Here is a 72,089-nt window from a genome sequence, read left to right on the forward strand (position 1 = left end):
GTCTGCCTTTTTCTATTTTTACCCATCTACGCTGGGGTTAAAGCAAAATAAATCCCATGACTGAAACTTAAGTTGATCTCAGACCGATTGTCTAGGGCTAAGTTAACCTCCCCTTTCATGTAAGTAAGTCATGCCCATCATGCCTTTAGGTGAAAGAGGATACTTTTTTACAAGTATTAAACAGCAAGTTTGCCAATTCCAGTACCCTTGCTTAGGGGGTCCGGGGTCCTCCCCAGGAGAATTGGACACAACATCTTGATTGTTATTGTTAATTATTATTATTATATGAATAGATAAACAATTATTAATTCGAAGGAAAAAAGTAATTACAAGGTGTGTCATTGCCCTTTTAAGACAATATTGCACTTTTTAAGAGCTCTGTTTAGTACCTGCGCCTAAACCATGCTTGAAGCTCTGGTTGCAAAAATGCATTTGTGAAAACAATGCCACACGTGCAATTGAAGCAGTAGAAAATTAAACGTGGTAACAATGCAAAACTGGGACCGCCCTCTTCTTTTAAACAAAGGCAAAAACTGCTTTCAAAATATATTTGCCAAAACTGCTTTTCCCACGATTGCATTAATAATTGTGCATTGTCTGATTTTGTTTTAATAACATTACATGGCAAAAATAGTAGCACTGGAAAGTTACATCCAGTGACAAAGTATAGGCTTTGAATTACTTTGCCAGCAGCTAAAGTAGGCTACACACCGCTATCCGAGTTGAGCGCTGCTGTGGTGCGCATTATAGACTTTAATTCCCTTCATCTGAACATTGGAGTGTCATCAACAATCATGCATGCCAGTTCAGCGCACACATCGTAACAGAGAAAATAAAATATTGGAGAATACATTTCTTTGGGACTACAGTATATTTCGTAGAACAAATATGCTTCTGTCTGTATTAGGGTGTCATCTCCAAACCATCACCCCCCCCGCCCAGATATTTTTATTGCGGATCTACACTGATCCAAAGATTATGGATATACTGACAAGATACTGTACATCTCTCTCTGCCCTAACAATGGGAGTCGTTGTCCACATAACGGCACGCGGGTTGTCTAGCTCCCGCCTTTCTTTGGATTGGTGGATTTATCTCATTGTAATCCTGTTTTGAATATTTGATGAGGGTTGTTGACATCAACCGGCTGTATACTATGGAGAAGATGCTGTGCTACTAGCCTCATATGTCATGAAATACATTTAAAAAAAAAAATACCATGAATATGCATAGCCATCTCGAGGCAACTCCGATATACAGTGTTTTTGCTGTCACGTGTCCTACTTATATCAGTACACATCAAACTCCTCAAGCATTACGACCCTTCTATTCGATCAAATAAACCTCACGTAGCAAATAAGCCAAATTCGACACTTTCATTGACCTCCATACAAAAAGTCCTTGCTTGGTGGGAAAAACTAAAAAACGCCACCTGATGGAGACAGATTTTCCGCCGAGTTGGGCCTCTCAATTCAATTTCACATCATTTTAAGGGCTTTATTGGCATGGGAAACATATGTTAACGTTGCCTAAACAAATGAAGTAGATAAAGGTGAAATAAACACAAATAAACAGTAAACATTACTCACAGAAGTTCCAAAAGAATAAAGACATTTCAAATGTCATGTCTATCTATATACAGTGTTGTAATGACATGCAAATAGTTAAAAGCATAAAAGGGAAAATAAATATGTATTTACAATGGTGTTTGTCTTCACATGCAACTGAGCATATTTATGCTTGCAATAACAAAGTGGTCAAATACTTGACTCAAGATATTTCACCTTTTCAGTTTTAATTCATTTGTAAACATTTCTAAAAACATAATTCCACTGACATGGGATATTGGGTGTAGGCCAGTGGATAAAAAAAATCTAAATTTAATCAATTTTAAATTCAGACTAACACAACAAAATGTGGAAAGTCAAGCAGTGTGAATACTTTCCCGAAGGCACTATCTGCCTCAAGCTTGTCTCCAGGTGTTTCTCAGAGGCTTCCTCTTAAATCTTCTTTCCGAAAATCCTCATCCACCGGAACCTGTCTGGTGTGCGCCCACCGTACTCATTATGCTCTGTTAATAAAACCTGGCAGCCATATCCATTAGTAAATTTATTGAAAAAGAAAGATACAACCAATGAGATGGATGTTTCACGGTCCAGAAATATGTAACATATATGTAACATAAAGTAAATAATTTTGTATAACCTTTTTATATTCATACCTTTGAAAATGTGCACAAGAGTCACTACTGTACTAACCACATTAAATACATAGGAATAATGTGTAGGTTTCCATCAACATGAAATGGTGTAACAAAATTGAAACAGGCTAAACTACAGATAAACACTGAAGTTAAATGTAAAAAGAAAAAAATAATTTGCTTAATTTTACAATGCAAAATCAACAAAAGGAAAATAAAATATTGCCAGCAGAATTTGCTTGCATCTCACTCCATTAACATTCAACCCCAATGCAGTCAATCCAAAATTGTGTAAAATGTATTTAAAACTTAATATTCAAGGTGTCAGCCTTAAACATGCTTAAAAATCCTGCAGATAAAAATAAATAAAAATTCACCTGCTTTCATTTTGTAGGTACAGTATAGTACATAACTGTACAGCTTAGTCAACTCCCACCTCAACCCTTTTGCAATCTTGACACCCTTACAGTTGGGCAATTTGATGTCACACCATCTTTCATATACGCACATACTGTTTCCAGAAGAAAAGTATTTAATAGAAAAGGACCATTGTGTTAAAGAGGAATTCATGCCAGAACTGACGGAAAATCTGCTACTCCTTTGTGGTCAAAACAGATTGCAACTGCCTTCACTGGACAGTGTCAACTTTACTTCACCCCTCTAAACAGAACAGTGAGATGATTGGTTAGTATTCTCATTGCCTTCAAATTTTGTACTCATGATCATTATCAAAAGGTCTTTCCATAACCTGATTCTGCATACAATAAACTTGACTAAATGTAACAGAATATAACAGATTTAAAATTAGATTTGAATATAAAGTGAATTCAAAAGTATTTGTTTTCATAATTGATATCTAGCACTGACAATTATTTTCCTGTAGAAATGCTCAAGGGAAGTCCAGTAAAACATACATGATTGTGACCTAAGTCCTCTGTCCCCTTTGCAATCAAACTATAGCATGAGGTAAATACATCAAATGTCTCAAATTGTGCATGAACATTTCTAATTTCTATGGTATCATGTGAGAGGGTAAGGGCACTCCTATGCTACAAATGCCTTTCGCACAGTGGAAATATTTTTCATGGATAGATATACATTGCTGCTTAGTACAAACTTAATTCAGACCAAGGGCCAGGAAACACCATTACCCAGAACTGAGCACAAAGCCGGTATGAGAATGACAATAGGAAACAACAAAACAAGAGCCAGGCTCATAGTAGTGTTTTTTTCTTCTCATAAAAGTTGTTCATAGTGCGTCGGACACACGTCAATCAAACAGACTGGCTTCCTGTCCAATATGTCCTGCACTGAGGGTGAGTTTTAGCAGAAGTTCAGAGTTTGTGCTGGTAAGGAGGTGATGTTAGAGCTGGTTGAGACATGAAGCAGGTGGGTTTCTGTGGGGTTGATTTTAGGTCTCAGTGATGGGCTCCACAGGCCTGAAGGTGATGATTCAACTGGGGATGGAGACGTATCTCCACTGGTCTGGAAGTCCTTTTTGTGGGGGTGGGAGAGGGGGCTCAGAAAGGGGTGGTGGAGGAGCTGGTGTCAGGGAGGGCGCTGGACTGCTGGTCCAGGGGCGAGCTGTCTGCCTGGCGCAGGGCGATGGTCGCTGCAGAGTGCTTGCACTTGGGAGAGCCGCACTCACAGCTAAAGTGCTTTCCCTTGATGTCCCAGAAATTGTCACCGTAGTCAAACCTGAGAGATGAGGGGTTGGAGAGAAATCTTAAATCAAGCAACCTAATCTCGATTTTTGGGGGAACACAATTATTAAAGGCCAAAAAAAACACAGAATTACAAACTTAAATATGCTTACAGGGTAATAACTTGACCGTGTGCCAAGTAAAACATATTAAAGTGCCTTCAGAAAGTATTCACAAGGTGGGATGAAAATGGATTTAAAAGTCATTTTCTGTCAACAATATACACAAAATACTCGAATGACAAAATGGAAAACTTCAAAAAACAAATCCTATCACACCCATTAAACCCTAACTGTTTTAAAGTCACTATTGGCCTCATGGTGAAATTTCTGAGGTTACCTTCCTCTCCGGGCAACTGAGTTAGGAAAGACACCTGTATCTTTGGAGTGATTGGGTGTATTGCTACACAATCCAAAGTGTAATGAATAACTTTACCATGCTCACAGGGATATTCACAGTACCCTTCTTTGCGAGGCATTGGATAACCTCCCTGGTCTTTGTGGTTTAATCTGTGTTTGAAATTCACTGATCAACTGAGGGACTTTACAGATAATTGTATATGTGGGGTACAGAGATGAGATTGTTGAATTACTATCATTTTAAAAACCTCTTTGGGATAGACGTGCTGCTAGCGCCCCACCTCGACAACATCTGGTGAAATTGCAGAGCGCGAAATTCAAAATTCAAAATTCGTAATATTAAACATTCATGAAAATACAAGTGTCTTACATTGTTTAAAAGCTTAATTTCTTGTTAATCCAGCCGCTTTGTCAGATTTCAAAAAGGCTTTACGGCGAAAGCACATCATGCGATTATCTGAGGAAAGTGCCACGCACACAAAAGCATTACATACATTTTCCAACCAAGCATCACGAAAGTCAGAAATAGCGATAAAATAAATCACTTACCTTTGAAGATCTTCCTCTGGTTGCAATCACAAGGGTCCCAGCTACATAACAAATGATCCTTTTGTTCGATAAAGTCCTTTATATCCCAAAAAAGTACGTTTAGTTGGCGCGCTTGACTCAGTAATCCACCGGTTTCCCTCGTTTAAAATGCATACAAATGAATCCCGAAAGTTACCAATAAACTTTGTCCAAACAAGTCAAACAACGTTTCTAACCAATCCTCAGGTACCCTAATATGTAAATAAACAATAAAAGACGGAGAATAGTACGTTCATTACCGGAGATAAATAACGAAGTGCACAGTGACACGCACCACAACACTACAGCCAAAATGGGAGCCACTTAGAAAAACTACAAATTCTAGCTCATTTTTAAAAAAAAGCCTGAAACTCTTTCTAAAGACTGTTGACATCTACTGGAAGCCTCAGGAACTGCAACCTGGGAGGTATTCCATTCATATTCCCATAGACAGCCATTATAATGAGTGGTGACCTCAAAAAAAATTCCCGAATGGATTCTCCTTCCTTTCGCCTGCTATATCAGTTATGTTATACTCAGACATTATTTTAACAGTTTTGGAAACTTTAGAGTGTTTTCTATCCAATACTACCAATTATATGTATATCCTAGCTTCTGTGCCTGAGTAACAAGCAGTTTACATTGGGCACCTCTGTTCAGTAGTAAAAATGTGCTTACTTAGGCTTGTTATAACAAAGGGGTTGAATACTTATTGACTCAAGAGATTTCAGCCTTTCATTTATGAATTTGTACAAATTTCAAAAAACAAATACACTGACATTATGGGGTATTGTGTGTAAGCCAGTGACACAAAATCTATTTAATACATTTTAAATTCAGGCTGTAACAACAAAACGTGGAAAAAGTGAAAGGATGGGAATACTCCTTCCTTTTTCCACTTTGTTACGTTACTCAAATTGATTAAATACAACATTTCTCAATCTACACACAATATCCCATAATGAAAGCCAAAACATTTTTTTATTTTTTTTATTTTTTTACATGTGCACATTTATAAAAAATTTAAAAAACGGAAATACCATATTTACATAAGTATTCAGACCCTTTGCTATGAGACTCGAAATTGAGCTCAGGTGTATCCTGTTTCTATTGATCATCCTTGAGATATTTCTACAACTTGATTGGAGTCCACCTGTGGAAAATCCAATTGATTGGACATTGATTGGACATGAAAGGGCCCACACTTGTCTATATAAGGTCCCACAGTTGACAGTGCATGTCAGAACAAAAACCAAGCCACAAGGTTGAAGGAATTGTCCATAGAGCTTCGAGATAAGATTGTGTCGAGGCACAGATCTGGGGAAGGGTACCAAAACATTTCTGCAGCATTGAAAGTCCCCAAGAACACAGTGGCCTCCTCCATTCTTAAATGGAAGAAGTTTTGAACCCAGCCAAACTGAGCAATTAGGGGAGAAGGGCCGTGGTCAGGGAGGTGACCAAGAGCCCGATGGTCACTGCCAAAGCTCCTCTGTGGAGATGGGAGAACCTTCCAGAAGGACAACCATCTCTGCAGCAATCCACCAATCAAACCTTTATGGTAGAGTGGCCAGACGGAAGCCACTCCTCAGTAAAAGGCTCCCGAGTGGCATCTCAGTGCTAGAGGCGTCACTACAGACCCTGGTTCGATTCCATGCTGTATCACAACGGCCGTGATCGGGAGTCCCATAGGGCGGCACACAATTGGCCCAGCGTCATCAGGGTTAGGGTTTGGCCGGGGTAGGCTGTCATTGTAAATAATAATTTGTTCTTAATTGACTTGCCTAGTTAAATAAAAGGTTACAAAAAAAACAATAGGCACATGTCAGCCCGGTTGGAGTTTGCCAAAAGGCACCTAAAGGACTCAGACCATGAGAAACAAATTCTCTGGTCTGATGAAACCAAGATTGAACTCTTTGGCCTGAATACCAAGCGTCAGGTCTGGAGGAAACCTGTGACCATCCCTATAGTGAAGCATGGGTGCGGCAGCATCATACTGTGGGGATGTTTTTCAGTGACAGGGAGACTAGTCAGGATCGAGGGAAAAATTAACAGAGCAAAGTACAGAGAAATCCTTGATGAAAACCTGCTCCAGAGCGCTCCGAACCTCAGACTTGGGCGAAGGTTCACCTTCCAACAGGACAACGAACCTAAGCACAGTCAAGACAATGTAGGAGGGGCTTCGGGACAAGTCTCTGAATATCCCTGAATAGCCCAGCCAGAGGCCGGACTTGAACCCGGCCGAACATCTCTGGAGAGACGTGAAAATAGCTGTGCAGCGACACTCCCCATCCAACCTGACAGAGCTTGAGGGGATCTGCAGAGAAGAATGGGAGAAACTCCCCAAATACAGGTGTGCCAAGCTTGTAGCGTCACACCCAAGAAGACTCAAGGCTGTAATCGCTCCCAAAGTACTGAGTAAAGTGTCTGAATACTTATGTAAATGTAATGTTTTTTTATTTGGAATATATTTGCAAAATTTTCTAAAAACCTGTTTTTGCTTTGTCATTATTGGGTATGGTGTGTAGATTGATGAGGGGGAAAAAAACGATTTAATCAATTTTAGAATAAGGCTGTAACGTAACAAAATATGGAAAAAGTCAAGGGGTCTGAATACTTTCCGAATGCATTGTATATGACCCTTACCCTAGCTCTTCCCCAGCCTTGATGGTCTCGCAGGCGAAGAAGGCGATATGGGGGAAGCGCAGGTCCTGGTGTGCCGTGAACACCCGGCAGGAGAATAGGTTCGGCTCGCACATGTGGTTGATGAACCGGCTGATGTTGCCATAGAAACGGGCATCTATGCAGTATATGTCACCCACCTGCGACCAAAGAACACACATAAATGGATGATAATGAATAAAGCAGGATCTGCAGTGGTAGAGATATCAAACAGAATAACAAAGTAAGACAATTATCAGAAGAATTGAGTGTTTTAGAAACCCCACAAGGATAGGCCTCAAGAGACAGGAATAAAAATGCATTTTTGATCACTGGGTAACAGATTGAAACCTTCAATTACAGTAGCCCAAGTTGAGATAACTAGTTACATTTAGGATTTGTCCTAAGGCGCCTGCAAAGCTTTGGGATTTAGGTTTCATAAGGTGATGAGAATAGTAGCACTGATCCCTACCTTGCTATCCAGGTTGAACAGGTAGGAGTCGTTTTCCCTGACATCTGCCTCTGCATCAGAGATGATCTCCCCCACGTACCTGTGGACAAGAAGTGGGGTCCGGACCCAGCAACACCACAAATATCAATGCAGCACAACACACAGATGACATCGCATGGGAAATCATTAAGAACTTGCAGCAAAATAAAGCTGAACTATGCATTGTGAAAGGGGTACGTCTGGGACTCACTCGCACACAAAGGTCCCCTGAGGAATTTCCTGCAGTGTCCGGACCCCCCAGCCCATCTGACTGGTCCGGAACAGCTGGAGCCGGACCCTGAGAAAAACTAACTTTTTCAGCATTGATGTTCTTACAATACACTCATCTCCCAAACATTATCCTCACATGGATTTGGGAAGTAAAATCCATGAAAACTTTCCCATGAAGGACTGCTGATTGACTGTCATTGAAATACATTTTTCTGATTTAGATGTTCTTATCAATAGGGTTGACAAGTGTTGGCTTGGTTTCATAAATATGGTAGCATGTATAGACAGGAAATTTGGCCGTCAGTGTGGCCATGTGAGGCGGTCTTGGTACGGTACCTCAGTCCGTTCTGCACCACACGGTTCTTACAGGTTCTCCAGCAGGAGCAGGCGTGGTTACACTCGAAGATAAGGGGCGGTTCCTCACGATAGAACTCGGGGAGCAGACGACCATTCTGAGAACGGTCACGGAACAGACATGACGATCATGCAAGATCATCACTTTGTCAACAATAGTGAAGTACTCGGCCTTACCTTGTCATACCAACAGCGTAGGCTGAGCTGGCCACACATGCAGCTGCTTGAGGAGCAGTTGTCTTTACACACACAGTACTGTGGACAGCAGGGATGAAAAGAGATGGTCATTTAATCTTTCATGACATGCTGTCCCAGGGGTGGGCAATAAAAATTGTCTTGAGGGCCACATTGGGATTTCAAAATTCAGCAGTCGGCCGCAAATATTTCTTCAGACAGATTTGTTTGTCAAAAGCAATTTGCGGGCCAGAAAAAAAAAGACTGTCATTTAAAAGTATAGGTTCCTTACAATTTTGACTCTCTTAATCTAGTTTTAGACAGTCATTTTTTTTTTTGCCATTTACTTTGTTTACCCAAACCTCCCACGGGACATATTGAATGGGTATGTTGCCCACCCCTGTGCTAGCCTGTAAGCATGATCAACTATGATGGTCTATCCAGCAACATTACCCACCTGTAAGTGTGTGATGTTCTTGTCTATGTTCATTGGGGAGGTGACACAGTTGTCTGGCACGTATTTATAGTTGTCCGGACAGGGCTCACTATCCACCGAGTTGACACAGGGGACTGGAACTCTCTCATACCCCCGGGCTATGTCTCTGTAGTGTGGAGGGAGATGGAGGCTCAGGTCCCAGTTGACTCAGTGTTAGACTATCAATGCATTATTATCAAATCATCAAAACAAAGAGGTAGCCACAAGTGAAAGAGAGATAAAAAGGAGAAGGGTACCATGCATTACCGACGATAGAAAAATAATGTCTAAGAGCGTAATGCAGGAGATTATTGAGAGAGAACAAGGGATTCTACCTGTTGAGGACCTTCTCCCCCTGGGTGCTGCTCCTGGCCTCCCTAATCTTCCTGTTTGTTTGAAGGGTGAGCCACACCCTGGAGCTGCGGCTGCAGCAGTCCGGCGGGGTCTCCCCCTCACGGTTCTTCAAGTTGACATCCACCCCACGAGACAGCAAGAGTCTGAGGGACCACAGACTTCAACACATCACTTAAGTGTACTAGATGGAATAGTCCTGATGTGGCTACAGCCTTTGTTATAATAATGGAGGCTACAGCCACAGCAGTGCTGTAGATGGAGATTCTATTACTTATTGCTGACTCACCAGAGCCATTTCCCCTCAACCTTTACTCACGTGACACATTCAAGCCTGTTCTCCCGCGCGGCGATGTGCAGAGGGGAGTCTCCATGGATGTTGACAGCGTGGAGATCACACTTGGCCTCTAGGAGGAGCTCAGCAATCTCCACACTGCCAGAGAATGCAGCCCAGTGGAGACAGATGTTCTCCTCCTTCAAAACGACAACAAACAGCAGCAAATTCACAACAGTCAGACAAAACAAAGCCATAGACATAACAGTCAGACATAAGTTAGACAACAGTCAGACACAAAGCCATTGAAACAATTTGGCTAGGGGGAGATCATGAGGACCTTCAGTTGCACATGGTTACTGACCTTGTCCCTGATGTTGATGTCAGCCCCTTTATTGAGAAGCAGCTTCACCTGGTTTAGGTGCTTATACTCCGTTGCCCAGATCATGGCCGTCCAACCGCCATCGTCCTAGAGTTGCAACATCATAGCTTTAAGAATGGGCCCCTACAGTACAGGACTGTTTTAAATGTCCTGGATATAACGGTGAGCAAGTTCACTAACCTTCTCCAAGAGATTGTATTATAAGGGTGAGGTTGTATTTCTATTCAAGAGCTCAGAGACCAAACTTAAGTGGCAAGGTTACCACCACAAGGACAAAGAATGCCATGACCTCTCAATACCTGCAGCAAGGTCCATCACTTCAAATACCACACCGGGGTTCTAAACTGTGCAGTCCCACAGGCATATGGCGTCAGATGGCCTTTGATGGTGGCATACAAAGGACAAAAGATATCTCCTTTTGAAATGCTAAAGCATCCCTGCCACACATCATTGATATGAGATACATTTTTAGAGGCAAAGAGAAACAACCGTTTTAGAGAGATGGCCAGAATAGAGGTCAAAGGCAACTTACTCGGCAGTGTATAGCTTTACACAAACAAATAGGTTATCACACAGCAGGGGAGATGCAATCCTAGCTAATGCATGCTGGGAAAGAACTGATAATTCCGTAGCGGCTGCAATGTAAGAGAAAACCATTAGGGACCCATGTCGAGTGGATGGGGGCAGAACACCCACCGGGAGGAGAATCAGACCTCTACAGAAAGGCCACTAGTGAGAGGATGACACACAGGCCAGAGGAAAATAGAACTGGATCAACATGAAAGCATTCTTGGTTCTGGTTGACTTCAGTAGTACAACCAACATGTGCCATCCTAAGCCATAACCTTCTTGAGGGACTAAACTTGATTGTGCAGAATTACAGTTACGCTCAAATAACTTGGATTTCACTGGTTTATGACTGAAAAGGACAGAACTCACCTGACAGTTGATGTCTATGAGTCCAGTGGAGAGGAGATGCTCCACGATGTTGTAATGGCCAATCTTAGCAGCTAGGTGGAGACACGTGAACCCCTCCACATCCTGGAGAACAAAGGGCAGTCAACACACATTGGTCCTGTCATAAGATTTGCACTGTAATACAATGCAACAACTAACCAACAGCGCTTGCATGCTATCAAAATACCCTTACCTAGGCCTAAAGCAAGAGTGGCACTTCAATACAGCAGCATTAAATCCACTACGCCCATGGAGCTATACATCAATAAAACATCTTTGGAGGATGATGTGGAAGTGATATAGTGGTGGAAAGGGGGGGGTTGGTTGACCCACCTTGTGGCTGGCGATGGCTCCTGCACTCAGTAGGTAGCGGACTGTCTCCAGGTGGTTGTTCTCACAGGCCTCCATCAGGGGTGTGCGCTGGTCCTCATCACAGATGTCCAGGTTAGCACCAGACTGGTAGGTAGGGAGGGACATCAAAACTGGATCAATCTACTCATCAATACTATGGACATGTCTTTATACAATGTCAAAATATGAAAATATTGCCTGATCAAAATTAACATGAGTCCATTAAAAGATGTCAATCCATGTTCAACATGATAAGCTGGTGAGTCACAAGACAGATACCAGTGAACACATTCTGAAAAGCTCTATTCTGCATGTCCAAGTAATGCATTGTCTACCCCATCACTCATCCACTGCCAGGGGAAACCATAGCCAACCATCACCTGAACCAGCAGGTGACAGATCTCCTGGTGGCCTGCCTCAGCTGCTACATGGAGGGGGGTGCGTCTGCTCTGGCTCTCCATCTTAAAGTTAGGGTCCATCCCATCCACTAGTGGACAGAGATGCAGAAAGATACTTTTTTTAATCACAAAATCCCAACCACAGAACCAGTTATAAAGAGTGAATGGCCGGATAATGACTTTTGTTAATTGATTAATAAAAACATGCTGGCCCATTGAGGTTTTACTGAAGGCATCTCCCTCACCCAGCATGAGAAGGACCTTCTGTAGCTCGCCCTGTTTGGCAGAGATGAACAGCTGCTTGGGGTGAAACCGCAGCTTCTTGGGTCTGATGCACAACACAAACAGGACACATGGAGGAAGTCAGTCAAAAGGAACACACACACCCTCACAATAACAGGAAAATCTTGATAGAAAACTATAATTGAACGTGCATAAACATGAGCAAAGCACACAAGAACGTCAAAGGAATGTACTGTACAATGCACTTTTCACAATACTAACAACAATCTGAAACAATTTAGCCTAACGAGTGCATAGTAGAGCAGCATTCTTCTCTCAAGCCTGAGTCTTGGTAGTGTCTTACTTCTCTGTGTCCAATGCCAGCAGGATGCTCTCCAAGGTCTCTTTAGGGGTGGTGCCCACTCCTATGCCCATCCCAATCCCCACCGCAGGAGGCAATACTCCGGTTCTGGAGCCCCCAGGGAAGGAGGTGTCCAGTGTGTGCCCAGGGGGGATGGAGAGAGAGCTGTCTGCTCGGCCACTTATATCACCTCCCACAGAGAAACAGGATAGACTGAAACGCACACAGAATGCCTGACTACTACAACAGAAGAGTGATACGGTTCAAAGTACCAGTGACCTCTTCCCAGACTGAAAGGGAGATATAATAGGAAACCAACCCCCCCTTTCCACCACTATATCACTTCCACATCATCCTCCAAAGATGTTTTATTGATGTATAGCTCCATGGGCGTAGTGGATTTAATGCTGCTGTATTGAAGTGCCACTCTTGTTTTAGGCCTAGGTAAGGGTATTTTGATAGCATGCAAGCTTTCTTGGGCCACAACAACCCAGAACAGCTTCAATGGACCTTGGCATATATTCTACAAGTGTCTGGAACTCTATTGGAGGGATGCGACACCATTCTTCCACAAGAAATTCCATAATTTGGTGTTTTGTTAAAGGTGGTGGAAACCGCTGTCTCAGGTATTGCTCCAGAACCTCCCTTAATTGTTCATTTGGGTTGAGATCTGGTGACAGACGGCCATGGCATACGGGTTACATCGTTTTCATGCTCATCAAACCATTCACGATCACTCATGCCATGTGGATGGGGGCATTGTCATCCTATGGGGGCATAGCCATGGTAGCCAAAATAATGGCCTGCCCAGCATTTTTATACATGACTAAGCATGATGGCATGTTAATTGCTTAATTAACTCGGGAACCACACTTGTGTGAAAGCACCTGCTTTCAATACACTGTATCCCTCATTCACTCAAGTGGTTCCTTTATTTTGACAGTTACCTGTATGTATTTACAAAAATGCTATAGGCTGCAATGGATGCGCCCCCCCCCCCCCCCAACTCATTACTCCCAACAGTCCTGTGAACCTACCCCCCAGTGGTGGTGTCTGCCCTGCCCTCTGTAGCCCCGGGGGTGGCAGGGCCGTGTGCAGCATGTGTGGCGGGCATGGTGGAGGTGGTGTCGGCCTTGGCAATGGTGACCTCCTTGGCTTTGCTGGCCTCCTCTCCACAGTGTGGACAGAAGGTTTGGCCCTTCAGCACCGAGGCACAGGCCCGGTGGAAACGGTGGGAGATGTTGACATCCAGTTGGCACTCCATGAAGGTCCCCTACAACCCAAACACAGCTATGTCAGTTTGACTACAGCTGGAAAAAATTAAGCCGATCAATAGTTCAGTGGTTTCCATAGGGCCAGGGGTTTTTCCAAAGCACAGAACATGACCAGGAAAAAATATTGGTGCCCTAACAAGAACCATCACTATAACTAGGACCCAGAGCTTTTACTGGCTTACTACAAGACACTTTCTACTAACTCAGAATTAGATGGCGTTTTCCCATTCCCACCCCAGGGAGGTTCCAGTACTTACAGCCCTGCAGAAGAAGCCACAGCCGGGGCAGCACTGGTGCTTGACCATGCCGGCCCAGTGGTCCTCACACAACACCAGCAGCTGCACCGAGTTCGAAGGACGCATCATCTCATGCTTTAGAACCGCACTCTGACATCTGCTTAGCTGTGGGGAGAAGGAAAGAGATTTGAGTGAGAAACAAAGGCTGCATCCCAATTTTCCAGCATTTTCCCAGTGTAGAAAATAATGGAGAATCAGGAGGCAGCCAAAGATATAGGGAGAGAATGTGATAAGTGAACATAAGGAATGGAATAAGTATAAAAATAGGATGAGGCCAAGCGTCAGGCTCACCTGTCGGTCAACGCTCTCTGTGGCCATGCATTTCCTGTCGGCCAGTGTGAGGATCTCCCGGCTCTTGGGTGTCTCCATGCGACAGCTGCAGAGGGGTAGCTCATGCACCATGTCTTCCTCCACACCCCCAGAAACTCCTGCACAGAGGACCATCAACTCAGCTCAGCTCATCCAACAGATGCCAATGTGACCCTTCCTAAACACAGGTTTACTGCTCTTTCCAAGAGTTTAGAGATTAATTTGTAAAGACACAAATATACTGTAAAGAGCTAAAGTCAGCAAAAAAAGAAACGTCCCTTTTTCAGGACCCTGTCTTTCAAAGATCATTCGTAAAAACACAAATCATTTCACAGATCTTCATTGTAAAGGGTTTAAACACTGTTTCCCATGCTTGTTCAATGAACCATAAACAATTAATGAACATGCACCTGTGGAACGGTCGTTAAGACACTAACAGCTTACAGACGGTAGGCAATTAAGGTCACAGTTCTGAAAACTTAGGACACTAGAGGCCTTTCTACTGACTCTGAAAAACACCACAAGAAAGATGCCCAGGGACCCTGCTCATCTGCATGAACATGCCTTAGGCATGCTGCAAGGAGGCATGAGGCCTGCAGATGTGGCCAGGGCAATAAATTGCAATGTCCGTACTGTGAGACGCCTAAGACAGCGCTACAGGGAGACAGGACGAACGGCTGATCGTCCTTGCAGTGGCAGACCACGTGTAACACCACCTGCACATCCGAACAGCACAGGTACAGGATGGCAACAACAATTGCCCAAGTTCCACCAGGAAGGCACAATCCCTCCATCAGTGCTCAGACTGTCCGCAATAGGCTGAGAGAGCCTGGACTGAGGGCTTGTAGGCCTGTTGTAAGGCTGGTCCTCACCAGACATCACTGGCAACAACGTCGCCTATGGGCACAAACCCACCGTCCCCTGGACCAGACAGGACTGGCAAAAAGTGCTCTTCACTGACGAGTCAAGGTTGTGTCTCACCAGGGGTGATGGTCGGATTGGCGTTTATCGTCGAAGGAATGAGCGTTACACAGAGGCCTGTACTCTGGAGCGGGATCGATTTGGAGGTGGAGGGTCCGTCATGGTCTGGGGCGGTGTGTCACAGCATCATCGGACTGAGCTTGTTGTCTTTGCAGGCAATCTCAAGGCTGTGCGTGACAGGGAAGACATCCTCCTCCCTCATGTGGTACCCTTCCTGCAGGCTCCTCCTGACATGACCCTCCAGCATGACAATGCCACCAGCCATACTGCTCGTTCTGTGCGTGACTTCCTTCAAGACAGGAATGTCCGTGTTCTGCCATGGCCAGCGAAGAGCCCGGATCTCATTCCCATTGAGCATGTCTGGGACCTGTTGGATCGGATGGTGAGGGCTAGGGCCATTCCCCACAGAAATGTCCGGGAACTTGCAGGTGCCTTGGTGGAAGAGTGGGGTAACATCTCACAGCAAGAACTGGCAAATCTGGTGCAGTCCATGAGGAGGAGATGCACTGCAGTACTTAATGCAGCTGGTGGCCACACCAGATAGTGACTGTTACTTTTGATTTTGACCCCCCCTTTGTTCAGGGACACATTATTCAATTTCTGTTAGTCACGTGTAGAACTTGTTCAGTTTATGTCTCAGTTGTTGAATCTTTTAATGTTCATACAAATATTTACACATGTTAAGATTGCTGAAAATAAACGCAGTTGACAGTGAGAGGACGTTTATTTTTTTGCTGAGTTTACAATAGTGGTACAGTTCTAGACTACTATCTGGTCAAATATTTTGTATTTCTATGACAGACATCACCAGCAGGGGGGGCTTAGTGCTGCTCTGATGAGTCATCTGGCCCAGTGAGGGAGGACAGAGGCCTTGTCCCTTAACATAAATAGAAAGTATCTTACCAACAGGCAGTTCAGTTCCAAACTACACCACTACCTACTTCTCTTACTCCCCCATCACCAACTCCTATAAGGCCTCACTCACCTGTGTGCTGTGGGGAGAGCAGCATTTCCTTGGCTTTAAGGTTGAGTGAGTGGAGGGGAACCTCTGTGTAGTCCTTACTGAGGCCTGCCTGGCCCTGGGGCCCTGTGCCTGAAAGGGGAGGGAGAGTTAGCTAGCACAGGGAGCAGAAAGTCAGGGGTATAAGATATCTCCATGTCTTTATTATAGTCCTCATAAGGCAGAAAGATGGGTTTCTGTACAAGGGAGTCCCTCAGTCTTGGGCTTCCTTTTCCTTTTCCTGGATGGCCGGAGCCAGAAGTAGTCTCCCTTTGATTTATTTTTCAACCTCTTCTTCACGCTGGATTCCGAGCTCTGTGTGAAAGCAGATCAATTGAGATATGTAAAGTTCTATTCTCTCCCATGACCATCAATATACTCCTCACTCTGATGGTGAAACAGATGTTGGTGGAACACACAGAAAATGACTGTGCATTGATAATGTTTGGGTTCAGAAAAACACTCCTTCATGCCATTGGATGATGGTCTAATCAGCGGACTCAAAGGTGGTTAAATTGTTGTCAATGATTGTGTGATCTTACCAAGTCTGACTCATTCCCCTCTTCTTCCCCTTCCTCCTCAGCTGATTCCTCAGAGTCCAGCTCCTCTCCCAGCTCCCCCTGAACAGACAAGTATCACAACACACAATGTCAAAGAGGTTTGGCCATTTGGAAAGGGGGGTTGGGGATTTAATGGTCTACATCATTTATGATTCTATACCTGTGATACCTATGAATGTAATAGGAGCATCATTTTATCAAAGTTATCAGCTGGGGTCCAGGTAAAGCAAACTAAGGTAATGAAGTCAATAGGTTCCAACCTGAAGGGCAGGGCCTGATGTTTGACTCTTCTCCAGGGCTGTGGGGACACCCTCCTCTCCACCCTGCTCCACCTCTTCCTCCCACTCCTCTCCATCCTCCCACCCTTCCTCCTCTGACTCGTTCTCCACCCTTTCCCCGTTCACGTGTGATACCTCTTTAGACTACGAGGAGGAGCAGAGTAATATTACAACATGACACTTATAGCTAAATCTCCTAATTACAATATATTTATTCTAAAACAGTTAAGATAGTCTACGGAAGTGAGACCTGTGCACTTTGAGTTGATTGAAGTTGACTAAACATCTGCAGCACCGTCCCCTGCCTCAGCACTTTCGTTTTCTTCCTGGGGACCAGACTGTATGTTCCCATCTTCCGTTTCTTCTTCCTCGATGCTGGAAGAGAGCGTTCAATTGAGCTCAAGGAGCCATGAACCTCTTACAGAAGCTCTCATTCATACTCCTCTGGCTTTTGCAGCCTTGAAACAAGTAAATAGCCTTCAGTAAGCAAAGTCCTGCCATTATATAACTGCATTTCCATTGTTGTGTGTGGACTGTGATGATTATTTGGCTTATACCCCTGTCCCTCCCCTTTCCAGGGCCCAGTGCGGTCTGTCTGACCTGTCTGGGACTTGGCCGTTGCTGCAGCCGGCACGTCGCTTTGGCTCGGAGGTAACTGGTTCTGGGAGGGGGACGTCTGCTGGGACTTCTCCTCCTCCGGTCCATTCTGACTCTCCTCGTCTGCACCGTTTGGTTCTGTTAATTTCCTGTTTAGAAGCTATGGGGGATAAAAAAAACAGCAGTGAATCAAGTGGTGGCTATGCTTGATATTTTTGTTGCGCTTCACTCACCAGTTGCAGAACCAATAAAACATGCAATCACTGTACAATGTGGACTATGTCTCATTCAAAGACGAAAACAATTAATGGACTACCTCTTTACTAGGCAAAAGTTAGTTACCTTTAGTGTCTGGTTGGATGCTGGCATGGACATGGTTTTGCGTGCTCGGTGTATGGCGATGAACTGTGGGGAGGGGGCGGGGGAGACGCTAGCGGACGTGCCGTTTTTAGTCTCTGCGTCTGAAGTCCCCTGTCCCGACGGGGACCCGGCACGCTGGATGTCAGTCCTTATTGCGCCCAGACTGTGGCCGCACCCGGCTGCCAAAGACGGGAAAGTTTTGGCGGCGTGTCCAATCATGGTGGTGCCTGAGGGCAACCAGCTAGTCCTGTGTGGGGCAGCCGTCGAGCCCGTCGAAGACCCCCCCTCCTGCTGCTGCTTGCTGAGGATGTATCCGTTACTACCGGTGGTGGAGCCGTGAGGCAGGTCCGTCTCCCTCATCCCATTCTCTGTAGCCGCCTGTGACCCATTGGCCTGGGAGACCAGGGGGGTGGGGTTCTTGTGTCTGTTCCCCAACTCTGCACTCTCATAGGTCCCATTTAGCTCCGCCTCTGCTCTGGGACTGGACCGCAGTCTGGCAGCTACGTCCTCGTCTCTCGATGCATCTATAATAGTAGATATCAGTCACTCACAGTATGGCCTTATGTTAGTTCAAGAGAGAACATACAGGTAACTGCCAAAATAATGAAAACACTTAAGTGAATGAGGGATACAATGTGTATTGAAAGCAGGTGCTTAGGTGTGGTTCCTGACTTCATTCAGTAATTCAAATCACATCATGCTTAGGGTCATGTATAACATTGCTGGACATTCCATTATTTTGGCTACCATGGGTATGCCCCCATAGGTTGACAATGCCCCCACCCACAGGGCATGAGTGATCACTGATTGGTTAAATGAGGATGAAAACCATATGCCATGGCCGTCTCAGTCACCAGATCAACCCAACACATGGGAGATTCCAGAGCAGCGCCTGAGTGTTTTCCACCACCATCAACAAAAAAATGAAGTATGGAATTTCTCGAGGAAGAATGGTGTTGCATCCCTCCAATAGAGTTCCAGACACTTGTAGAATCTATGCCCAGGTGCATTGAAGCTGTTCTGACTTGTGGTGGCCCTATTAAGACACTTTATGTAGGTGCTTCCTTTATTTTGGCAGAGTACTCCTTGCCATGTTTAGCTGTGATGACTTTAAAGATGAACTCACCTCCGTCCTCCACTCGGTCCCCAGGTGACTCCATCCCATCCTCCATGGACTCCCCTTTAACCACTCTGCCTTTGGCCAGACCTGTGGGCTGACAGCACACATATACACTTAACTCCATACACAGCGTCAAGAACACAACTATGGTCAGAGAACGTCCTATACAGCAGCATGCTGGAAAATAAGCAGCCCTGCTATACACTAACAGAGCCCAACTCTGTTTCCATATACAAAAGTTACAGACAAAGATAATGCACTCATTAACCTGACCTAAGTAGCCAGTCGTTTACAATTTCACCAGATTTTTTAACTTAGCCTACACATTTCAAAGAACGCGGTAGGTTGAAGTATTATTGGAAGCGTATGATCCCCATGGCTGAAATAGCATACAGCAGTAGGAACTGAATCAAAAAGTGTCTCCACTTCCAGAGAGCTGCATTCTGAAAAGCTTTACCTACAATGTCTCAAACCTTCAGAAGAGGAATCTCATGCTCAAACAACTGTTATCAGAGACCTAAGACACCCAAAGACAATGTGATTGGGAAGGTTAGCACCAGGACCACATCAACTATGATGGTAAAGACCTATTCAGGGAAAATAAACAATCCATCGTCTGTTCTTGTTTGCCTTGCCTCATTCTGTCTCGTTTCACTGATGTACCTGGTCTCTCTTTCAATACAAGGTAATGCAATCTTCCAGCAGCACCAGAAAACAGCAATGGAAGGAAATTCACCATCTTCCCCTCCCCAGTGACAACCCAGGCCGGCCCCCAGACGGCATTGGCCGTGGAGCATTTATGGTGATAGGGCCTCTGCAGAAGTCAGGGCATTCTTGCGCTTCATGGAGCAGCACAGAACTGTTGTGAAGGAAGTGAGTTTGTGTTTATACAGGACCTCCCGCCCTCACCTACCGTCAACTAATCATGTCGATGCGGAGCTATAAGGAGCCCTCCGCATTGTTACAGAATTTGAGGAGGCGCACAGTGATGCGCTAGAGAGCTCATTTGTCTCTGCATGCTTCCGGAGGCTCTGCAATTGCGTCACACCATCCATATGGCGCCTCCGACCACATTTTCAGATCAACCATAAATTGGCTTTAAAACCACCACAAAATGTCTACTCTTAAAGCACCCTTCTCTCAGTCTCCAGCAGGGGAGCCACTACACAGAGTCTTCTTATATTAGCTGAAGTTTGTGCTTTGGTTTTGGAGGATATAGCCTAGCCTAGCATTAGCCTTCTTCACCAGCTGTCCACGGCCACAGAACGGCCCCCACCTTTTGGCACCCAGCGATCATCAGAAGCTGACGAGGACTGGATCTATTGGATCAGTTACAGAGGCCTCTCGCTTCAATGTGTCCTTCAGGATTAGCCTGACCAATGCCTGTCAGAATAAAAAAAAGACACAGCCTAGCTGCTAGATTTGAGGGAAGAGGATTTTGCCATGAGACCCTGCTCTCGTGACCTGGATGCATCTCTAGAATCTACAGGGAGCGTCACCTGACAGAACATGGTGGTAAGGCTGATAATTCACCTTAGAAAAAACAAGCAATATAATCTTTAAAAGTAACCCAACCAATAGGCTAATTTCTTAAGTCTGAGCAAAGGGATATGTGAATTGCGTATGACCACTGACACTGCAGTGGACAAAGACACAGGTGTCCTTTGCCAGGCTTTTGACAACGTAGTGATCTGTCTGTATAGCAACACTTGTAACTCAGTGGTTCTACAGACAAATCTATTAGTATTCTGAGCATTCTCTGACTTGTATCCTCTGGGTTATGAGAGAAATGCAATGAAGAAATGAAGAGATGCTCTTTGACTTAGATGTTTTATGAAAAATCACAACCATATAAAGGCTAAGTCTTCCAACATTAAACAGATGTACATTTAGCTTTTTCAAAAGTTACAGGGTAAATGTGGCTTACTCGTCTGAGAGACTAGCTGAGGCACCCAAAGAAGAAGGATCTCCAAGTTATTCAAGGAGTTCCAAGGTGTGTGGTTCGACACACATCTATATGGGAGGAGGAAAACCCTTCATGGTATCAAGAAACCTTCTCTAACCGTGTTTCTCCATGTCCTTAGTCCTCCCCCTAGTGGGTAAAAAGGGAACTTTCCCATTGGAGAGAGAAGAGAGGGGGAGGGGAGAGCCGTATGCAGAGCTCCGCCATTTCGTAACCAGATTGTTTACTGACACAACGTGGCCAACGCTGCATTTTTCCACTAGGTGGGGGACATGGAGCCAGGATTTGCGTGGGTGGGGGGATGGGAGCTCAAAGGCAGATCCACCTATTGGTACTAATAAATAATTAGCGCACATGAGAAAAGACAGATCAGAATCTTTACAAATGTAGGCTACATAATAAAATCGTGTACAAAAATATATAACTAAACCCAAACAAATTCTGAGATACTGAAAAAAAAAAAAAAGACAGGCTTTTAAAATGTTAATATCAGAGTCAGACACTGTCATTTAAAAATGACTGTGCATCTATCTGCCAAGTATTTCTTGCCAAAAATCTATCTAATTGCAGTGAGGTCAGTGCAGCCTATAGGCCTAGCTATCTTGGGTTGTTTCCGATGCCAGACTCCTGAATTAGGCTCGTCTAGCTAATGAAAGGTGGTTAATGATTAGAAAACATCTACTAATACAGTCCAGCATAGTAAACAACAATTACACCTTCTCCTATTGCAGGTGTTAGACTGCCCATGAGAGCAACACCTGAAAGGAAAGTTGGTAGCATGAACAAACAGTGAGGAGTTTGGATTTACACCAAACTGAAAAATCAACTATTGTTACAAAGCCATTTTGAGTGTAAAATGCAGGCACCATCACACTGGATAGTGAACATGGTACGGGACAGCACTGAGGCTAGGCTATTATAAAGACCTGGGTCCCGAGGCTGACTATTGCACAGAATTATCCTGAAGTCATTCCTCTTTCTTCTGTTTCTATCCAATGTCTTTGACCATATGGGACATTTTCCCTGCAGTACCTCATTGGCCCTTTCCTGAGGAAGAGGGTAAGGCTGCAGAGGGAAAAAGAGAGGATTGAAAAGAGGATGGGTCTCAGTCCTAGAGTGCCTGCCTGGCAGGAAGGAGAACCATTTGAGATTACCAGGAAGTCCAATCTCTGCCCTGCACGCAGTCATCTCCAGCCTACTGTAGCCTGCTCCTTTCCCTTGTGTCAATGATCAAAGCACAGCTAATGAGTCCCTTTCGCACAATACGCAATCAGTCCATGGAGATTTCTCAAACAGCAGGATCGGCGAAACACCTCGGTGAGACAAAAAATACATTTTTCTAACCTCTGACCCAGGTGAACACAGTGCATTACTAACCATTTCACCATAGGGTAGTAGAGGTTTGCTTCCATATGCAATGTTGCAATCAAAGATCACATAAGGCTGAAAAGTCCTTGATTACTGATCAAGCGCTCTGTTCAAGCCCTCTGTCATGGACTCTGAAGACTGGCTGCACCTCCCAGGGGCCAAAGAACTGCCTCCTCTAAGCAAAGACCAGACCAAGCAACCGATGACAGATTAGCAGCCTAAATGTCAATGGCTGAGACGACAAAGCCACAAAAAAATACATGGAAATACAGAGCAAGTTCAATGTGTCTCGACAGAGGACGATTCAAAAGCAACCAAGGGGAAAGTGTAGGCTAACGTCTCCTTCCCTGTGGTAAATATGCACTTGCAGCAAGCATCATACCTGCTTTCTCCTGATGGGCTCCATTGAGGAGAGTGGTTGAGAGGGACAGAGAGAGCGAGCAAGAGAGAGCGGGAGTCTCGAACGGATTATTCCTCTTTTCCTTGTCCTCCCCACTTGCACACATTAATCTTGTTGGTCATGTGACCCAGCAGCTCCCTCTGTTGGTCTCTCTCTTCAGAGGGCTTCCGCAGAGCATGCTCAGTCAGTTCAAATTTCAGTGGCTCTTTTTTTCCCGTCTCTCTCGCTCGCTACCTGTTTGCTAATGAATGCGCGCAGCCATTTCAAGAACAGCAACAAAAAAATGAGGAAAGGTAGCTAGGCAAGGGGGGCCAAAGAGGAGAGCTGCATGTGAGTCAGAACCCTAAAGACCCAACATATGCTCTCCTTCACAAGGACGAAGAGCCCCAAATGTAACCAACATGGGAGCGACTTTCAACCATCTTACTTCTGTCGAGGCATTGGTCTCCACAGAGCCTCAGGGCAGGAAAAGGAGAAGCTAACACACAATGATATCAGGCCTAACCAACTCAACAACTACTGTAATGCACCTGTGAAATAGCCTAATGATGCCCACTTCACTGTATAGGCTAGGAGAGGACAGAAAAGGCCTCTAGCTCTCACTGTTCTCTGACATGAATCAGACAAATCTCATGTTAATTCTATTGAACAAAATAATTGAGCAATGACCAGGGGCAATAACAGAAAGGATAGCTCGAAGATGAGGACAATCTCTGAAACATGACCATAACCCCCCAAAAATTACGTCAAAAGCATGGGCACTGCCGATGATCTGTTGCTACCTTCTGGCGCAATAATTTTTCCGTTTGTGTATAATTCATAACACCAAAGCTTATTCTAGGATCTACTCCAATCCCATTGATTCACACTGCAGGGTAACTGGTCCACCTCTCGAGAGGTGAAATGCATTATCCGTGCATAGTCAGGAGCTCTCCCTCTTCCTACTCTTGCTTCCTCTCCATCTCTAAAGGGTGGGAGGCATCAACACTTCCTCTCTGACTACGGAATTCATTTCTTATCCTCAGGCTGAAAACCACAGGGCAACACCACACAATACCTCCCAGAAGAACTGGGGAAACTAGCACATATATCACAATAACACAGGGTCTTCCTCTGATTTGATATGCACACTTGTTTTCCCCATCCTCTTTTTCACCTCTCCACAGTAACATTTTTTCATTTGTTGTGGTAAATGAAAACACCAGAATGAATTGTTTCCCGCCAAGCTGATGTGAAAAGTATTTCAAGGGAGGATAATATAGAAACATCCCTTTTCTCAGAGATAGTTTGATAAGGACACTCAAGATCTGGCACACGGGCCTAGTCTTTCAGAATGTCTAATCGCTATTCTGGGATTCCCTGTTATGAGTGGAGTGGCTTGAATTTTTCCAAAAACTTTCCTAATAACAAAACTTTCTCCAGAACATGAAGATAATTAGCCTACATAGGCTGGGAACTCAACGGTGCTCAACACTTCTGCCCTCTGTGTTCATGTTGCTCTATTTTCATGGAGGTTTCAGGCTGTCAACATGGCACCACAAAGCAGAGAGAGTCAGTCTACTGCGCATGCTCAGTAGAAGGCATCTCAGCCATTTTGAAGCTATGAACTAGCCAAGTGGCAAGCGGTGGAATAGGATCTGATAAACTCTGGCAGTCCCTTCTCTCAAAATAGTCCATCTTTACACATCGCTGAACAAAAAAAATCTGTTTCCGTTTTCAGTTGACAGGAATCAACTTGTTTTCTTCTGCCTCGATAGAGCCGACGCAGGAAGAGAGCAAGAAGGGGAGAGAGAGAGAGAAAGAGTGCATGAATGAGAGCAAGAGCATGATGGAGAGAAAGAGGTAGGAGCTCTAGCCAGGATAGGATCTGTCAGTCTACTAGCAGCAGTGTATGCTACCACACACCCACAGAAAGCAGGGGGCCTACTGCCAATGATACATTTAGTCCTTATCTCTTCTGGCTAAAGCCACTACAATGAGTAGAACCTATGCACATGCATGGCAATTGAGGCTACCAGACATCACAAGTACACTAAAATAAACTATGCTAAAAGCCTTGAAGAAAAGGACTCGACAATTACTCATCTACATTTGGACAGTTTCTACTGTACTCGTCTGCCATCACACAAGTTATCATATTTTAACACCACATCTGCAATAAAACATAGCACCATTAGTTGCAGAGGTGGGAGGATTCTCAGGATTACATGCAATGTTTTTAGGAGAGCATACAATTCAGCTAGATTTGGAAACATCAATGCTGTTCATTGGGAACAAAGTCCTTTCCCAGATCAGCCCCCATTAATTAAATCAATGAGTCAGAGTGGAACACAGGACTTCTGCTAACCTGTCCCTGCTGAGCTGAGCTCCTGGGGTGGATGTGGATTTCAGGCCCCTCTACATGGAGCGTTCAGATGATAGTCCCTCAGTCTTTACCACAGGAATGTGGCTTAGCAATAGCCACATACTAGGCTATAGGCAGCTGATCAAGTCTTGCTGGTGATCTGGTTCCCGTGATTGATACTAGAGCATTTTTGGTCTACAGGTAAAAGACATGGCCCAGTCTGTGGAACGTTGACACAATTACATCGATTAGCCTAATTAGCCAATTAAATATTCCATTCGTCCATCATGACTTTTCGCTTAAAAACAAAGAGACAAATGAAGGATATTCAATTCCCAAACTGGTTGCAGAGAATACTTAAAAAGGACAGAAGTCAGGCAGTGATAGACAACACGATCCATGTGAGCAAGCTCCATTTGAAGATACTTGAAAATGGAGATTGTTATAATGCTGTCCTTTTTTCTTTAAGTTGAGCCCCCAGGCAACCATTGAAGTACCTGGATAAAGCAGTGAGTGTCCATTAATGGGGTAGGGAGAGGGCGAGAGTTGAGCTCCACACTCCAACATCTAGCTTCCCACACATGCAGCGTCCCAGCTCAGGTCACATGACCAACTCTCAGTAGAAAGCTCTGCCATGGCCCTTACTGGGCATGCTCAGATGGAGCCCTGCTGTTCTTCATGGAGAAGGAAGAAGAGGGAAAAAAACATTGCAGCCATTTCGTGAAATTATATCAAGAGACAATGGGTAAACTGTCAAGGGGTCTAACATTTCAGAATGTTCATGTCTAGTCATGAAATCATACATTTTTACGCAATCAACCGGTGACACGCAATCCAAAATATTATTTTCTGTTAATAATCACATCAACAATATTATCCAGAGGATTTAGGATTAGGATGGCCGGAAAAGTTTTTGGGGTTGAATATCAGGGTAACATCTGACCAAGTCTTTCATACTAGATCTAGCATACATTTGCACGGAGCCTCTGAAATAGCCTAAATCTTGTTCACTTACCTAAAAGAAAGATCTTCTTGGAGGTGTACCATACTGTAAGAGTAGGATATTACCTTCATTGAAACAAGGACTTTAACAATGCACATGTCTAAAAATACAAATTATACTGCCCTACGTAGCCTAATGCAATAATCACTTTCCAGTCACAAACTTGGACCCCTCCAGGGGCCAAGAAGTTCACAATTCTTTATTTGGATAAACTATACTGAGGTAGGCCTAAAACGAAGAGTCCAGATGGGTCATTGTCGGCTGTTTTGTACAGATTAACACTAACAAGATATATCGCCCAACAACCTGAATGGTGTTGATAACTGCCTTATGATCAGTTGACAGCATCTAGAATTACATTGATTAAATTGCTTGCATTGCAACACAAATTATCTGTAGAACACAGCTATACTCACTTTACATTAAATCATTGTACTGCTGCTGGGTTTATTTAATTAAAAAGTAGCCTGAACCAAAAATAGGCTTCCCCATTAAATAAGTGTTTCACCGAAAAGAGGCATTGCATATTTTCCGTTCAAGAGTAGGATCTGTGTAGATGATAAGCTGCATGCTCTATCATGACCCAAAAAACAGGAATATGAGGCTTTTTCCATCACACACAGTCTTCAATCCAAGCAAGATCGATAAGATACATCCCAAAGATCACCCTCTCCTTTTGCCACTTCAGATATCAGTGGAAGGCACTTCAGCCAACTCACACCTGAATTAGCTAAACCCACACATATCCTACCTGCACATCACAGGCTACAATAGGTTTAGGCTACATACAGTTTGTGGCCTGATTGCTAAAACAATGAGTTATCAGTTACCTGACAAATCTATAAGATAGAAGGAAATAGTGTGATAACCACAACATGGGTGAATGAATATTGAGAAATAAAGACCAATGATGTCCCCATTCGACCAAAACAGAAGACTCCCAGTATAAGGTTGCAGTAATATAGAATGTTTACACCCCACCAGCCCACCCCACAGTGCACCATACCTTTGTCTGTCAACAACAGAGAGGCCGTGCCTTCAAGGAGCTGAGCTGACGCCATAAGAGTGGGTCGTTCCTGTGAAGCTCAATGAGGCCTAGTTGTCTGCTCTGTTCAGTACCCAGTCTATACAGCAGGAGCAGCAGAGCTCAACTCGGTGCTGAGCATGCTCACTGATGCCCAACATCTGTCAGTCAGAGAGAAAGGGAAGGCTGCAGGGAAGAACTAGCTTTCCTGGCTAACAATGAGCAAGAGGTGAAACCCTCCAGCGGTATCCCTGTTTACCCACACCACCACCAGTCTGACTTTCTTGTATAATCAATACACTTCTCTTTAGCAAATGTTTTACTTCTGTAAATAAATAATTTGTTGAATAATCATTTTAAGATTAATCTCTCGACTAATGTTTTCTAATGCTCTCATCCAAAATGCCGGCAAATGGCCGAAACAACTAGCATAGAGCCAAGTTAGGTCAGGCTCTCTCTCTTTGACAGTCTTTGCCCAATAGAGAGCTTTGTCAAACAACAAAGAAGCCTCCGGGGCCCTTCTTTTAGGGAGCCACCACCAGGGCCTTTAATGAGAATTTAAGCCTACACACTTACAATAGTAACCTTCAAAGCAAGGTAGGATAAGGCAACATGTCAGTAAACCATCAAATGTCTTCTTGATTCACAGAGAAACCAGTCTAAACAACATTGACAACATCCACTCCTCTGTGTTCCCTGCCAAAGCGGTCTCCATGGGCATGGCGTGTAGGATATTGTATACATATATATATACGTATATATATACTGGAACGTGTAGGATATTGTATACATGAAAAAAAACGTATTGCCTATGTGGCTCTGGACCTATAATTAATGGATTTTTGGGTGCAGAAGACAACTGAGGATTTAGAAGATTAATCCCTTTCAACAAGCCAGATGCACGTTGTCCCTCACAAAACTGACATTCAAGTTCTCAAACAGATGAAGATGGTGCAGAGGGCTGCCCCAGTCAATGGAAGGAAGCTGTCAGGTGCTGAGGGACTGTACCCGAGTGACACGTCATTCGAGCTCCCTCTGTCGGATAACAGCGGATTATGACAAAATTGCAAATGTACATGAGAGTTTGAGTAGATGTTACCCAAGTCTGTTGACATATTGATCATATTACTTTTGTACGGCCCATATGAGCTAAGCATTCGACATTGTTGGTTAATAAGTCAACACAGGGTGGTGGAAAGTGCGTGCAAGCTAGCTATCTACAATAATCACGTCTGGCTAAGTTACACTGTAGCTATCTAACAAATCCCCATGCTTCCCTGTGCATACAAGCTTTGCTATTCTGAAACGTTAGCGATTCTTTTTAAAAAGTCACCAGATTACTATCTTGTGTTATATTGATCTCAAAATGTTTCGTTACTAACCCCCACAGTTAGCTAGCGAGTAGGAGTTCCACGCTAGATGGCTAGCTATATTCTACATGCTCAATATAGAACTTTTGATGTCTCGTACAGCTAACACCAGCAACACTACTGGAAGTTTGATTTGAGAGGAAACTTGGCTTTATTCGATGCTATTAGGTACAGAATAAACTGTCCAGAATAATGTCGCTTGCTACCTACCAAACAGACGTGAAAAACAATTCCGTAGCTAAGTTATATAAATGATAGTTAACTACATCCTTGGCCGAAAGCCTTGCTTGGACCCAATATACTAATGACTTGTACACATCCTACATAACTACTACAGTACTGTACACATTTTATACTCATGCTGTCTATACACAACATAATATACATAGCTATACATTTATTTTCCGAACCCTGACATGGCTCGTTCTGATATTTCTTAGTTCCTTTATAATTGTTAGGTTGGGTATTACTGCACTGTTGGAGGTAAGAACATAAGCATTTCGCTGCACCTGCGATAACAGCTCCAAAATGGGTACGTGACCAATCAAAATTGATATATAGTTATCCCCAGCCATGGCTACTCATGTTCGCTAACATTAAATCTAACGTTAGCTAGCTTGCTAAGCGAATCAGCTGCCTAGCAGGTCCCAGCATGTGGGCCAGTGGAGACAGACTGATCTTGCAATAGCATATGCAAAAAATTAAGTTGTAATACATTGCAAGAGTTAAACTAATTACAATAACGTAATGTACGTGTTTTGCACAGGCAAGCCAGACGTGAAGAGACGGATAGTAATAAAGCCCTGACAATTGTATGACTGATACCACAACGACAGCGCTGAATACATCAACTTGCACAATTCAGATTCAAGGGCCGCGCATCCTCCCAACGACACAAGCGCATTCAATCGCCATACCAACACAAAAGCTCAGGATAGAGCCGGGCGGGCAGTTTGAAATTGACTGCAAGCATAGGTCTCACTACAGTTACCCAAGTTTCGCTTTCTTTCCCTAAAACGATTACATTTGTTGCTACGGGCAAGCCCACATATTCATACAAAACCCCCCCACATCTGATGGAAATCAATCTTGATGTAAATGTGTCTCTCGCTTACCTCGGCTTGCACGGAAGCCATGGCTCTTTTTGCCTAAACAGTCTCCGCCCACTTTACTCTTTACGTCATCACATTCGTTTCCCTGACGTGCAGAGGAGGGTAATGGTTAGAAGGGATACAGCTTTTGTCAAATTATTAACGTAAAAAATATCAATTTTGGGAATTTTTGCTTACTCTAATCGTTTTCCTAACCTTAACCTAATTCTCCTAACCTGATACGTTAATTCTCCTAACCTGCTATGAATTCAAATATGACGTAAATGAATATATATATAAAAAAAATGTTTACCCCTTTTTCTCCCCAATTTCGTGGTATCCAATTGGTAGTTACAGTCTTGTCTCATCACTGCAACTCCCATACGGACTCGGGAGAGGCAAAGGTCGAGAGCTGTGGGTCCTCCAAAACACAACCCAACCAAGCCGCACTGCTTCTTGACACAATGCTCGCTTAATCGGCAAGCCAGCCACACCAATGTGTCAAAGGAAACACTGTACACCTGGCAACCGTGTCAGTGTGCATGCACCCGGCTCATCACAGGAGTTGCTAGAGCGCGATGGGACAAGGACATCCCTGCCGGCCAAACCTTCTCCTAACCCGGACGACGCTGGGCCAATTGTGCACCGCCCCATGGGTCTCCCAGTCGTGGCTGGCTGTGACAGAGCCTGAACTCAAACCAGGATTTCTAGTGGCACAGCTAGCACTGTGATGCAGTGCCTTAGATCTCTGCGCCACCCAAGTCTGACGTTAATTTGACAAAAGCTGGATCCCTTCTAGCCAAGACCGCTCAGGAGCCGTCTGCCACAGAGAAGATGGAGAGAGATGGATTATGGCCCCTTTTGCCCTTTACCAATTGGACAAGAGGGGAAACAACTATGCGAGAATGCTGGTTATAGACTTCAGTTCAGCGTTCCACACCATAGTCCCCTCCAAGCTCATCAACAAGCTAGGGACCCTGGGACGGAACCCCTCCCTCTTCAACTGGATCCTGGACTTCCTGACATGTCGGACCCAGGTGGTGAGGGTAGGCAACAACACCTCCGCCACGCTGACCCTCAACACGGGGGCCCCTAAGAGGTGTGGTGCTTAGTCCCCTCCTGTACTCCCTGTTCACCCACAACTGCGTGGGCGCACACGACTCCAACACCATCATCAAGCTTGCTGACAACACTATGGTGGTAGGCCTGACCACCTATGGCGAAGAGTCAGCCTACAGGGAGGAGGTCAGAGACCTGGCCGGGTGGTGCCAGAATAACAACTTATCCCTCAACGTAACCAAGACTAAGGAGATGATTGTGGACTACAGGAAAAGGAGCACCGAGCACGTCCCCATTCTCATCGACGAGGCTGTAGTGGAGCAGGTTGAGAGCTTCAAATTCCTTGGTGTCCACATCACCAACAAACTAGATTGGTCCAAACACACCAAGACAGTCGTGAAGAGGGCACGACAAAGCCGATTCCCCCTCAGGAAACTGAAAAGATTTGGCATGGGTCCTCAGATCCTCAAAAGGTTCTACAGCTGCAACATCAAGAGCATCCTGACCGGTTGCATCACTGCCTGGTACGGCAATTGCTCGGCCTCTGACCGCAAGGCACTTCAGAGGGTAGTGCATACGGCCCAGTACATCACTGGGGCAAAGCTGCCTGCCATCCAGGACCTCTACACCAGGCGGGTGTCAGAGGAAGGCCCTAATAATTGTCAAAGACCCCAGCCACCCCAGTCCTAGACTGTTCTCTCTACTACCGCATGGCAAGCGGTACCGGAGTGCCAAGTCTAGGACAAAAAGGCTTCTCAACAGTTTTTACCCCCAAGCCATAAGACTCCTGAACAGGTTACCAAATGGTTACCCGGACTATTTGCATTGTGTGCCCCCCCCAACCCCTCTTTTACGCTGCTGCTACTCTCTGTTTTATCTTATATGCATAGTCACTTTAACTACACATTCATGTACATACTACCTAAATTGGCCCGACCAACCAGTGCTCCTGCACATTGGCTAACCGGGCTATCTGCATTGTGTCCCACCACCTGCCAACCCCTCTTTTTACTCGTCTGCTACTCTCTGTTCATCATATATGTATAGTCACTTTAACGATACCTACATGTACATACTACCTCAATAAGCCTGACTAACAGGTGTCTGTATATAGCCTTGCTACTCTTTTTTCAAATGTCTTTTTACTGTTGTTTTATTTCTTTACTTACACACATACCCTTTTTTCCCGCACCATTGGTTAGAGCCTGTAAGTAAGCATTTCACTGTAAGATGAAATGTTGTATTCGGCGCAAGTGACAAATAAACTTTGATTTGATTTGACATGCAATACATATTTCATGTTGTCCTCATTATATCCTGTTTTATTCCGACAAAAAAGGAAGAAGGAAAAAGGAACATAGATTCTAACGGCAGCTAGTGACTGGCAGTAAAAATTTGTCTAACATGCTGACCACACCGCTCACATCGGGTGCGCAAGCGTTGCAAAATAAATGTACACATAAATATTATTCAATCATTGGAACCACACTACTTGCACGCGTCAACGATCATCTGCATAGCCAGGTGCTAAAATAGAACTTGGTTCTATTTGTGACACTTGATACTCTGCAAGTCCCGCCTCTCCCATCTCCTCATTGGTTTTTAGGAGCATATACCCATGTGGGTGATTGAAAGATGAACTGAGATCCACACTCCAATCCAGTTGGTGGTGGTAATGCACTTTAAAGTTGTTTGCCAACTGCCATATAAAGTCCAAAGAAGAAGAAGCCTGACGGAGGAGAGAATACTAGAAAACTAACTTGGTTTACCCTTTCATCTGTGGATTCATTTTCGGAGTAGAGGACCTTGTGCATGTCAGGTAAAATAACAACTCAATGTTTATATCCCAGGACAAATTAGCTAGCAACAGCAAACTAGCTAGCTAAAGTGCCATAAATGTTTAATGCTTTTCGACCTGTCCCCAAATTAATATAGTTGGTTCAGAGTTTGTTTTGATATTTGAACCTGTGTGCGCATGCGGTCTGGTCAGCATGTTAGGCCTCACACTACCCATAAAGGAATACCTACAGATGTGTTCAAATTTGTTGGTACCCCTCCACAAAAAATGAATGCACAATTTTCTCTGAAATAACTTGAAACTGACACAAGTAATTGGCATCGACCATTGTTTATTCAATATTTAATAGAAATCAGACTTTGCTTTAGATTTTTTTATTCAACAATATTGTAAATAGTAAAACAAATGAAAATGGCATGGACAAAAAGGACGGGACCCTTAACCTAATATTTTGTTGCACAACCTGCAATCAAACGTTTTCTGACTTCTGCACCTGTTAACAGGTAGTTTGGCCCACTCTTCCTGAGCAAACTGCTCCAGCGGTCTCAGGTTTGATGGGTGCCTTCTCCAGACTGCAGGTTTCAGCTCTTTCCATAGAGGTTCGATAGTATTCAGATCAGGACTCATAGAAGGCCACTTCAGAAGAGTCCAATGTTTTGTTCCTATCCATTCTTGGGTGCTTTTAGCTCTGTTTTGGGTCATTATCCTGTTGGAGGACGCATGACCTACAACTGAGGCAGAGCTTTCTGACACTGAAAAGTATGTTTTGCTCTAGAATGCCTTGATAGCCTTGAGACGTCATTGTGATCTGCACAGATTGAAGGCCCCCTGTGCCAGGCGCAGCAAAGCAGCCCCAAAACCTAACCCAGCCTCCTCCATGTTTCACTGTAGGTATGGTGTTCTTCTCTTTGAAAGCTTCATTTCTTCATCTGTGAACATAGAGCTGATGTGATTTGCCAAATAGCTCCAGTTTTGACTCATCTGTCCGAAGGACATTCTCCCAGAAGGATTGTGGCTTGTGAATATGCATTTTAGCAAATTCCAGTCTGGCTTTATGTTTTTTTTTTATGTCCTCCTTGGTCTTCTTCCATGGAGCCCACTTTCACTCAAAAAGCGATGGATGGTGTGATCAGAAACTGACGTACCTTCACCTTGGAGTTCAGCTTGTATCTCTTTGGCAGTTATCCTTGGTTCTTTTTCTACCATTCACACTATCCTTCTTTGCGGCCGCGCCCAGGGAGGTTGGGTACAGTTCCATGGACCTTAAACTTATTAATATTTGCAACTGTTGTCACAGGAACATCAAGCTGCTTGGAGATGGTCTTGTAGCCTTTACCTTTACCATGCTCGTCTATTATTTTGTTTCTGATCTCCTCAAACAAATCTCTCCTTTGCTTTCTCTGGTCCATGTTCAGTGTGGTGCACACAATGATATCAAACAGCACAGTGACTACTTTTCTCCATTTAAATAGGCTGAATCACTGATTACAAGATTGGAGACGTGTGATACTAATCAAAGAAACTAATTAGTTTCAAATATCACTATAATCAAATTATTTATTATATTTTGTAAGGGGTACCAACAAATGTGTCCAGGCCATTTTAGAATATTTCAATTTGATGTTATTTTAATGGACAAAAAATGTGCTTTTCTTTCAAAAACAAGGACATTTCTAACTGACCCCAAACTTTTGAACGGTAGTGTATATATATTTTTTGGTGCAAAAAATGTGTCTCAAAGCAGGTGGGGCTATGCAACTGTATATTGCCAACACACCATAGCCAAGGCCTGCATCCAGTCACTCCGAGTTGTGTCATGCATAATAACAGCCCCAGCCGCAGCATATTTGTCACACCGCTTAAATATATAATATACCTCTCGCTTAGAGAAGTGCTTCTATAAGCCAGTTATTGTGTTGGTTCTACCGTTATCTTTAATCCGTTATCCCAGTGTTAACCAGCCTGCCACACACTAATAGAGACAACAACCCTGTTGACGTAGCTATCATTCACAGCCACGTTGTAATCTTCGAGTCCCTTGAACATTTGGTTGTTTACATACAATTTATCGACCACTAGACGAACATTCTGTTTCTCTGCTCGGAGCCTTTTGAAAGTGGGGTACAGGGCACGTCGTCTCTCCACTATTTCATGGGGAAATTGTTCCTTAATAGAGAACGGGGTGCTCTTTGTCTATTAGAAGTTAGTAGGGCTCTTTTTATTTTCTCAGGAGTACTATTTACTCAGGAGTACTTAGGTAGGAGGATTTAGAAATGTTATAAACCATGATTGACTACACACACGGTGGTGGCATGCACCTTTAACGTTTGTTTGTGGACCGCCATTATATCATAGAAAAAGGAAAAATAAAAGAAGGATGGATCTGAGGGCAACACTGGCGACGCGCCGGCCATAATTGCAGACATGGGAGCTACAGCTTGAAGACAGACTAGATAAACTGTTGCGGATACAAGGAAAAAGAACGAACATAGCCTAAATTTGGATTAGGAGGACGCATATGCGTTTCTTCGCTGGAGTATGGAGGTTGTTGTAGGCACATTATTGGGAACATGAGTGTTGATAAAATGTTTACTGGAGACAGGAGAACAAGTGGAGACATAGGACGAGGTGGATAATTGTATAATAAGGCAGGTTTATTCAAGTGTAAAAATATTAGGCAAAGCGTGCAGCACGGCTCCTTCTGTCTGATTCGTATGGAATCGTCAGGAAAAGAGAGCGCTCTAAACAGTACATTCAGATTATATAGACAACTAGCAAAGTAGGTTGATCTTGTCGTCTGGCCTTCCGATTGGTCGATCTGGGTCGTGGGTTGTCCTGTCCGGGCCTGATGTCGACATTCCATTGGCTCTTCCCACAGTCCTTTGTCTTGTGCTCCAACCTTGAGTTGTGTGTGTCTGTGGTTGTCATGGGGGAGGGGAGTTGTGTGTGTCGGTGGTTGTCGTCTAATGAGACCAGCATATGTCCAAGAGAAAGAGGGGGTGTGTGCATGTTGTGTCAAGTATAGCTAATGTTGAGCAGTTGTTAAAACAAGTTACCAATATCTAATACAATTTCTTACATGAGCAGAACTTCGGAAGGGGAAAATGGAGTCCATAGAGAAAGCAAGTACAAGATGGGTGTCAGGGAAGGAGCGGCAGTATTATCATAAGGAGACGTGTACTTGGAAAACGGAGGAGGATTGGAGGGAAAAAGAGAGGGAGAAGAGGTCTAAGAGAGTGAGGGAAAAAGAGGGTGAGCTTGAGTCGGATAAGAAAGGTGGAAAAAGGAGAGCTGGTTTGTCAAAGAAGAATGGTAGAAAGTGTAAGCAGAGGGAGCTGAAGACAGGAGGAGAAATGGAAGTGAATGAGGGTAAAGTATCGGAGGTGGTAGGTATGGTAAAGCTATCGGAGATGGAGGTATGCACTGAGGATCAGAATGAAGAAGAGTCTGTGACAGTAGGAGTGAAGTTTATGGAAAAAGTGGACTCTTGCCTTTTGGCTGATCCATTTGTGGTTTCACGGTGAGTGAAAAAAGAGTTGGGTCATGTGGAATCGGTGAGGGTAACTAGAAGTGGTCTAGTGATAATTGTTTGTTTCTGTTGGGCAGAGGAAGAATGCGCTCGAAGTAAAACGATTGGGGGCAAGAAAAGTGAATTGTTTTGTTCTCAAAAAAAGGGCACCAATTTATTTTACTAGGCAAGTCAGTTAAGAACAAATTCTTATTTTCAATGACGGCCTAAGAACAGTGAGTTAACTGCCTTGTTCAGGGGCAGAACGACAGATTTTTTACCTTGTCAGCTCGGGGATTCGATCTTGCAACCTTTCGGTTACTAGTCCAACGCTCTAACCACTAGGCTACCTGCCGACCCTCCCTCCATCCTCCTCAATGAAAGGAGTGATAACTGGGGTTGCAGTAGATATAAACGTAGACCAGCTGAGGGCAAAGATTCCCGGTATATGTGATGCTCGATGCAGACAGGGTGGCGAGAGTGGGGAAACAGAAGAGTCATTGTCTGTTCTTTTGAGTTTTGAAGTTGAGTCTGTGCCTGACAAAGTGAAGTTAGGATATATAAGTTGTCCTGTACGGGCGTATGTGCCGAATGCATTAAGATGTAACATATACCTCTCGCTTAGAGAAGTGCTTCTATAAGCCAGTTATTGTGTTGGTTCTACCGTTATCTTTAATCCGTTATCCCAGTGTTAACCAGCCTGCCACACACTAATAGAGACAACAACCCTGTTAACAGGTGTCAAGCTTATGGGCATGTGGCAGCAGTGTGTAGGAGGAAGGGTCCATGGTGTGAGAAAGGGCATGAGACAAAGGAATGTGTAGTATTGGGGAAAGTAGTGGAATGTGTTAATTATAGGGGTGCCCATGGAGCTGGGGATCAGAAATGTCCCGTGCGAGAGAGGCAGGTTGAGGTTTCCAGGGTTAGAGTAGAGCAGAAGTTGTCATATGCTGAGGCAGTGAAGAAATATGGGTTAAGGAGGAGGAGTGGTGAGAGTAGTAGAGATATACCAGTACAGAGGGACAGGCCAAAAAGTGAAATAAGTTTCTGTAAGATTGGATTTGTAGCAGTCTCAAAAAATGGAGGTTGTGGTGACAGCTGCAGAGAGGTATTTGGGGGTGCGAGACTTGACAGCAGAAGAGTTACAGGATGTGTTAAGTGGTGGTGTCCCATCCTTTCAGGGTGATGGCATGAGGTAGGTATAAATACATTTAATTAGGAGTAGGGGGGTGTTAATTTTATTTTATATAATTTTGAAATTAGTGAGTATAGTGTGTGATGGTAAGGTATTTATTTAGTACATTTTTCTTTTTCAAGTAAAGTATAAGTGAGTTGTACTCCAGTCTAGTAGGTGGCAGTAATGCAACAAATTGGATGCCAACTGCGTTAAACCTCATAGAAGAAGGGCAACACTGGCAGACAAGTTGGTCTCAAATGTTTCTTCCATGAGAACAGATCCAACAGTGTATAGCTTTTGCACATGGACATGAGAACAAAATCAGCAAACAACACTCATACCAGCATAGGATAAGCTATTCTGCAGTGATAATGCATATATTGTGATGTTGCCTTTTCTATACTTTGTCCATGGCTGCAAAGTAAAGATACACTTTTAACAGTTTAAACCATGTTATTGCCATAGGGTCGGCTGGCTTTTAGTCTTGTAGAAATAGTTTTGAAGCCTATTTTCTTTTATGTCAAACGCCTTAGCAAGTGAGTGATTCATTTGGCATGTGTCAAAATTGGGCGGCGCTATAAATCCGCTCACAGCCAGTCATCAGAGTGCAATGCCCAGCATGAGTTGGTCTCTTCCTGATACTGTCGCCGACCTAGAATAGTGACGACCCTCTGGGGTCGGCACAGGATCTCGAAATACGAAGATGGGGACATTTCAACAGTCTTATCGACACGGTACAGTTGAGTGGAGGGTAACATTTCGCTACACAAAGCGCTCCTCCCGTCCAGTGAGCACGGTTACATGCACACAATAATGCGATTTATTGTGGATAGTCACGTTAATATAATAGTTAGTTTAGAACATTTACATACTTTGCAAGAAGAACGATTTCCCTAATAGACCTGTTTACATGGACACATCTGAAATCAGGCTCCTGATGGGACTTTTGATAAATGCAGAAAATCGCCAGTCAAAATAAAGACAAAGTTTGTATTAGAAAACTATTTATACGTGTGAGTACAGTTTATGTTTAGTGCTGTTGAGGCTGTTCGCTCTTAATGGTAAAAGGGATCCCATAATAAGGCCATTGTAAAGTACATTACATTACCAAAAGTAGGTGGACACCTGAACATCGCATTACAAAATCATGGGCATTAATATAGAGTTGGTCACCCCTTTGCTGCTATAACAGCCTCCACTCTTCTGGGAAGGCTTTCAACTAGATGTTGGAACATTGCTGCTGGGACTTGCTTCCATTCCATAAATCACGGGAAACCAGCGCTCCGAAAGACGTGTGTCACAAAACAAACAATACCTCACAGTGACGGGGTGCAAAGAACTGAACTAAATAGTGTGTGATAGTGACATACAGGTGTGTGAACAGGTGATTAGAATTCAGGTGATTGGGATCTGGAGAGTGAGCTGCGTTCAGGGGATTTAGGTGTTAGAGAGTGTGAGCTGGAAGCAGACATTACAAGATCATCTGTAAGTGAATTTAAGAAAGAAGGAAGGGAAAGAGGAGGAATAGAAGGGAAACAGACACACACTCCTAAGGCCAGGGAGTGGGAGGAGAGCAGACCAGACTGTGACTATCATTACTCAAGTGCAATAAGTCCAGACAGTTCCAGTGTGGAGGATTGCTACTGTGACTTAGTCATCCAGAACATGTCTCTATAACTATGAGAGCAGACTCAAACAATGGCTGATCTGAGGGCAGCTTGGGGTTTTCCTTTTGAATCATGCTGATCAGTTTGTCCTAGCCTGCAGTAAGTGAGGCTGCCATTGGCGAAACCACCCTTTGTAATAATATTGACCTGATCATTTACATCAATGTGGGATGTTCACTAGTTGGTTCCAGGCTCAATTCATTTTGGGTCATGGCTTAAGACATGGGTCTTGGTTAAAAACCTTGGTTGGTTATAAATGTAACTGAAAAGTAGAAACATAGGACAAAACATATTGGAACAACTCATCCAGAGGGTTATCATGGGTCATAGATCATCTCTGACCTGTCCTTCTGTGCAGTGGACTGACCTTAGATCAGTAGGCCAGAGTGAACTAGCTAGCTCTACAGCCCATTGTTGAAGGTCTGTATAGTGCTGCAGGGGAGAGATCCTTGTCAATACTGTGGCAGCTCTCAACACCAGACTGGACTGCATTCCATTGTGGTTTTATTGACTACTGATCCACTAGACAGTCCAAACCCTTTATAAAATATTGGCCCCAACACTCCCCCTCAGGAGCTGAATGGATTTGACAATGCTGTCACCCTCTGCATGGTCAGTGTCTGAGGTCTGCAACCATGCACTCAATGAACTACGATGTGTAAGAAAGGCCGTTGGATGTAGTAAAAAATAAATCCAGGAGAGGGCACTGTTGCCACAAATGTGCTCGTATGAAAATAATAGTACAGCAGGGGTCCCCAATTACATTCAGCTGGGGCCAATAAAAATGTTAAATAAAATAAGACTATTACATAAAAAAATAAAAATAATAATATTCATAATAAGTGTGTGTTTTTAATTTTGGAATGGATGGTCAGGGTGCTGGAACATAATTAAGCAATAAGGCGCAACACAGAGTTCTTGGAAACAGCCCTTACATGCTGCCCCTGTCCCGTGTGTGAGTATTGCCCAAAAAATGTACACATACATGTTATTCAATCATTTCATCCAATCTGCATGCAAGTGGCGCTAAAATAGAAGTTGTTTTTATTTTTGACGCACTGCAAGTCCTGCCTCTCCCATCTCCTCATTGGTTTTTAGGAGCATATACCACGTGGTTAATTGAAAGATGAACTGAGGTCCACACTCGAGTCGAGTTTGTGGTGGTAATGCACCACAGAAAACTGAAGGAGGAGAGATTACTAGAAACAAACTAGGTTTCCCCTTTTATCTGTGGATTAATTATTATTTTGTGTGACTCAAAATTCTAACAAGATCCAGAAAAAAGGACCTTTTGCATTCAGGTAAAATAGCAACCCAATGTTTATATCCCAGGACAAATTAGCTATGTTGAATCATGATGACGCCAGTGAAAGTGGCCCGATATCCCGACTTGCAATTCTGAGTTGGATGACCATTCAAAACCTATTTTCCCAGTCGGAGCTAGTTTTTTTTTTTAGATTTCCCAGTTGTCTTGAACTCACTGAAGTCAGATTTCCCAGTTCCGAGTTTCCAGTTGTTTTGAGTGTGGCAGAAGTCATGCTGAATTGACAGTAAGGCTGCTGCAGTCACCGTATTACCGCCATACCGGCGGTCACGAGTCATGAAGGCAGTCAAATTCCACGTGATCATTTAGTTGAGGTAATTCGGCTTCTCCAAGCTCTGATGCTGCTGATGGTCATTAGTAGCCTACCAAATGTGCTAACTGCATGGTACTCAGCACTCCATTGTCCCTCTAATCACGCTGACATGAATGCAAATCTATTCGAAAAGCGAATCAAACACTTCATGAAAGCCCATGAGCTCATTGCGCAACATTCCTATAGGCTATGCAATTCCGCGAGAAAACCGAGCTTTCTATAGGCCTACTATATTTATTTCTCAACTTTCCTAGTATTAAGCACATTGCTTATTTACAACAGGACTGTAGCCTAACTGGCTTGCATGAAAATGAACCACGGGAAAAGCGTCCTCCATTCGCTATTTAAGTGCATAGATTACATGTACTTTTCCCCCTGCCCCTGTTTTGAGACAGGTGCATGATAATGGTCCATTCTAAATCAAAACAAATTCCATATACCAAATAATAATATACAGTTGAAGTCGGAAGTTTACATACACTTAGGTTGGAGTCATTAACTCGTTTTTCAACCACTCCACAAATACATTTCTTGTTAACAAACTATAGTTTTGGCAAGTCAGTTAGGACATCTACTTTGTGCATGGCACAAGTAATTTTTCCAACAATTGTTTACAGACAGATTATTTCTCTTATAATTCACTGTATCACAATTCCAGTGGGTCAGAAGTGAGTGTTGCAAACTTACATACACTAAGTTGACTGTGCCTCTAAACAGCTTGGAAAATTTTAGAAAATTATGTAATGGCTTTAGAAGCTTTTGATAGGCTAAATGACATAATTTTAGTCAATTGGAGGTGTACCTGTGGATGTATTTCAAGGCCTACCTTCAAACTCAGTGCCTCTTTGCTTGACATCATGGGAAAATCAAAAGAAATCAGCCCAAAATTGTAGACCTCCACAAGTCTGGTTCATCCTTGGGAGCAATTTCCAAACGCCTGAAGGTACCACGCTCATCTGTACAAACAATAGTACGCAAGTATAAACACCATGGGACCACGCAGCCGTCATACCGCTCAGGAAGGAGACGCGTTCTGTCTCCTAGAAATGAACGTACTTGGTATGAAAAGTGCAAATCAATCCCAGAGCAACAGCAAAGGACCTTCCACACATAGCCTACAAGCCACTGAAGCAGACATTTGGAACATCTACAGTTGAAGTCGGAGGTTTACATACTCCATAGCCAAATACATTTAAACTCAGGTTTTCACCATTCCTGACATTTAATCCAAGTAAAAATTCCCTGTCTTAGGTCAGTTAGGATCACCACTTTATTTTAAGAATGTGAAATGTCAGAATAATAGTAGAGAGAATGATTTATTTCAGCTTTTATTTTTTTCATCACATTCCCAGTGGGTCAGAAGTTTACATACACTCACTTAGTATTTGGTAGCATTGCCTTTAAATTATTTAACTTGGGTCAAACGTTTCAGGTAGCCTTACACAAGCTTCCCACAATAAGTTGGGTGAATTTTGGCCCATTCCTCCTGACACAGCTGATGTAACTGAGTCAGGTTTGTAGGCCTCCTTGCTTGCACACACTTTTTCAGTTCTGCCCCCCACAAATGTTCTATAAGATTGAGGTCAGGGCTTTGTGATGGCCACTCCAATACCTTGACTTTGTTGTCCTTAAGCCATTATAACGGAACTTTGGGAGCATGCTTGGGGTCAGCTTTAACTTTAACTTCCTGACTGATGTCTTGAGATGTTGCTTCAATATATCCACATACTTTTCCTTCCTCAGGATGCCATCTATTTTGTGAAGTGCACCAGTCCCTCCTGCAGCAAAGCACCCCCACAACATGATGCTGCTACCCCCGTGCTTCACGGTTGGGATGGGGTTCCAGGGTTTTTCTTTATTTTTGACTATTTTCTATATTGTAGAGTAATAGTGAAGATATCAAAACTATGAAATAACACATGGAATCATGTAGTAACCAAAAAAGTGTTAAACAAATCAAAATATATTTGAGATTCTTTAAAGTAGCCATCCTTTGCCTTGATGACAGCTTTGCACACTCTTGACATTCTCTAAACCAGCTACACCTGGAATGCTTCTCCAACAGTCTTACAGGAGTTCCCACATATGCTGTGGTAGCCATGCAGGTTAAGTGTGCTTTGAATTCTAAATAAATCACTGACAGTGTCCCCAGCAAAGTACCATCACACCTCCTCCTCCATGCTTCACGGTGGGAACCACATATGCAGAGATTATCCGTTCACCTACTCTGCGTCTCACAAAGACACGGCGGTTGGAACCAAAAATCTCAAATTTGGTCTCATCAGACCAAAGGACAGATTTCCACCGGTCTAATGTCCATTGCTCGTGTTTCTTGGCCCAAGCAAGTCTCTTCTTATTATTGGTGTCCTTTAGTAGTGGTTTCTTTGCAGGAATTTGACCACGAAAGCCTGATTCACGCAGTCTCCTCTGAACAGTTGATGTTGAGATGTCTGTTACTTGAACTCTGAAGCATTTATTTGGGCTGCAATTATTAATTTATTTTTTACTTTATAGATTTTCAGATATAACAACAGAAACAGTACAACCCCAACCCCAACCCCTCCCTCCCTCCCTCCCTCCCTCCCTCCCTCCCTCCCTCCCTCCCTCCCTCCCTCCCTCCCTCCCTCCCTCCCTCCAAACCACCCACCCACCCACCCACCAAGGCATATATAAAAGTAAGTTAAATAGGAAAGAAAAACAGAAACAAACAGTAATAGAAACAAAACAATGGAAAAAAAAGCTTAAAAAAAATGATTATCAGCACAAATAGCTACTAGAACAGACATGACTGCTTACCAAACTATGCAAGTTACACTAAGCAAAAAACAGGCTCTCCACGTATTGTATTAATCGGGACCAATGAACCTAACCTTCTCCAGAGGCAGAGATGACATCACCTCCTTAATCCACTGCATAAAGGAGGGTGGCTTTGCAGATTTCCAGTGAAAGAGGACAAGGTGGCGAGCTAGCAGCTTTCACATTTGCCTGATGCGTTGTAGCATTCTGGTCTAGGGGTAGTACCCCAAAAATGGCAGTGACCGGGTTGGGGCTAGCAGTTGTATTACACATATGTGAGAATGCCTCAAAAATGGGGTCCCAGAGGCCACTCAAAGATTGGCATGACCAAAACATGTGTCCCACAGGCACAAGACTCTGGTGGTATCTCAAACACTTGGGGTCAACATTTGGGTCTGAATGATTTCCGAATGCACCGTATTTAGTTATTAAGAGATCTCTCAATAATCATTCTCAGGATAGCACATTAGTATAGCACATAGTAGTCAGTGACAAATATAAAAGCTGTGCTTCGTTAAAACCCTGGAAGGGATACCAAATGAATAGTTACAGATCAACTCTCCAGTACAAGGTACTGCCCAGCCTATTGTTTTATTCTTATAGTGGATATAACATTGAAGATTGTTTCAAAGTTACAAATTCAACTATTTTCCATAAGGTTTTTCTTTGTTGAAAACTGGTTACAATGATGACTTAATCTTGTGGTGGAAATTTCACCCTCAAAACAACAGTTTCCATTGATTACTTTTTTCAAATCCAGTGTATTTTCCATGTAGATTCCACATCACAATACTTTGACAAATTACGTTGAAACAATGTTTATTCAACCAGTTTGTGCCCAGTGGGTTGCTTCCATGGGCATAAGGCCACATACACTGTATATACAAAAGAATGTGGACACCCCTTCAAATGAGTGGATTCGGCTATTTCAGCCACACCCGTTGTTGACAGGTGTATAAAATCGAGCACACGGCCTTGCAATCTCCAAAGACAAACATTGGCAGTAGAACGGCTCAGTGACTTTCAACGTCGCACCGTCATAGGTTGCCACCTTTCCAACAAGTCAGTTGGTCAAATTTCTGCCCTGCTAGATTTGCCCCAGTCAACTGTAAGTTCTGTTATTGGAAGTGGAAATGTCTAGGAGCAACAACGGCTCAGCCACGAAGTGGTAGGCCACACAAGCTCACAGAACAGGACCGCTGAGTGTCTGTCCTCGGTTGCAACACTCACTACCGAGTTCCAGACTGCCTCTGGAAGCAATGTCAGCACAAGAATTGTTCGTCGGGAGCTTCATGAAATGGGTTTCCATGGCTGAGCAGCCACACACAAGCCTAAGATCACCATGCGCAACGCTAAATGTCGGCTGGAGTGGTGTTAAGCTCGCCGCCATTGGACTCTGGAGCAGTGGAAACGCGTTCTCTGGAGTGATGAATCACCCTTCCCCATCTAGCAGTCCGACGGATGAATCTGGGTTTGGCAGATGCCAGGAGAACGCTACCTGCACCAATGCATAGTGCCAACTGTAAAGTTTGGTGGAGGAGGAACAATGGTCTGGGGCTGGTTTTCATGGTTCGGTCTAGGCCCCTTAGTACCAATGAAGGGAAATCTTAACGCTAGAGCATACAATGACATTCTAGACGATGCTGTGCTTCCAACTTTGTGGCAACAGTTTGGGGAAGGCCCTTTTCTCTTTCAGCATGCCAATGCCCCCATGCACATAGCAAGGTCTATACAGAAATGTTTTGTCGAGATCGGTGTGGAATAACTTGACTGGCCTGCACAAAGCCCTTACCTCAACCCCATTTGAAAATTTTTGGGATTCGTTGGATCGCCGACTGCAAGCCAGGCCTAATTGCCCTAACATCAGTGCCCAACCTCACTAATGCTCTTGTGGCTGAATGAAAGCAAGACCCCGCAGCAATGTTCCACCATCTAGTGGAAAGCCTTTCCAGAAGAGTGGAGGCTGTTATAGAAGCAAAGGGGGTACCGCCTCCATATTAATGCCCATGATTTGGAATGAAATGGTTAACGAGCAGGTGTCCACATACTTTTGGTCATGTAGTGTACTTCCCTCAAAGATGTTTACATTCCACCAATTATCAATGTACGCATCAACACAGGAGACGGGCATTGACAAAAAACTATTATTGACAACAAGTAAAAGTATGCATATTAATGGCCATGATTTTGGAATGAAATGGTTAACGAGCAGGTGTCCATATACTTTTGGTCATGTAGTGTACTTCCAATAACGAACAAAACACCTTTTTTCAGCAATTTTTTCTATATTCTGGCTATTTATGTGGACTATTCTGATGCCACGCCTTTGGCACGCTGCCACGAGCAGGTTGGACTGGTCCGACTTCCATCTCCCAGCAGGAAGCACTCTGGGTATAAACCTCCCTGAGAGCGTTGGACCGAAATGATATTCAGGTGCCATAACAGGTGTGTTTTAGTATTTATGTGTGACAGGGAGAGGTGACAATACTGTCTTGACTGTGGAGAGCGGGAGGAGACATACAGAGACAGGAGCTGAGTCTGTATTGTAGCTACCTCTCTGGAGATATAAACCCTGATCTATAGAGCCTGTGGATTCGCTGTAGCCTGGTGCAGAGGCCTGAGACTGAGACCCATCCATCTCCATTCTGTCTCTGAAATCACAGGTGAGCAGCACCACTAAATACTTGTGTTACTTTCTTACGGCTTGGTTGATGGTTCTGATATCATCTTGGTTTCTTCCCAATCCACAAGTCTTTATAGGTGAGAGGAGGCAGTGATGTGGTTCAATCTTGGAGCCACTAATACTACTCTTGGTACTGATGGTATTTCCAATCCAATGTATATGCCATATTCTTGTCTGATTCAGAGTCAAATTTCCATTAAATGTCATACCCTTTTTATCCCCTGTATTGAATAATTGTATGGAATTCAATTGGCATATGGCATTTTTTTCCTTTAAAGTTTGAAGTTGTTATTGTCACGTACACTATTACAGCCTTTCTTGCTTGCTCTTTCCCAACAATGCAGTAGTACATATTAGTAGTATTATAAAAATCTTTTATAAAAAAGTCCAGTGGACCAAAAACAATAAATGATAAAAACATAATGAACTAATAAGTAAGCTATATACAGGGAAAGTTCCAGGGTCAGTGCCAATACCATATTTACAATGTGCAGGGATACTGTAGTGGTAGGGTTAGATATGTATAGGGGTAAGGTGACAAGGCATCAGGATATATTATAAACAGAGTAGCAGCAGTGTATTTGATGATTGTATGTGTGTGCGTGTGTAGAATCAGTATGAATGTGTTTGTGTTATGTGTGTGTGTGAGCAAATTAAGTATGTGTGTGTGTGTGCATGCGTGCATGAGTGTGTGAGTGTGTAGAGTGTGCATAAAGTCAGTTCAAAAATACCAATAAAATAGAAGGGTCAATGCATATAGTCCATGTAGCCATTTTGCTATCTATTTAGCAGTCTAATGGCTTGGGAATAGAAGCTGTTCAGGAGCCTGTTGGTGTTGCTTAGGGTCCCTGGCCACTAGGGGGCCCACGATCAACAAACTTAAAAGAAAAAGTTTAATGTAGGAACTCAGTCGGGGTCTTGATTAACTGTTGAGAGTTAGTATAGTAGAATACACAAGGTGCAATTATAACATTTGGTTGTACATCAGCAGTTTTTCTGTTGTTATGTCAGTTACTGACAGTCACTCAATTATCCATGTCAGCGGAAATGCTTGGATTGGTAAATTTGTCTAGCTATCTAAACCTGTAGCAATCTTGGCCAAATACCAACAGGGCACCACCAGGGGGCCCACATTGATTTTGTTATTCCCTCTCATTCATACATCATTAACATGGCATAAGGATTGGCAACATGTGTAGAATTGTAGGAAATTAGCTTTAAAACTGCAAAATGCTTCTCCAACCCATGGCAAAATGGATAGAATTGCAGGAAATTTCTTATAAAATGGATAAACTTCTCTCCGACCCATGGCAAAATGTGTAGAATTGCAGAAAGCTTGCTTTAAAACTGAATAGTTTCTTCCTCCTTCAAGAGGGGGGGAGGGCACTAAAATGTTTTGCCTGGTAGGTGGGGGACCAACCCAACCAAATCACACTTAGGGCCCCCAAAAGACGAAGGTCGGCCCTGCTACTATTGAACTAGCTGGTGTCACAATCAATACCACCCGTTGGTACAGTGCATTCGGAATGTATTTTTCCACATTTTGTTACGTTACAGCCTTATTCTAAAATTGATTAAATGTTTTTTTCCCCCTCAACAATCTACACACAATACCCCATAATGACAAAGCAAAAAAATTATGTTTTGTAAATGTATAAGAAATTACAAACTGAAATATCACATTTAGATAAGTATTCAGACCCTTTACTCAGTACTTTGTTGAAGCACCTTTGGCAGCGATTACAGCCTCGAGTCTTCTTGGGTATGACGCTACAAGCTTGGCACACCTGTATTTGGGGAGTTTCTCCCATTCTTCTCTGCAGATCCTTTCAAGCTCTGTCAGGTTGGATGGGGAGCGTAGCTGCACAGATATTTTCAGGTCTCTCAAGAGAAGTTCAATCGGGTTCAGGCTCTGGCTGGGCCACTCAAGGATATTCAGAGACTTGTCGCAAAGCCACTCCTGCGTTATTTGGCTGTGTGCTTAGGGTCGTTGTCACCTTCCAACAGGACCCAGTCTAAGGTCCTGAGTGCTTTGGAGCAGGTTTTCATCATGGATCTCTCTGTACTTTGCTCATCTTGTTCATCTTTCCCTCGAGCCTGACCAGTCTCCCAGTCCCTGCCACTGAAAAACATTTCCACTGCATTATGCTGTCACCCCCATGCTTTACTGTAGGGATGGTGCCAGGTTTCCTTTGTGCGTGACGCTTGGCATTCAGATCAGAGCATCTTGTTTCTCATGGTCTGAGAGTCCTTTAGCTACCTTTTGGTAAACTCCATGCGGGCTGTCATGTGCCTTTTACTGAGGGGTGGCTTCTGTCTGGCCACTACTATAAAGGTCTGATTGGTGGAGTGATGCAGAGATGGTTGTCCTTCTGGAAGTTTCTCCCATCTCCACAGAGGAACTCTGGAGATCTGTCAAACTGACCATCTGGTTCTTGCTCACCTCCCTGACCAAGCCCCTTCTCCCCCAATTGCTCAGTTTGGCCAGGCGGCCAGCTCTAGGAAGAGTCTTGGTTGTTCCAAACTTTTTCCATTTAAGAGTGATGGAGGCCACTGTGTTCTTAGGGACCTTCAATGCTGCAGAAATGTTTTGGTACCCTTCTCCCAGATCTGTGCCTCGACACAATACTGTCTCAGAGCTCTAAGGACAATTCCTTCAACCTCATGGCTTGGTTTTTGCTCTGTCAACTGTGGGAGCTTATATAGATAGGTGTGTGCCTTTCCGAATGTCCAATCAATTAAATTTACCACAGGTGGACTCCAATAAAGTTATAGAAACATCTCAAGGATGATCAATGGAAACAGGATGCACCTGAGCTCAATTTTTTAGAGTCTCATAACGAAGGGTCTGAATACTTGTGTAAATAAGGTATTTATATATATATATATATACATTTGCAAACATTTCTAAAAACCTGTTTTTGATTTGTCATTATGGGGTATTGTGTGTAGATTGAGGGGAAAAAAACAATTTTATGAATTTTAGAATAATGCTGTAATGTAACAAAATGTGGAAAAGGTTGAGAGGTCTGAATACTTTCCAAATGCGCTGTATGTCAACAAACAGGCGATTGTGTCAGTCTAGATGCTTACTCTCTACCTGGGTGCCTCGGGAACCAATTGCTGTGACAGTGTGGTCACAGTGTGATGAAATGGGACATATTTTGATCTTTAAGGTCCTTGTGCATAAAATATGTGAATTAAACGTTCATGAAATAATAAAACAAACAACATATTTAAACATTTAATTCACATATGTAAGAAATAGACAATGAAAGAGGACCTTATCAGAATCTATAAAAGAGACCTATCTCTCATAGAGATTTATAGTTGATTCATCAGTCTGGATCAGCATATGAAAAACATGACAGATACAAGAGACACATATTTAAGATACAGATTCTGCACTATATATTGTATCTCAATTAAATGTTGAGTAATAAAGTGGCACACAGATGTGAGAGTGTGCCATATTCCGTCTCTGACTCTCCTCCACTCTCCAATCTCATAGCTCGGCAGGGCACATATGTCATTTATCAAATGGTCGTTTTAGAAGGGTGAAATGTTACACAACATTCAGATGAACAAGTATTGTGTATAACATGATTATCCATTTAGCAGAATAGGGGATAATATTGGGTTTTTATGTTGCATTTCTATCTGTAATGTTGTGAACGCATCACCTCACTGAATGCAGCCCTAGTATATGATTGATCTGTCCTCTCCAATAGAACACAAAACAGAACAGTTTGCCAATTGTGACAGCCTGGGTGTTGACAGGGACAAACACATGGTTGAGATCGATCAGTGGCCAAACACATAGGCATGTTTAACCGTGATCAGTCACACATTGCGTTGAGAACAGGGTTGTGGTGATATTTAGTTATCATCATCAGTTCTATTTTGGAACACGGTTACTGTAAATCAACTGTTGGCAATTGAAGACGGGTTGAAATGCGTACAGTAGTCAAAGTGGTTTTATTTGTCGGTTCATCAGTCAAACTCATTGTTTGATTTGTAGGGAAGCCTCAGTCAAAATGTTGAATGTGCATTGTAAATACTGTACAGTATGTTGTTGATGTGTGAGAGATTGTGTAAAATACTGTTAGGCTACTATACCTTTTTTAAACTGAATGTCAATGATGAATGAACCACATGATGCTGTTGTCTTCTTCAGTATGTTGTGTAAACATTGTGGTAATGTTGTGGGTGTATTGTGTGTTTGTTCTCAGGCAGAAAAAAATGGCCCATGGAAAGAACCAGGATGAGAGACCCTCAGAACAGGGCGAAGAGATGGAAGAGGAGACCTTCCTCAAAGACCTCCATCTGTACATGAAGAAGAGAAATACACCCATAGAGAAAATACCACACCTGGGCTTCAAACAGAGTGAGTATACTGTACTGCAGAGAGAAATGCACATGCACGCTTGCATGCGCACACACACACACACACACACACACACACACACACACACACACACACACACACACACACACACACACACACACACACACACACACACACACACACACACACACAGGCAAGCATGCACACACATACAGTGCTTGCACGCGCATACACAGTAATTGTTGAGATCTCTCAGACTGGATGTACAGCTGATATTTTGTTTATTGTTTCTATATTTCTAGTCGGTCTGTTCATGATGTACAAGACTGTGAAAAGCTTGGGTGGCTACCACCAGGTAAAATAACAATAACATTTCTAATATTTATGTTTAAGTGAGATTGTTTTGTGCACTCTTGGTTTCTGATTAAAATAGCAGAGAACAATTCATATTTCAAGTCAAATCACAGATTCAACAGAAAATCATGTTAATTTGTATTTAAAGTAAACTATCCTCCTGTCACTTAAATAGCACCCATAGCCTTATGTCTGAGCAGGAAATGTTATATATATTTATTTAGTAAACTGAGGTATACCAACCATTTGTGTCTGTGTCAAAGATCCATTTCTTTCTCACGGAAGTTACTGCTTTTATTTGCTTAAAGAAACAATCTCAAATGACTGTAGCAGTGGCAGGGAGATATTACTAGTGTCATATGATACAGATAGGCAGTATGGTTTATAGCACTGGTAGCTGCTACATTGACAGGCTGCTAGACTGGCATTCCTATCAAGGTTTTGATGCAACATGATCTCTCCTTGACAACTTTGGAGGGATAAGAGTCAAACCACTCCTCATCAAGAGATACAACAACAACAACTATTAATGATATTGACTAGAGAAAGAAGCGTATTATTAAACTAGTCTATTATACATCTGTGCATGTGGTTAGATGATTTATTATACCTGTTAGGATGTTGTTAAAACTTGTAATGTAAGGCATCACATTTCATGTATGTCTATGTTACATACAGTATACAATGGTGTTAAAATAATCCTGAATCTTTCCCAGGTGACGGCCCAGCAGATGTGGAAGCAAGTATACAACACCCTGGGAGGAAACCCCAGAAGTACCAGTGCAGCCACCTGCACCCGTAGACACTACGAGAAGTAAGTCAGAGCAAACTAATTATACAAGCGTATCTGTGCTTGCGTGTGTGCTGGAGTGTTTGTTTGCATATACCTGTGTAATTGCGCATAACGGTGGATGCTTGCATATCTTTGCATGACTTTGACACAGATAATGCAAGTACATTAAGTGTATGTGTAAATCGGTTCAGAATCTATAAATGTTCTTTATGTTGCCTTAGGCTGCTTCTGCCATATGAGTGTCATGTAAGAGGAGAAGACTACATGGAGGTACTGCCACAATGCCAGCAGAAGCGTTTACTTTACAGTAGGCTCAGTGAGCAGGACGAGTGCCCCAGGACAGCCAAGCGTAGCATGACGTACGGAGCTCTACAGACATCCCTGCACCAGGTACTGTACACTAACAAGCAAACATACACACACACACGCACACTAGAATGTACGCACACACAGTGACAAGCACTAATACACCGATGAAGACACAAAGACACACGCACCCACATTTAAATTAATTGACTAACTCATTGTTGTTCTGTTCTCTCAGAACCCCCATAACTTTCTGACAGACTCCAGAGTGAGGATCATCCCTATGCCTGTGCACTACCGTCAGTACTACGTCCACCCCGTCCACCCCGTCCACCCAGATCTGCTCCCCTATGTCCACCCACCTCTGACCCCCAGCAGCCACCCCAGCAGCCTCCCCTCCCCTCAAGGACAGACAGAGAGGGCCAAGCAGCCTCTGGAGCGCCTACGCTTCCTGGCCAACCAGTACAAGGACTCCTCAGGCTGGACTGAGCCACTCAACCTCAGTCACAAGAAGGCTGGTCAGGAGTCAGGCGGTCACCCTGCTTCATCCTTCGCCCCTCCTCCCTCCAACATCTCCCCAAGGTTCTTGAATACGGTCTCACCTCTGTACCCCGCCAAGGGGCTGGTTAAAGATGAGGGCTGTGAGACGCCGGAGGGGGAGGTGCCCCTGGGGAAAACCCACCTCTACCCCTTGGCGACCAGAGACGACTACGTCATCAACCTCACTTCCTCCTCCTCTGGCGGTTCCTCCCGCAGCCCGACCTCAGCCTCCAGCCCATGCATGAAGAAAGAGTCCCCCGTCCCCTCTCCGCTGAAGAGTTGCAGGGATAGTGCCCCCTCCATGGTTCACGTCCCTAAACTCCAGAAGAGAGAGTGCCCAGATTGGCCCAGGGGGGAGTGGAGAGGGGAAAGCCCCAAGCACAGTCCAGGGCCTCTCAATTTTAGTCACGCTCTGCGCAGTACCCCCAGAGGGACAGAGGGAAGGATGGAGATGCAGATCCCGCTGGCGATGCTCCATGACTGGGTAAAAGGAGTTCTGCTGTGTGGGCCTGCTGGCACCCAGCCTGGGGATCTATCACTGCAGGGTCCAACCATGGGCCAGACCCCAGGCTCAGAGCCCAGGGAGAGGGAAAGGGCACAGGCCTGGTCTGACACCTCTCCCACCATTGCTACCCATGCTGACCAGGTCTTCCACAACCATCACAAAGACCAGGACAGGGGTTCTGGGGATCTGAGAGAGAGGAGTCTGGAGAGGCACAGGAACCTGCCTAGGTCCACCACCACCACCTCCCCTAGTACCAGTCACTGCCGCCCCATGGCGCCCTACCAGTTCTCCAGCTACAAGCCTCAGCCATCAGGGAGCATCGTCCGTAACCCGGACAGCTGGAAATTGGATCCCAGGGGGGACACCAGGAGGCCCTACCACCCAAAACTCATGTACCCCCAGGATCTATGGGATAGAGCCCAGCCAATCCCCTTAAATATCCACCCCAGCAGCCAGGCTCTGGAGCAGGATAGTGTAGGCCACACATCCCCGGGATATTGTCCAGGCACATCACTGGGAAGGGTGGAGAAACCTTATATGGCTCTGATGGTGAACCCCTCATTTCCCTCTCTGGTGCAACTGACACCTGAGGAGTTAATGAAGTTAAAGAGGCTCATCTCAAGCTCCTCATGAACAGAATGGAACAGCAGGACAACAACCTGCTAATTAATATAAAATATGATGCACTCTGGACGAAAAGCTGTTACATGTCAACACTGTCATTGGACAATTAAAAAGCCCTCAGTACTGTTCAAAATCAAGAGACATGTAGCACTACTGTTGACTAACTTTTTAAGTACATTCAGAATATGAATTTAGTCTTTTAATCTTCGGTATTTTTATCATTTGAAGCTTGCTAACAATTTATTGTGCACTGGAGTGAAAAGTTTTTTTTCCCTTCATCTCAGCGGTTTGTAGCATCAAAAAAATGATGTAGCCTGATAATGACAGTAAAAAAGCTTGAAACTAATTATAGAAGTTTACTACCCAGACAGCAAAGGGACATTTTATTGAGTTCTAATTGTAATTTTGTTGAGAATTGTGACTTCTACAATTTCTTTAAAGAATTGTTGAGAGTTGTTGTTATGCCAGTCATTCTTATTTTCAATGACGGCCTAGGAACAGTGGGTTAACTGCCTTGTTCAGTGGCAGAACAACAGATTTCTACCTTGTCAGCTCAGGGATTCGATCTTGCAACCTTTTGGTTACTAATCCAACGCTCTAACCACAAGGCTACCCGCTGCTTTTGAGGAGAAACAATTATATAAAAATATAAAAGATACACTTTATTATGAATTTGTGAATGTTTTTTATATATATATATATATGTGTGTCACGGCCGTCGTCAGGGTAGAAATGACTGGACCAAGGTGCAGCGTGGTGATCGTACATTTTCCTTTATTTATGTAAATGTCGCCAACAAAACAAGAAACAAAGAAACGGACCGTGAAGCTTACTAGGGCTATAGTGCCACTAACAAAGATAACTACCCACAAAATACAAAGGAAAAAAGGCTGCCTAAGTATGATTCCCAATCAGAGGCAACGATGGACAGCTGTCCCTGATTGAGAACCATATCCGGCCAAAACATAGAAACAAACAACATATCCCAAATCCCCAAATCACACCCTGACCTAACCAAATAGAGAAATAAAACGGCTCTCTAAGGTCAGGGCGTGACAATATGTTTGTAAATGTCATATTTTCTTTCTATTCTTATTTTACCACGAGTAATGTTGGATTATTTTAATCCTTTTCAAGTTTACAAATCACACAATAAATATACAGATGTTTTATCGAATGACTCCAGAATTGTCTATAATTTCCTCCTAATATTTACATACAGTTGAAGTCGAAAGTTTACATACACCTTAGCCAAATACATTTCAACTCAGTTTTTCACAATTCCTGACATTTAATCCTCGTATTCCCTGTATTAGGTCAGTGAGGATCACCACTTTATTTTAAGAATGTGAAATGTCAGAATAATACTAGAGAGAATGATTTATTTCAGTTTTTTTTTTAAATCATCACATTTCCAGTGGGTCAGAAGTTTACATACACTCAATTAGTATTTGGTAGCATTGCCTTTAAATTGTTTAACTTGGGTCAAACATTTTGGGTAGCCTTCCACAAGCTTCCCACAAAAAGATGGGTGAATTTTGGCCCATTCCTCCTGACAGAGCTTTTTCAGTTCTGCCCACAAATATTTTATGGGATTGAGGTCAGGGCTTTGTGATGGCCACTCCAAAGCCTTGACTTATTGTCCTTAAACCATTTTGCCACAACTTTGGAAGTATGCTTGTGGTCATTGTCCATTTGGAAGACCCATTTGCGACCAAGCTATAACTTCCTGACTGATGTCTTGAGATGTTGCTTCAATATATCCACATAATTTTCCTGCCTCATGACGCCATCTATTATGTGAAGTGCACCAGTTCCTCCTGCAGCAAAGCACCCACACAACATGATGCTGCCACCCCCGTGCTTCACGGTTGGGATGGTGTGCTTCGGCTTGCAAGCCTCCCCCTTTTTCCTCCAAACATAACGATGGTCATTATGGCCAAACAGTTCTATTTCTGTTTCATCAGACCAGAGAACATTTCTCCAAAAAGTACGATCTTTGTCCCCATGTGCAGTTTCAAACCGTAGTCTGGCTTTTTAATGGCGGTTTTGGAACAGTGGCCTCTTCCATGCTGGGTGGCCTTTTAGGACTCGTTTTACTGTGGATATAGATACTTTTGTACCTGTTTCCTCCAGCATCTTCACAAGGTCCTTTGCTGTTGGTCTGGGATTGATTTGCACTTTTCGCACAAGTACATTAATCTCTAGGAGACAGAACGTGTCTCCTTCCTGAGCGGTATGACAGCTGCGTGGTCCCATGGTGTTTATACTTGCGTACTATTGTTTGTACAGATGAACATGGTACCTTCAGGTGCTTGGAAATTGCTCCCAAGGATGAACCAGACTTGTGGTCCACAATTTTTTTTCTGAGGTCTTGGCTGATTTCTTTTGATTTTTCCATGATGTCAAGCAAAGAGGCACTGAGTTTGAAGGTAGGCCTTGAAATACATCCACAGGTACACCTCCAATAGACTCAAATTATGTCAATTAGCTTATCAGAAGCTTCTAAAGCTATGACATAATTTTCTGGAATTTTCCAAGCTGTTTAAAGGCACAGTCAACTTAGTGTATGTAAACTTCTGACCCACTGGAATTGTGATACCGTGAATTATAAGTGAAATAATCTGTCTGTAAACAATTGTTGGAAAAATTACTTGTGTCATGCACAAAGTAGATGTCCTAACTGACTTGCCAAAACTATAGTTTGTTAACAAGAAATTTGTGGAGTGGTTGAAAAACTAGTTTTAATGACCCCAACCTATGTAAACTTCCGACTTCAACTGTAGTATTGTACAAACATGGCATAATCTAACAATTATATCAACTCATTATGCATAGTCAAAACCTTAAGCAAAGTGGAACTTCAGAACGATCAGCGAGAATGTATTGTTTGTGGTTGGAACACAAATATGAAATACCAGGAAGAGTCAGCGTGAAACCCGATGCCACCTATATTCCTCAGAAACACGTTGATGTGTGTACTACAGCACCGTTCTGTTGACTTTGGACCGGAGCTTGTTTTGTCAGATGTGTAACTCCACAGGGCTTATTTCACTGGAAATGTATAATTGCACGGAAGCCCACGGAAGCAATAGCTATCACAGAAGAATACGCCTTTAACAGGCTGCTATAGCCATAAACACAAGTTATCCCTGACTGAAGAGGGAGAGAATCAAGAAAGAATAGTCCTAAAAAAAACACTAAAAACAAGTCAGCTGACACTCATAAGATAGAAGCAATCATCTTGTCATCAAGATTGTAATTAATCCACCTTTCTCCTGTTTGTTGTGTTTTGTCTGACATAGTGAGGCATTGTCTAAATCAAATCAAAGTTTATTGGTCGGGTACACAGTTTAGCAGATGTTATAGCGGGTGCAGCTTATGTTACTAGCTCCTAACAATGCAGCATAATGTCAAACAAATGTCAAACAAGCATTGCACTTTACTTTTAAAGGTAATTCACGCTGGAGCTGAAATCCGCGGCATTTACCGTGAATGCGATCTGCGAGAACTTCAGGACTATTGCCTTTAAAAATGAACATTGTTGACAGTGCAATGCCCTTGTCTACAATCCCAGCCATTGATTTGATTGCGTGCCTACCTTCCCTGTTGTTTTGCACTCAATGATGGGTGGAGCTTATGTTTGTGAATACAAAGCATTGACTGAATTTACAAGACACACGCACACGCATACACACACACACACACTTAAGGACTGAGTCACCTGTTATCAAATCACATAAACGTTCAAGTTTCTCTCTCAATATGAAAACTGAATGCACTATGCCAAAAAGTAAGTCAACTCTGTTGTGAGATTTGTTGAGGATATTTGCAAAACCCCAGTTAAACAAGGAAAGACTGCCACCTGTTGTGTTTGAAGACAAACAGTGTCACAATATCACACACACTGTCTGAGGCACATGTTATCAATTCACATGAACGTTCAAGTTTCTCCATCAATATGCAGTGGTGTAAAAATACCTTAAAGTACAACTTAAGTAGTTTTTTGGGGATATCTGTACTTTACTATTTATATTTTGGTAAGGTGTGGGTGATTTGTGTTGTTCGGGTGAACATTTAGAATTTTTTGCAGACGCTCTCATGCAGAACCAGTTAAATACTGGTGGTTACATAATTTAACAACAACCATAATCCCATCAACCTCCCGGGTGGCGCAGTGGTCTAGGGCACTGCATCGCAGTGCTAGCTGCGCCACCAGAGTCTCTGGGTTCGCGCCCAGGCTGGGCTGGGTTCGCGCCCAGGCTCGGCCGCAACCGGGAGGTCCGTGGGGCGACGCACAATTGGCATAGCGTCGTCCGGGTTAGGGAGGGTTTGGCCGGTAGGGATATCCTTGTCTCAGTATGTAAAATGTATGCACTCTACTGTAAGTCGCTCTGGATAAGAACGTCTGCTAAATGACTAAAATGTAAAATGTAATCTATCTTGTTTACTGAATTGCTCAACAGTGGCATGTTGTCAAAAGAAAAAATAGTCTCACTGTAAAAATGTTATGTGCACAGCATTTCCAATAACCATAATTATCTGTTCCGAGCTTTGAGAGGAAGGTACAGATAATTATGGTCTATGAAACTCTCAATTGCACTGACTAAACCAAATTAAATACCTGGTCATAAAAACGATGACGATACATGTATTAGTTAAAATATTTGTGGCACTGCAGCATCAACCTGCTACTTCATAAAACTTAGTAGTTTACTTTACCAGTCGCACTGGTTAGCAATACCATTTGGGGGTTATATTTCAAAAGACGGAAATGTGTCGGTCTATTCTGTCTCCCAGCATCTTCAGTAATTGTATACCTGTAACAACACTGATACTGTACATAAGCATGTACCTGTACACAAAGTCACTGTGCAGATGATCTTATATGCAGGCCTTAGCAAGGCCTGGGTAGGCATTGTAGTGTGAATACAAAGCATTGACTGAATTTACAAGACACACGCACACGCATACACACACACACACACACACACACTTAAGGACTGAGTCACCTGTTATCAAATCACATGAACGTTCAAGTTTCTTCCTCAATATGAAAACTGAATGCACTATGCCAAAAAGTAAGTCAACTCTGTTGTGAGATTTGTTGAGGATGTTTGCAAAACCCCAGTTAAACAAGGAAAGACTGCCACCTGTTGTGTTTGAAGACAAACAGTGTCACAATATCACACACACACTGTCTGAGGCACATGTTATCAATTCACATGAACGTTCAAGTTTCTCCATCAATATGCAGTGGTGTAAAAATACCTTAAAGTACAACTTAAGTAGTTTTTTGGGGATATCTGTACTTTACTATTTATATTTTGGACAACTTTTACTTCACTACATTCCTAAAGAAAATAATGTACTTTTTACTCCATACATTTTCCCTGACACCCAAAAGTACTCATTACATTTTGAATGCTTAGCAGTACAGGGAACTGGTCAAATTCACACACTTATCAAGGGAACATCCCAGGTCATCCCTACTACCTCTAATCTGGCAGACCCACTAAACAAAAATGCTTTGTTTGTAAATTATGTCTAAGTGTTGGAGTGTGCCCCTGGCTTTCTGTAAATTGTGCATTGTGCTGTCTGGTTTGCTTAATATAAAGAATTAGAAATTATTAATACTTTTACTTGGACTTTTGATACTTAAGTATATTTTAGCAATCACATTTACTTTTGATACTTAAGTCTATTTAAAACCAAATACTTTTAGACTTTTACTCTAGTAGTATTTTGCTGGGTGACTTTCACTTTTACTTGAGTCGTTCACTTTCAAGTATGAAACTTTTTCCACCACTGTCAATATGCCAACTGACAATGCACACAATTGCAGGTAGATTCTTGGGGATTTCCCAAACCCCAGTTAAACAAGGAAAGACACAGCCACTTGTTGGGTTTGAAGACAAACAGTATCACAATATCTCCTTCATATACTGTATGTATCATCAAATGTTAAAACACCATGAGCAAACAACAGTTCAGGAGTGACAACAATCATGACCGGAAGACATACAAATAAAGGGTTTTAGGTTTGTAATGCTATCCTAAAGTTTGATATACATGCTTCACATTCCAATCATATTCCTTATATTTTCTTATTTTCAAATCCATGTATTCAATGCTTCTGAGAACAATCTTGTAATGCAGATGCACATTTTATAATTACAATTTTAATACCTGTTATAACTGACATTGTGGTCAATGTAAGCTTACGTGCATAGTTGTACACATGCGCACGACTGTTTGGGTGGTGTCAGATTTTTTACTGACATGAGCACCTTATTACCTCAAGGAAGTATAGGCACATACCATCATCATCATTGCCAGTAAGTCTGACTGAGCAACACAGCACACCGGCACCACAGATCTGAACACACTCCTATGACTGCTTGACAGACATGTTTATAGTCAATTGCATGTATATCCATATATTAATTATGCTGCATCGGTTTCACACATAAAACATTGTGAAAATTCCATCAAATAATGGCACCTGTGGGAACATTATGCATGGAATGAACAGAAGTGATCTGTAACTCTATAATAGCTTAAGGTAAATTATTCATCTAACCAGGCCTCCACGGCCATGACTGACTGCTGCAGGGCTGAAAAACAAATAATGTCTAATCTACTATTGGAGGCATTACTTCAGAACATAAAACAACTTTTATATAGCAAAGATTATCCCTATGTCTAGCACAGCAAATACTTTAATAGTTTACGCATATACTGCAGAACAGTGATTGACATATTTTGTCAGAACATTGACAAAAATTAGGTTAGCAATCAATAACGAAGTTGACACACCATTGACAGAGGTGACAGTTGATGAGTGACAACGATCATGACCGAAAGACATACTAATAAAGGGTTTTAGGTTTTTATTGCTATCCTAAAGTATGAGATACATTCTTCACATTCCAATCATATTTCTTATATTTTCTTACATTTCTGTGTCAGAAAACAACAACAGTCTCATTTGAATAGAAAAAAGACTAAAGACTAAATGTAAGACTAAAAGTACAAAAATCATACCAACATATTTTTACACTTTACAATCTGTAAACCGCATATGAGAACCGATTGGGTTTGTGCTCGGGACAAAAAAAGAGAAGAGTCAAGTATCCTATAAACACTGAGTCTGGACTAGAAAAGGTCAAGGCTGTATTGCCAGAATAACTCAAGAGTGTGGAATACTACAATTTGAGCAAACCTCTACTGTAGGTGTAGTATTGGCATGCTTGAGAGGCAGGAAAATCACACTTTCTTCATAAGAATATTGCATGCACTCCATGTTTCTACAGAAGGGTAATTCTATAACTATGAAGAGAAATTTAAGTTAAGCCCTAGTGGTACCTGACAGCCTCTAAGTCAAGGTCCCCCAACTGCCAGTGATTTTATTTGACCCCCCAAGGTTCCTGAGCAATTTTTTATTGTTGGACATAAAAGATCAAAATCACCAGTAAATCAGTTCCAAGCGATTTTAATGTGGGAAATCTGTTGCAAATTATTCCCACACATAATCGAGATACAGCATGTGATCATATACAAATGTAAGCAAGGTTTAAAATTATTATTTTTTGGTCAAATATTATATCTGTTTGGGCTTGCAGGTCAATTTGTAGTCTACAGATTATTTGTAATTATTTTTTCGGCCCCCTGACCATAAACTTAAGAAAAAAATCAGCCCGGTGCTGAATCTAGTTGATGATCCCTTCTCATAGTCCTTTTTGGTTTGTCACGCCCTGACCATAGTTTGCTTTGTATGTTTATATGTTTTGTTTGGTCAGGGTGTGATCTGAGTGGGCATTCTATGTTGTATGTCTAGTTTGTCTGTTTCTGTGTTTGGCCTGATATGGTTCTCAATCAGAGGCAGGTGTTAGTCGTTGTCTCTGATTGGGAACCATATTTAGGTAGCCTGTTTTGTCATTGTGGGTTGTGGGTGATTGTCTATGTTAGTTGCTTGTGTCAGCACATTTCTTGTATAGCTTCACGTTCGTTGTTCGTTTGTTATTTTTGTATAGTTTCGCTAAGTGTTCTCCGTGTTTATTAAATTCATGATGAACACTTACCACGCTGCATATTGGTCCTCCGATCCTTCAAACTTCTCCTCCTCAGATGAGGAGGACGACGAGCGTGACATGGTTAGGTAAGCTAAATGTCAATCATATTGGAATACATCAGGCCACTGTGTGCAGGTTTCATATCAAAACATATAAATGCATGGAACTTAAGTAACTAAGTGACAGATACAGATTTCCGTAACTTTTTTATCATGGAGCGGTTGATTCTTGATTCATTGATTCTCCTTCTGACCTACCTCTCAGACCTTCTTCCCTACCAACCCACACGCGCACTCCGTTCCACCACAGCAGGCCACCTTGTCATCCCCAGGTCGAAGCTCCAGAGCTTCAGTGACAGGGCCTTCTCCAGGGTTGCCCCTAGGCTCTGGAACTCCCTCCCTCCAGCCATCCGTGACTCGGAGTCCATCACTATTTTTCAGTCCCTCCTAAAGCCCCACCTCTTTGACAAGGCCTACCCTTAAGCCCCCACTCATACAAGCAAAGAAATACACTACAAAGACACTCCCCTCTTCACCATACTGACCAGCACTTAACCCAAACCCTACTCGTTAACACTTTACAATAAGGTTCCATTTGTGACGGGTTTATAAAGGGTTTGTAATTACATTAATTGTTAATTAATATTATTAAATGCATTATAAACCATTAATACATGGGTTAACAAATTGTTCAAAATAGTGCTTACCAAATAGTGAGCCTCTATTTACCCCTTGCTATTAATCATTTTTAAATGCACTTAGATATGCGTATAATATTGAACCCTTATGTATCATCATGCAACCTTATTTTCAATGGTTGCACAGTTAAACAATAGTTATTTTCTCACTTTTGGGTGTGATGCATTGTTGTTCTGTCCTAGGAACAGAAATGGTTGGTTTTCAGACTATGGTCAACTCCCATGATGTGTCTTGCCCCAAGTTTGAAACCATGATGACGTATAGGTACACTTATTTATTCCAGGAATTAATGCCTCATATGAAGATCTCAAGTCATTATTGGTGTGGTTCGCTGAAATTCCCCTGACTGAGATTCCCCTGACTGAGATTGCCCATCTGTAAAACACACTTGAAATGAAGACGACCTGGAACGTGACCAGAATTTTGTGTTGACACTGACGTGATAGTGCGTCGTGAAGAATCAGGATGGACGTGCCCACTTGAGTAAAGGTAAATATACCTTAATGGAAAATGATTCAAGTAAAAGTCACCCAGTAAAATACTTAAGTATCAGAAGTACATGTAATTGCTAAAATATACTTAAGTATCAAAAGTATAAATCATTTAAAGTTGCTTATATTAAGCAATCCAGATGGCACCATTTTCTTGTTTATTTTTTTTTACGGATAGTAAGGGGCACACTCCAACAATCAGACATAATAAAATAAAAAAAGCAAGTGTGTTTAGTGAGTCTGTCAGATCAGAGGCAGTAGGGATGACCAGGGACGTTCTCTTGATAAGTGCGTGAATTGGACCATTTGTCTGTCCTGATTAGCATTAAAAATGTAACGAGTACTTTTGGGTGTCAGTGAAAATATATAAAGGATAAAGTTCATTATTTTCTTTAGGAATGTAGTGAAGTAAAAGTAAATGTTGTCAAAAATGTAAATAGTAAAGTACAGATACCACAAAAACGATTTAAGTAGTACTTTAAAGTATATTTACTTCAGTACTTTACACAGCTGGATGTGGCTATGAGAAGTGTGCAAAGCCCAGACAGAAGAGATTGCGCAAAAATAATTCACAAGAATTATTAAAAAAAATGAGAGAGGGTTAATTCTCTATGCAATTTGTTTCACTTTTGGATACAGAAGTTCTACTAGATAATTTAGCACGCTGCTCAGCTATCTAGCATTAGGTATAACCTAAAACAGATTTTATAATCTAGAAATTCTGCTAGACGATTTAGCGCGAGATAATCTTTGTCATGATATGTTAACTAGCTAAATAGATTAAGTTTGCTGGCTAGTTAGCGTCGCTACCGAGCCAGCTAGCAAACGTTAGCTTTCAGCTAGCTAGCTAACATTGACATGACATAATTTACATGCAATTTGTTTAGCTAGCTTTTTTCGATTAGCACACTAGCTAGCTAGTTATCTAACCTTTGTCAGCACATTAGTGGTTCCAATTTTAAGGCTAACTTACTAACTAGCTAGCTAACTAGTGTATTAGCAAAACATATTATAACTAGCTAACCCCTTTAATCAGTGGTAGCTAGCTATTAGAATTAGCAAGTAAAGTTAAACACTAGCTAGCTATTATTATCATCATCATTACTATTAGCAAGCAGTGGATAACATAACTAGTATGCCTAAATGGTTTAAATCATGAGAATGATTAGTAGAGTTGTGTAGCTAGAACTTCTATGCAAAATTTTTCATAAATTCCTCTTATCTCCCACAGATTCCCATAAGGTCTCAGACTTCATGATGGAAAAATGCTCAGCAAGAAAGAAACAGATTAAGACACAGAAGGGGACCATGAGACCCTATATATTTAAATGGTTAAATCTGTTGTCAATTTCTATTCTGACTTGTAATGTTGAAAAGGGGAGAAAAAGACACCCCCTGTTTATTATACCAATGATAGGCCACAGATTTGAGTCACTGCAATTAAAATTTCTTTACCAATGTATGTTTCTATTAAATTACATTTTGTTCTTACTATGTATTGCATGTTTGAGGAGATTGTATGCAGTTATACATGTTTTGAACTCCTTAATAAATGGCCAGAAAGTTTCCACTTTCTGTAAGGGTATTTTTTTCAGCAGTTATAAATGTTGGTAACTCATTTGTTAATGGTCAGTGGTTTGCCATTTTATAATAAAGGTATAATTTTAGCAGTTATACAGGTTGATAACTCAGTTATAAATGTTCATAGGTCTGTCACTTTAAAATAAGGTATACTTTTAGCAGTTATACATGTGGGTAAATAATTTATAGATGATTTGAGAGTTCACACAGAGCTTAGACATACTTGTAGACAGTATTCTGTACTCATCACTAAATACATGAGAGAAGATTCAACACTTTGTTAAACATGTTCAGTCAATGAATGGTGGGCATGAAGACCAAAACATTCAATGTTGTGAGAGGATACCTCCATTGTTTCACAAACCAAATGTATTATGGTTACCATTTCACACCAGAGTGTTCACTATACTTGGACTATGACAGAGAAGTGCTAAGTGTGTTGATATAATCTGGTAAGGGGTAATGTGTTAGGAATGATGGAATAACATCCTGGATGCAAATTTGGCCAGGGCATCAGGGTTTCAAAGGTGGGTCAAGATATATCATGAAAACTAACCTCTTCTAATCCTGGGACAAAACAAATGCATCAAACCCAAAACTAACTTGTGCAACATTTTGAAAATAAGGTTGCATGATAAATAAGGGTTAATCTTATATTACATTTATAAATGGTTAATAACTGAAGGTACACTTCATGAGCAAAAGTATGTGGACACCCGATCGTCTAATATTTCATTTCAAAATCATGGGCATTAATATGTAGTTGGTCCCACCTATGCTGCTATAACAGCCTCCACTCTTCTGGGAAGGCTTTCCACTAGATGTTGGAACATTGCTGTGGGGACTTGCTCCATTCAGCCACAAGAGCATTGGTGAGGTCGGGCACTGATGTTGGGGGATTAGGCTTAGTTCGCTTTTGGCGTTCCAATTCATCATAAAGGTGTTCAATGGGTTTGAGATCAGAGCTCTGTGGAGGCTAGTCAAGTTCTTCCACACCGATCTTGACAAACCACTTCTTCTGATGTTGGGGGATTAGGCTTAGTTCGCTTTTGGCGTTCCAATTCATCATAAAGGTGTTCAATGGGTTTGAGATCAGAGCTCTGTGGAGGCTAGTCAAGTTCTTCCACACCGATCTTGACAAACCACTTCTTTATGGACCTCGCTTTGTTCACAGGGGCAGTGTCATGCTGAGACAGGAAAGGGCCTTCCCCAAACTGTTGCCACAGAATCGTCTGGAATTTCATTGTATGCTGTAGCGTTAGGATTTCCCTTCACTGGATCTAAGGGACCTAGCACGAACCATGAAAAACAGCCCCAGACCATTATTCCTCCTCCAACAAACTTTACAGTTGGCACTATGCATTGGGGGCAGGTAGCGTTCTCCTGGCATCCACCAAACCCAGATTCATCCGTCGGAATGCCAGATGGTGAAGCGTGAGTCATCACTCCAGAGAACGCGTTTTCACTTTCCAGAGTCCAATGGCAGCGAGCTTTAACCCACTCCAGCCGAAACTTGGCATTGCACATGGTGAATTTAAGCCTGTGTGCAGCTCTCGGCCATGGAAACCCATTTCATGAAGCTCCCAACGAACAGTTTTTGTGCTGGTGTTTCTTCCAGAGGCAGTTTGGAACTTGCTAGTGTTGCAACCGAGGACAGATGATTTTTACGCGCTACAGCACTCGGCGGTCCCGTTCTATGAGCTTGTGTGGCCTACCACTTTGCGGCCGAGCCGTTGTTGCTCATAGACATTTTCACTTCACAATAACAGCACTTACAGTTGACCGGGGCAGCTCTAGCAGGTGCAGAAATATGATGAACTGACTTGTTAGAAAGGTCGGATCCTTTTGACGGTGCCACGTTGAAAGTCACTGAGCTCTTCAGTTAAGCCATTCTACTGCCAATAACTATCTATCGAGATTGCATGGCTGTGTGCTCGATTTTATACACATGTCAGCAACGGGTGTGGCTAAAATAGCCAAATCCACTAATTTGAAGTGGTGTCCACACACTTTTTTATAGCGTAAATATTGGCTCATTATTTGGCAAACACTGACCAGCTATTGCAATATTTTGATGAAAACCCTTTACAAATGAAACCTTATGTAACGATCGTCGTAATCCTCCTCCTCGGACGAGGAGGAGAGGCGAGAAGGATCAGACCAATATGCAGAGTGGTTAGTGTCCATGATTGTTTAATGAAAACAGACTGAACACTTAACATACAAAAACAACAAACGTGACAAACCGCAAACAGTCCCGTGTGGTGATAACACAGACACGCGATACAACCACCCACAAAACACACGTGAAACCCCGGCTGCCTTAGTATGATTCTCAATCAGGGACAAACGATCTACAGCTGCCTCTGATTGAGAATCCTACCAGGCCGAACACAAAACCCCAACATAGAAAAACACACATAGACAACCCACCCCAACTCACGCCCTGACCAACTAAATAAATAAAAGGAAAAAGGAACAATAGGTCAGGAACGTGACACCTTATGATAAAAAGTGTGACCCCCAACCCTAAACCAGGTTCGTATCCAAATCCCAACCCTACCCTCCCCATACACTGATACATCACACTATTTCCCTTCTTTGAGCCCACCCCTCTCTTTATACATGTTTTTATTTATTCTGATGTTTTGTTTAACCATTTTTATTTTTTTTACAATTGTAAAGCGACTTTGAGTCCTTGAAAAGCGCTATATAAGTCACATGTATTATTATTATTATTACAATGGGAGAGGTGGATCCTGTCCTGGAACGATGCAGATCCCATTGTGATGATGGTCCACTTGACGGGGACAACCTGGCACTCTTGGAAGATCCTTCAACTGCTCCGCTACCAGAGGAATAGGAAGAGAGAGCGAGAGAGGGAAGGGGGTGGGGGGGTTGGTCAGAGAAAGAAAACAGAGAACGATTGCCATTGCTACAAAGGATCAGAATCGTATTATTCCACTCCATTCAATGTATACTTCCATAACAATACTGTTACACCACAGAGAAAACTACTGGCCTACAGATTAATCTAGTTGAACATATCAAAAGAGGACATGCGATGGGGATCTTGCAGAGTAAAGTAGGCTACAGGTACATGCTTTGTCACGATAGCAGGTGCAGCTCTCATCTGCAGGTGGCTGCGTGCCAAAATAAAATGATCGATATGAAACAATATAACCAAAATAACGGTAAACTTCGCAGTCTTAAATTAAATCACTCAATCACTTAAGATCCTGGACAGTAAAATACAGCGTGCAATAAGAGACTCTTTAGACTATTTATTTATACAGCTCATTCCTTTAAGACTAAAGTCAAGTGGCTACAGTACACTCTAAGCAGGGCACCACAACTGGGTGGGCACTGTGGAATGGCGATGAGTAGAATGAAGGATTGACATGATTAGATTCTATACAAAAGTATTTGGGTACAGGATGGCGCTGACAGAGATGGTCGCCTCGCATCGAGTCCTTAGGAAACTATACAGTATTTTGTTATTTTATGTATTATTTCTTACACTGTTACCCCAGGAAATCTTAAGTATTATTACATACAGCTGGGAAGAACTATTGGATATAAGAGCGACGTCAATTTACCAACATTACGACCAGGAATACGGATTTCCCGAAGCGGATCCTCTGTTTGGACCACCACCCAGGACAATGGCTCTAACTCCAGAAGCCGACCCAAGACAAAGGCGCCGCAGAAGGGGCAGACGGAGCGGCCTCCTGGTCAGGCTCCGTAAACCTGCACATCGCCCACCGCTTCTGAGTATGCTACTCGCAAATGTCCAGTCTCTTGACAACAAGGTAGACGAAATTCGAGCAAGGGTTGCCTTCCAGAGAGGCATCAGAGATTGTAACAGTCTCTGTTTCATGGAAACATGCCTCTCTCGGGATACGTTGTCGGAATCGTTTCAGCCACCAGGCTTCTCCATGCATTGCGCCGACAGAGATTAAACACCTCTCTGGGAAGAGGAAGGGTGGGGGTGTATGCTTTATGATTAACGACTCATGGTGTAATCATAACAACATACAGGAACACAAGTCCTTCTGCTCACCCAACCTAGAATTCCACACAATCAAATGACGGCCATTTTACCTTCCAAGAGAATTCTTGTCAGTTATCGTCACAGCTGTGTACAGTGCCTTGCAAAAGGATTTCATGTAATGGACATACACAAAATAGTCCAAATTAGTGAAGTGAAATGAAAAAAATTACTTGTTTCAAAACATTCTTAAAAATAAAAAACGGAAAAGTGGTGTGTGAATATGTATTCACCCCCTTTGCTATGAATCCCCTAAATAAGATCTGGTGCAACCAATTACTTTCAGAAATTACATAATTAGTTAAATAAAGTCCACCTGTGTGCAATCTAAGTGTCACATAATCTGTCACATGATCTCAGTATATATACACCTTTTCTGAAAGGCCCCAGAGTCTGCAACACTACTAATCAAGGGGCACCACCAAGCAAGCGGCACCATGAAGACCAAGGAGCTCTTCAAACAGGTCAGGGACAAAGTTGTGGCGAAGTAGAGATCAGGGTTGGGTTATAAAGAAATATCTGAAACTTTGAACATCTCACGGAGCACCATTAAATCCATTATTAAAAAATGGAAAGAATTTGGCACCACAACAAACCTGCCAAGAGAGGCTCACCCACCAAAACTCTTGAACCAGGCAAGGGGGGCATTAATCAGAGAGGCAACAAAGAGACCAAAGATAACCCTGAAGGAGCTGCAAAGCTCCACAGCGGAGATTGGAGTACCTGTCCATAGGACCACTAAGCTGTACACTCCACAGAGCTGGGCTTTACGGAAGAGTGGCCAGAAAAAAGCCAATGCTTAAAGAAAAAAATAAGCAAACACGTTTGGTGTTGGCCAAAAGGCATGTGGGAGACTCCCCAAACATATGGAAGAAGGTACTCTGGTCAGATGAGACAAAAATGTAGCTTTTTGGCCAGCAAAGAAAACGCTATGTCTGATGCAAACCCAACACCTCTCATCACCCGAGAACACCATCCCCACAGTGAAGAATGGTGGTGGCAGCATTATGCCGATGCTTTTCATCGGCAGGGACTGGGAAACTGGTCAGAATTGAAGGAATGATGGATGGCACTAAATACAGGGACATTCTTGAGGGAAACATGTTTCAATCTTCCATAAATTTGAGACTGGGACGGAGGTTCACCTTCCAGCAGTACAATGGCCCTAAGAATACTGCTAAAGCAACACTCGAGTGGTTTAAGGTGAAACATTTCAAATGTCTTGGAATGGCCTAGTCAAAGCCATTCCAATTGAGAATCTGTGGTATGACTTAAAGATTGCTGTACACCAGCGGAACCCATCCAACTTGAAGGAGCTAGAGCAGTTTTGCCTTGAAGAATGGGCAAAAATCCCAGTGGCTAAATGTACCAAGATTATAGAGACATACCCCAAGAGACTTGCATCTGTAATTTCTGCAAAAGGTGGCTCTACAAAGTATTGGTTTTGGGGGGTGTATAGTTATGCACACTTTTCTGTTTTTTCTCTTATTTCTTGTTTGTTTCACAATATTTTTTTTTTTTGCATTTTCAAAGTGGTAGGCATGTTGTGTAAATCAAATGATACAACCCCCCCCCCCCCAAAATACATTTTAATTCCAGGTTGTAAGGCCACAAAATAGGAAAATTGTGAAGGGGGGTGAATACTTTCGCAAGTCACTGTACATTTCCCCTCAAGCAGACACCAAGATGGCACGAAAGGAACTTCACTGAATTCTATGTAAACTGGAAACCATATATCTTGAGGCTGCATTAATTGTAGCTGGGGATTTTAACAAAGCAAATTTGGGGACAATGCTACCTAAATTCTATCAGCATATTGACTGCACTACGCGCGTACACTACACGAGTAGTACACTCGACCACTGCTACTCTAACTTCCGCGATGCATTCAAAGCTCTCCCCCGCCCTCCCTTCGGCAAATACGACTACGATGCCATCTTGCTTCTACTGTCTTATAGGCAGAAACTCAAACAGGATATACCAGTGACTAGAACCATTCAACGCTGGTCTAACCAATCGGAATCCACTCTTGAAGATTGTTTTCATGACGCGGACTGAGATATGTTCCAGTCAGCCAGAGAATAACATAACCAGAAACCGTGGATAGATGGAGGTATCCGCGCAAAACTGAAAGCGCGAACCACCACATTTAACCATGGAAAGAGGTCTGGGAATATGGCTGAATATAAACAGTGTAGTTATTCCCTCCACAAGGCAATCATACAAGCGAAATGCCGGTACAAGGACAAAGTGGAGTCGCAATTCAACGGGCTCAGACAAGAGACGGATGTGGCAGGGTCTACAGGAAATCACAGCCCAGACGGCATCCCTAGCCGTGTCCTCAGAGCATGCGCAGACTAGCTGGTTGGTGTGTTTACGGACATATTCAAATCGCTCCCTATCCCAGTCTGCTGTCCCAACATGCTTCAAGATGGCCACCATTATTTCAGTACACAAGAAGGCAAAAATAACTGAACTAAATGACTACCGCACCGTAGCACTCACTTCTGTCATCATTAAGTGCTTTGAGAGACAGAGATCATATCACCTCCACCTTACCGGCCACCCTAGACACTTCAGTTTGCATACCGCCCTAACAGGTCCACAGACGATGCAATCGCCATCACACTGCACACTGCCCTATCCCATCTGGACAAGAGGAATACCTATGTAAGAATGCTGTTCATTGACTACAGCTCAGCATTCAACACCATAGTACCCTCCAAGCTCATCAGCAAGATGGAGGCCCTGGGCCTCAACCCTGCCCTATGTAATTGTGTCCTGGACTTTGGCGGGCCGCCCCCAGTTGGTGAAGGTAGGAAACAACATCTCCATGTTGCTGACCCTCAACACTGGGGCCCCACAACGGTGCATGCTCAGCCCCCTCCTGTACTCCCTGTTCACCCACGACTGCGTGGCCATGCACGCCTCCAACTCAATCATCAAGTTTGCAGACGACACAACAGTAGTGGGCTTGATTACCAACAACGATGAGACAGCCTACAGGGAGGAGGTGAGGGCACTCGGAGTGTGGTGTCAGGAAAACAACCTCTCACTCAATGTCAACAAAACAAAGCAGATGATCGTGAACTTCAGGAAACTGCAGAGGGAGCAACCCCCATCAATATCGAAGGGACAGCAGTGGAGAACGTGGAAAGTTTTAAGGTTCTTGGTGTACACATCAACGACAAACTGAAATAGTCAACCCACACAGACAGTGTGGTGAAGAAGGCGCAACAGCGCCTCTTCAACCTCATGAGGCTGAAGAAATTTGTCTTGACACCCAAAACCCTGACTAACTTTTACAGATCCACAATCGAGAGCATCCTGTCGGGCTGTATCACTGCCTGGTACGGCAACTGCTCCGCCCTCAACCACAGGGTAGCCTAGTGGTTAGAACGTTGGACTAGTAACCGAAAAGGTGCAAGATCGAATCCCCGAGCTGACAAGGTAAAAATCTGTCATTCTGCCCCTGAACAGGGCAGTTAACCCACTGTTCCTAGGCCATCATTGAAAATAAGAATTTGTTCTTAACTGACTTGCCTAGTTAAAT

The 72,089-nt window shown here is 43.0% G+C and overlaps 1 protein-coding gene across 3 annotated transcripts; it reads right to left on the reverse strand.

The window, feature by feature from the left end:
- Positions 1–2,096: 2,096 nt before the first annotated feature.
- LOC120025850 (histone-lysine N-methyltransferase EHMT1-like) lies at positions 2,097–29,951 on the reverse strand. 3 transcript variants are annotated; one of them, XM_038970549.1, is made up of 27 exons: positions 29,870–29,951; positions 19,289–19,376; positions 18,145–18,686; positions 17,806–17,962; positions 17,456–17,580; positions 17,188–17,349; positions 16,910–16,987; positions 16,571–16,682; positions 16,353–16,460; positions 14,369–14,505; positions 14,039–14,182; positions 13,545–13,780; positions 12,511–12,720; positions 12,170–12,252; positions 11,907–12,013; positions 11,509–11,631; positions 11,158–11,259; positions 10,201–10,305; positions 9,882–10,036; positions 9,547–9,708; positions 9,194–9,338; positions 8,740–8,817; positions 8,545–8,660; positions 8,189–8,275; positions 7,960–8,038; positions 7,473–7,648; positions 2,097–3,898 (listed from the first exon to the last, which is right to left on the reverse strand). In XM_038970549.1, exons 1-27 carry the CDS (start codon positions 29,888–29,890, stop codon positions 3,721–3,723), a joined length of 3,816 nt encoding a protein of 1,271 aa, XP_038826477.1. In that variant the 5' UTR covers positions 29,891–29,951; the 3' UTR covers positions 2,097–3,720. The 3 variants fall into 3 exon arrangements, with proteins under 3 accessions (XP_038826477.1, XP_038826478.1, XP_038826476.1); XM_038970550.1 differs by lacking the exon at positions 29,870–29,951 and adding an exon at positions 27,367–27,444; XM_038970548.1 differs by lacking the exon at positions 29,870–29,951 and adding an exon at positions 22,996–23,118.
- Positions 29,952–72,089: the final 42,138 nt, after the last annotated feature.

The sequence above is a fragment of the Salvelinus namaycush genome, chromosome 31, assembly GCF_016432855.1.
Source record: "Salvelinus namaycush isolate Seneca chromosome 31, SaNama_1.0, whole genome shotgun sequence".
NCBI classification, from domain to species: Eukaryota; Metazoa; Chordata; class Actinopteri; order Salmoniformes; family Salmonidae; genus Salvelinus; species Salvelinus namaycush.

Coding starts and splice junctions, on each gene's coding strand:
- LOC120025850 (XM_038970548.1), bottom strand. CDS start 23,019: ATGGAGCCCATCAGGAGAAAGCAG. Junction 17,963..18,144: donor CATCCAACCAGACACTAAAG/GTAACTAACTTT, acceptor TATCCCCCATAG/CTTCTAAACAGGAAATTAAC. Junction 8,276..8,544: donor GTGGTGCAGAACGGACTGAG/GTACCGTACCAA, acceptor AGTTTTTCTCAG/GGTCCGGCTCCAGCTGTTCC.